Source organism: Cyclospora cayetanensis, unplaced genomic scaffold (assembly GCF_002999335.1).
Source record: "Cyclospora cayetanensis isolate NF1_C8 unplaced genomic scaffold, CcayRef3 CcayRef3_contig_41, whole genome shotgun sequence".
NCBI lineage: Eukaryota > Apicomplexa > Conoidasida > Eucoccidiorida > Eimeriidae > Cyclospora > Cyclospora cayetanensis.
Window position 1 is genome coordinate 114,491 of NW_020312381.1, and position 63,559 is coordinate 178,049.

Genomic DNA, 63,559 nt, shown 5'->3' on the forward strand with positions numbered 1-63,559 from the left:
GCAGAATGCGGCACTTTTCAAGCAACGCCACTAGATAAATGCAGTTATCTCAGGCAGAGCTTGCGATGAGGGAGCACAATTACCTAGGGACGGAAGAAATACCGTCCATGGTAAATAGCGTTGTTAACCGGAGTAGCAGATTATCCACTAGGAGAGAATAGGCGCTAGCTGTTTCTCCGTCAACCAATGGAAAATGGCGTTCTCTCCCCTGTTTTGGCCAAACCGCCCGTCAAGTGTCTCACCAACGCTCAGCAGTCATAGAATATACAAGATCTGCCACTGCATGTGGTTTTGTCGCCCTCACTCGGGTCGCTTGACTGCGAGTCACAGGCCACGAATAAATCGTGGTTTTGAAAGTTCGTTAGGTCGCCAGTATTGAGAGTCATGCGCCAACAACTTTGGGAACAATCGATGCAGGATGAAACAGCACTGATCTGTCAAAAGATGGCGAAGGGGCCCTAGCCACCGCACCGCAGAGTCCTTTGTCTTGCCAGCTTCTGATGCATCGCCGAAAAAATGCCAATTCACCAAAACCAAGTCGTCAGGCTCAAAACCACAGCCGACACTGACCAAAATATTCTGTGCATGTCTCGCTTGAGCTTTGCGTATGCGTTGGCGTGCCCTCGTTAACTGTTATCTGAATGTCTTCACCTAAAGGTGGTTTCTAACTCCAAACCAAAAGGTCCACGCCTTTACCGGAGGAGGGCGCCTCAGTGTTGACCAGCGATTCCAAAGAGCAATGGGTGGACGAATAAACTGCTGTTGCTCAGGTAATGCAAGGTAGAAAACCAGAACAAGAAATCGGCGCTACAGAAGCCTGTGCGTAGTTGCATTCGGCCTGTCCCCCTGCCTCAAGGTAGTTCTTAAGGGCCGTATTCAAGTTCGTGTGAATGCGGATTAAAAAGACACACCAAAATGCGTGAACACAAGCGCCATCCGTGATAGCCCCTCAGGAATACGTGGAGCTTCCACATACGGATTGAGAATGATTGAGCGTCTTCCTGAGCCGTCATAGAGCTAAAGCAAGGGATAAAGCGCGTATATTTGCTGACTCAATGGCGTTGATCCTATCTTTATCCGTGATTTCTCACAGTCCACGACAGCATAGTTCGTAATCAGATTACTTCAATTAATTTCAGCAAACAGATGGCTTCCTAAAAGTTCGGCCTTAAAAAAAAATAGTGTGGTTTCAGCTGCTAAAAGTCTGGGCATATCGAGTGTCTACCCCTCGATAGCAGGACACATCCCAGGACACTCAACTGCAGTGTGAATCCTACCTCGGTCCAACGAAACATGATTGTTTGCTGTGTGCACAGAAGCACTTCAGAACGAAGTAGGAGAGTATAAGCGACGGAATGCCTGCTTCGTTTTGAGCCACAGTAGGCCATCCTCAACGACGCAGTGTTTCACCCTTGTGCCATTTTGGATTCTCACAAGAATAGGAGACTCATAGCCGTTAGAAGCATTCATCGCCCTTTGAGAGGAAACCAGAGCCATGTCAGTGGCATCGGTCATCCAGTAGGTAGAATATAGTTGCTGACAAGTGCTTATCATCCATTGTTGTTCGAGTATAGAAGAGGTTTGATAATACAGCAAATCCCCGTAGACCAGGCTTCAGAAGCCTATCTTTATGACTAATGCTTACTGGAACAGCGTGAACATACTCATAATCGAGCAGCACAAATACTGAAGGAGTTGTAGGGCGGACAAAAAGCTTTTATGCTCCGGCATCATCCTTCTCTCTCTAGGCCATAGACTGAGCTTTCTGTGGTAGACTAGTCATGGAAACAGCAATTTGAGCACACCAGGAATGAGATTTCGGTATCAATGCAAGCCCATAAAACGTTTTGACGCTCTACAGTGTGTGAAAAATAATGGTCGGCTTGATTGCCTCAAAATCTCCGGAACTGGTTCAACTGCGGCAGTCGAAAAAGGGATTTCTGAAGCTAGGGATGTTCTGATAGTGCATCCCAACAGATGCCGGTGTACTAGCAAAAACGTACGCGGTAGGTGCTCTCAGGTCCTCTTGAACCTTCTGGATCAAGGTTAAGATGCCCCCTTGTGAATAGAGGCCTTCACCCCTCCCTGATAGGATCATCATAATCCCAAGTAACTTGCCGTTGCTGCTCAACCGGGGCAGGAACAAACCACATATGGGTATTTTCGAATTTGCGATTGCAAACGTGGCTTAACGATTTGGGCTTATTGATTGGGTGGATGGGGATTTTAAGGAAATCGTATGTGAGGTCAAGTGTTGAGGTGATCATTTATGCGTGTAGCTTGACCAGTAATATGCCAAGACAAAGCGTCAGCACTTTTTGCCTGACAGGAATCCTTTTCAGCGGCTTGATGCTAACGCATATGCGCCACCTGCCATTCATTTTTGGTACTAACACCGGGCGATGCCCAAAAGCAGTGTTCGATCCCTGGACTTTGCCTCTTAAAAATATTGATCCGCATGCAGATCAATGTTTTTTTCATGCTGTGGGAGCTTCTGCTAGCGCAGAACTTACATTGAGGCTGACCAACGGTTTTGCTCAATGCAGCGCGCTGGACACCCAACAGGTGCCAAGCCTGCTGGCAGCTCATCATTAATTATTGCATTCGCAGAATTCCTTCATGAAACCTTCCCATTCCTTCTTTTCTTTGGGCTGAGTCTTGCTGGATTTTTTAACAAAATGGGTGCGGTTCATGAGGATGGAATGCATAGTGAGCTCCTTTGTCTCTTACTGCGCTGTTGAGCCGCCTGCAATAACGCTCTGCCACATCTTGTTGAGGTAGCGAGTCTCCGCCGCTCACCCAAACCGAAGCACGCAACGTGCGAGAGCCCAGAGGAAGCTTCTTACTAGCGTTTTCCGGCAAAATAACATACACAGCGTAGAGCCATGGCCGCGTCTACGCCTTGCATTCGCTCACCCATGGCATACCCTACATCATCTCATAGTGCGCGAGTTCAACAACATATTAGTCGCGAGCCATGCTAATGCGAGAGACTTCGTATTTGAAATTGTACTCAGCTTTAGTAGCCCTGCGAGTTCTTGCCTTTTGCTGCCCGGCGGCACGGCCGAGCCTGGGTGACTGCGCTCACGAGTGGCTATTTAGATTCGGCTTACCCGCCGTCTCCCCAGAGAACAGATTCACTTCAAATCCGTTTCAAGTGGTACTTGCACATTCTAATCATGAATATGAACCCGTGGCAGCATAAAGTTGCCCTATGAAGGGTGCCCAGCTGCACTTCTATCCTTTGTAGCTCCCTTCACTGCGCCAGAGCCCCCATGAGGGCTTTCCCTCTCCGTTAGGTGCCTTCTGTGGTACCCATGCAGTCGTTTTCCCGTGGGCTCAGTCCCGTTGCTCATGCTCTTTTCCTTTTTTATGCGCTTGTTTTTCCGGATTAAATAACGTGATTTCCCCTATTTGCGGCAGCTGCTCTGTTGGGAGGCTGTTTGGGGCTGCATGGGAGTGCCGGCTCCTTCAGACTTTCGCCTCTTGTTTGCCTTGAACTGTAGGCTGGGGCAGGTTGAAGCATCCCCGATGTTCATAGGTTTTAAACCTACACTTGACCCTTCCTTCTCAGCCGGAGGCACAGGTGCTGTGCTCATTTGCTCCTGAACACCCCCCAAATCCCATCATTTGTCAAATCCCCGCCAGATGGTTGCTTAAACACTCAGCCGCTGCCAATTTTTCGACCACCTCACGGGGCACTTATAGTGTATGTGATATAAAATAAATCAATGACGAAGCAGGTGCTCGTCTACGACATGGCATTTGCCAACCAAAGTTCCATCTTCGTTAAAACGCAAATCTAATTATGAGACCTCCTATTTTACTTTCTCGATTCCTACAAAACTCGATGTAGACCTTATATCGGCAAACCTGATGCATGAAGGCATGCACTGTTGCATTGGGCTACGCTACATCTGAACATTTACTACCGCACCAAATTTAATTCAACTAACAGCAAAGCAGTGCCTGTTTGGTTTGCCTGCCCCAATGTCTTACTTATTGCAGAGTACTGTTAGCTCGATACAGGAAGACGCAACGTTGTCTCTGCACGCGATAGGGGCTATGCAGAGCTGCCTGTGGGAGCTGGGAGTGCTTAGAAGGAGCAGCTACATGCACGCTTGTTGCCATGGCCCTTGATGTAGGGAACTCTTATGGGCTCGGCCTTGTACTACACTGAACCTAGAGTTAAAACTATCCCTCCGGAAACATTAGAGATGGAGCGCTTGAAATTGAGTACATAAATTTGCTCCACATATTGGAAACTCTCAATTCTGTTTTCTTTTGTGACCACGGCTGTAGTACAGAACCTCCCATATCCTGCGTACATGTTCCGTTTTTGCGTTTGCTAAAAATCCTATGCACCTACAGCGTAGTACGTGCAGACCGGTGTCTTGTTTCGGAGCGCTTCGAAAGCCCTCGACCTGGACATGAATTGAAAACAAAACTGCATGCAAAACCAACACAATAAAAAACGTGTAAGACCGAACTAATGAGCTTTCCTTCCGATCAGTGGACTTTTTGATGACGTGCAGAGATTTACAGCGGACAATTTTCTGAAACGACGATGGTCGGAGTGGCACTACGGGGGCTTTTCACTGAAAATTCCCCCTTTAAGCACTTATCAAGCATCAGAAGCTTAACAAAACTATGGATATTTTTAGTTTATGGAGATGCTGGCTAATGATGGATGAGATGGGGGCTTTTTCAGGAGAAGGGTCGGCATGCTGCGGGCAGATGTCAGTTGGGCAGGCACTGTTTGGCTTTGTATAGTCCCATGTATTGGATCGACCTTCGCCGGCTCTCGTAGGCTGGCCTAATGTTGGATGTATATTTTTATAAATGTTCTGATGTGCCTATTGGGATCTGAAACCGGCGCCTCCAGCGAGTGAGGCCAGTGCAGGTCGGGGCTGGAATGGAACAAGTCCGCACATACCTTTTCTGTGCTACCAGGGGTTATTACTGGTTGCTTCTGTGATCCTTTCATATTAGAGCAGGCATGTTTGAGTAGATATGCCCCTTTGCCGCTCTTTTTGGGGGCTACGTGATGGTCTGGCTCCCAAGGACTACTCTGAGTTCCCCTGCCGCACGCATTACAAGATTGATTCTTCGTCCACGGAACGCCACTTCGTCAAATACATGTATGAATATATTTTTAATACTTTTGTGAACCTCCTCTGATTTTCGAATATTCGGCCCGTTCCGCGCGCCAGAAACTTGCACTGGTCAACAGTCCCAGGCCACGCGGTCACCCACCTTCCTGTGATCGACAGTTGTCGCCTCTAGTGTCTGCTGGCTTCCTACCCGTTGTCGACCTCCATCTCTTTAAAAAATTCCGCGTTTTCTTCAGGAGCACTACCCAGCGGCCCACTGTGGTGCTATGCCTTGTTTTCCCGTGGCATCGCCGGGCACCCTCGTTGAAGCCAGTGACGCTGCCCGAAGCAGCTGCTGACCTCAGGAAGTAGCACAAGCGCAAGGGACCGCGCAAAAAGATGTTCGCATCGCCTTTGCCTCCAGGCCCAGATGTTCCCTGTGTTTCATCCGTCGGGCCAGTGGGATTTGCAAACGCCACCTCAGTTCAGCAGAAGCGACGGGAGGAACAGCATTACGTATTTCAAAAGTATCCAGGCAAAGAATTCAAGGAAACACAGTCGACCAGGAGAGAACCGAAGACTGCCGTGTACTCAACGGCGGATCAGGCGGTTCTCCAGCCACTCCGGTCCCTTGATCCCGACTCTCGAGATCTAAACCTGACTGCCAGTCTAGAAGCATTCGTCGCTGGCGTTCAGGGGCAACAGCACAAAGACGAGCATCCCACCTTCGTCTCTTCGGAGCTCTCAACACACGAAACTGTAGGGGGACTGCGCGACCAACTGCAAAAGGTCTCGAGTGGCGCACAGGGCGGCGAAGTTCATGAACGGCGCGTGATACACACCATGAATGACTACGGATCTTCAGCATACATGCAGGCAGGAGTAGGCTCTGTATTTCCGGAGGCGTATGCAAACAGCTATGTGGTGACAAAAGAAGGGGAGGTCACAACTGCACCCGGAGCAGCCACCTCTTACCAAGTCGTGCTGTCGGACGGCACATCCTATCCGTCAGCTGTCTTTCCTGCAGGTGCGTGTTTACAGCCTCTGTCCTCTTGTTGTAGGAGGAAGCTTGCTTCATGCGGGCTTGCAGCTACTTCAGGGGCTCACATCGGACTCATGGGCGCTAATTACTTCTCCCCGAAATACCCAGCCTGCTGTTGTTGGTTGCGAACTCTGTGCTCCGTGCAGTCGGCAGCAGCAGAGAAGCCGCAAGGAGCACAGCTCCGCAAACAGCAGCAGCGCCGCAGATGTATTCCTCTCCAGCACGAGTGAGCGCAGATGTTGCTGCGTCCTACTACCCCTATACAGAAGGTATGTGAAACAACTTGGCAGGCTCACATGGCAAGCAGCCCAACACACACTGTACTGAAGCACCAGCATCTGTTAGCTTGTGCGCTCCTCCAGTGCCCCCGTCACTGCTGCACATACATACACAGAGAGGGATAGACAGAGACAGAGGCACACAGACACAGACACACACAGACACAGACACACAAACACAGAGATGCAAATATATATTATACAAATGCGTCTGTGCGCCTGCTGCACGCGCGCGCAGCAATCCCCTATGCCGAGGCGGCAACTGTAGGCTCCCCAACAACAGCACCGGGAACAACTACAAATTACTACACGTCTTGTAGGTCAAAGCCCCACAAAACGCATGCCAGTCGCTGCGTTTCCGAATTGCACGCAGCACTGCGCACAGAGGACGGAAGGGCAGTATGCGTAGCACCTCTAACATTTCTTGCTGGACTTTTAAAAATCTTTTCCCGCTCCTCTTTTACCCTTCTCTTTTACCCATTTCTTTTATCCTCCTCCTCTTTTACCCGCCTCTTCTTTATCCTCCTCCTCTTTTACCCATTTATTTTGCCCTCCTCTTCTGTTATGCTTCTCCTCATTTTAACCATCCTCCTCTTTAAGTCATTTATTCCCCTGCTGCTCTTGATCCTCCTCTTTTTACCTATCCAGTGGTAGCTGCAACTGCGTGTGTGCCCGAACGGAGATTGTGCACCTTTCTGTTGCGCCTATCTGCCTGCCTGCCTGCCTCCTTTTCTTGGTTGTTGCTCGCAGATTATCGTCGCCAGTTTCCAGTATCGCCGATTGTGGCAGACTCTGCCATCCCTGGCGACGATGGCATCCCCGCCGTATCCTTGCCACATGAGAGAGATCGCTTGGTGGAAACGAATCGTCTGAGCACTGAACGCCACATCTCGCCAGGAGACGACACTGCAGGGCGTCCATCAACTACCAGCTTGGCAGAGCCAATGCTGCTAGTCGACGGCGTGACTGGTTTGCCGCTGAGAGGACAGACGTCGATCGACCGGGGGACGACCCTCCTCAGCAACCCACTCGCGAATTCTCGTGATTGCAGGCTCCTAACTGCCAAGAAGAAGCTTCTGGTGCGTAGGAGGCTTGAAAAAAGGGGCCCCATCACGCAGCGGGCGGGCTTGCATGCTGCTGCAGTCTGCACGGGGTGGTGTACGTACACCGCAGAGTTCGCCTCCGAGGGGGGAGGATACGAAGGTTGCTCAGTGTCTCCTTTCTTCTTCTTCCCTGCGCAGTCTCGCCCCATGCAGCTGATCCACGTAAACCGATGGGATGGAAAGGAAGTTCTTACTGTTGGTGAGTCCTCTTGTGGTCTCCTGGCGCTGCTTCCTCCTGCGGAGGCAGGATGGGGGGGGGAGGGAAGGGAAGAAGGGGAGACGCAGGCGCCTGCAAGAGGGCTGTCTCGTCTCTTTTAAGCGTTGCCGTCGTAGAGGCACATGCGACAGAGAGACGGCATCGCGCTTCTCGCTCGGATAGGGGGGGAGAGGCGGCACGCTGCAGTTGTGTATCGCTGTGTCTGTCTGTGTGTATGTTTGTCTGCGCGTAATTTTTGGAATCAGATGAAGGCGCTCGCCGATGGCTCGGGGAGATATCTACCCGCTATATCGCCGTGATTTCAATATGCGGAGAGCTTCAAACCGGGAAGTCGGGGCTGGCAAATCTTCTTCTCGATGAGTCCGTCGCGTGTCTGCGGACGCTGCTGTCTGTCTGTCTGTCTGCGTGTTTGTGCGCCTGCCTGCTGTGCTGGACCGAGCGTCGGTGGCAGAAAAAAAATTGGGCAATCCGGCCCTGTTGCATGCACTCACACACAGCCTCCCTTGCTGCTCAGAGAGAGAGAGACTTCTTCGTCGAACTGCTTGGTGCTGGAAAGGCTTGTGCTGTCTAGACGGTTGCGCGTTTTTCCCTGCTGCAGCAGCGTGATGAGCAGCACTTTGGGCTTTGCGGTGGGAACTTCCGTGGCAGCCCCCGTAATCGCGCAGGGTACGCGCTTTGTGCAGCGCGTTGAGTCTGAGGGAAAGACGGAAGGCGTGTGGATGTCTGCCGTGGAGGCGGAGGGTGACAAGGACAATCTGGTGTATCTTGTTCTCGATTTTGAAGGCATCGGGTCGGTGTTGTTTTGCCGCTTCGCGGCGCCTCATTTACCCCTTTTTTCGCGTTTCCCGGGGAGCACCTGCCCTCTCCCTTCCCCCCTTTCTTCCTGCCCCAACCTGCAGGTGATCCTTTTCGCTGCTCTCAAGCGTTCTGAGCCCTTCAGTGCTGCCTCCGTCTGCGAGTGCTCTATGCCTCCGTGCACAGCAGTAAAAGAAAAAGCGTCGAGCATGACCAACGCCTCTTCACCCTTGCTCTGCTGGTGTCGCATTTCCTGGTCTTCGTTACCAGGGGCGCTGTAGACAGCGACACCCTCTTCAGCTTGGCGTCGGTGAGCTGCGTAGAAGTAAATTAACAGAGACCGCTTTTTGCATGCGTGTGTGCATCTGCCGCTGTCTCTTTGAGTCCCTCCATTTCGGCCCTCTGGCGGCGTCATACGTGGGCTCCCCACGTATCACGCAAAATTCAGGGGTGTTTTGGAATCTGGGGGGAGGGGGGAAATGGTCAGTTTCGCTGACAAGCAGAGCCGCCACGCGTCTCTTCCTTCGCCTCAGCGCACTCTTCTGCACAAAAGTTTCTGCATGTAAATTGCAGGCTTCTGCATGGACTCAGCGGCTGCGCGTCACGCACGGCGGTGGAGCAGATCGCCAAGCACAAAAGCCGCCGACTCCCAGCAGTCATGGAGTCTCCCCTGCATCTCCCAATGCGAAGGGCAAGCCTGACGCTGCCTCTTCCTCAAAGGCAGGCTTAGGTTAGTCTGAGTCGGTGGTACACTCGAAGGCCTTTTCGAGTTTGTTTGCAAGGGGCTTCTCGGATGCGTGGTGTCTTGCCGATTTCGCTCTCCTAAAGGAGCGCGAGATGCCTGTCTCTCGCGTTTCCTCTGCACCGAGTCTTTGAAAGCTGCATGATCTACATATTACTATATTATATAGATATTTATGTCTATCTATTGAGTTGTTGGACAGATAGAGATAAAGAGAAACCCCGTGACGGTAGCGTAGCGGCGCGGTTGCGTGGTCCATGGAGGCGTATATCTTTCGTTCTTTGTGGAGGATTGCTCGAGGGCTGAGGCTTCGCAAAGAGCTTTATACTTCTATGGTTTGCTTTCTTCTGTGCATGCGCGTGCCTGCGTATATGGCGATAGGTGCGCATGTCTGCGCAGCAGTATTTCTTGCAGGTCCCCGTGAGAGGTCATTTCGGGGCTGAAGCGCCTTGTGGTGTGTGCATTTGTGTAAATGCGTGTGCATCTGTGTGAATGCGTGTGCATCTGTGTGAATGTGTGTGCATGCATGTGTGTGTGCATGTATATATGTATGCATTCGTGTGCATGTGTGTGCATGTATGTATGCGTGCATTTGTGTGCATGTGTGTGCATTTGTGTGCATGTGTGTGTCCATGTGTGAATGTGTGCATTTGTGTGAATGTGTGTGCATCTGTGTGAATGTGTGTGCATGTATGTGTGTGTGCATGCATGTGTGTGTGCATGTATATATGTATGCATTTGTGTGCATGTGTGTGCATGTATGTAGGTGTGCATGTATATATGAGTGCATTTGTGTGAATGTGAGTGCATGTATGTGCATTTGTGTGTGCATTTGTGTAAGTATGTGCATTTGTGTGTGTATGTGCATTTGTGTGAGCGTGTGTGTATGTATGTGTGTGTGGCATTTTTGGTGTTGCGGATTTGCAGCAGCAGGGACCTCCGCGGGGGGGGGGGGCACCTGGAGGGCTCCCGCCCTGCTGTGGGTTCTTCAAGACTTCAACATGTCGATGGTCGACGAGCAGCAGAATCCGCTGACTGCTGGAGATTATTTGGAGGCTTTGTTGGCGTTGAGTGTGTCTCGCGACGTGCGTGGCTTTAGCCAATTGGCAGCAGGCCTGGAAAGCCCCCAAATTCGCATGGCGCGGCAAGAGGTCTCTGAGTTGTTCGGGGGAGATCGCGACTGCGTTGCTTTACCCTCTCCGCTTGGATTTTATGCCCCTGCTGGTCAGAGTTCGCCTTCAGGCCAGGCTTCGGCAAGGGCGCTGGAGGCTGTCAGCGTTTCGGAGTTTGTTCCACTGTATCAGCGACGGCTTGCGCAGCTGCGGTGTCGCGTCTTTCGCGATTGCAAGGGGAGGGCGCTTGACGGAACTGCGCTTACTGGCTTGGCTCTCACGCGAATTCTGGAAAAGCTTGTGGAAGGCATCAACGGCGGGGAAATCCCGGAGAGCGTGCGGCTCCTGGGGTCCATTCAACACGATGAATGCCGACGCTGGAAGCAAGTCTGCGAAGAAGCGTTCACGAAAGAGCTCAGAGACACCTTTCAAGCGAAGCTGCCCATTCCCTCCAAGGAGCTCCAAGAGGGAGCAGAGAGCTTGCAGCGCAAGTATTCTCACCATTTCAAGATCCACGCAATTGGTCAGTCGTTGTTCGGAGGGGCTTTGTGTGGCAGCCCCGCGCATGCAGGGGGCCAGGGGACGCGTGGCGACGTGCATGCGTTTTTTTAAATTGCTGAGCGCTGTACAGCCCACTGCGTGAGGGCATAGGGAGACAGAGCAGGAGGATAGGGTGCACAAAGAAGGTATGCACAACGCAAAGGTGGATGGGTGTTTTGTCTCGACGACGCTGCAGGTGTTTGATGCTGCTTTGCGTGCTGCATCTGTGTGTCTGTGTTTGCGGGATGCGGGGGCAAAAATTTACACAATCAGGTGATGATGAAGTCCTCCGCCACTACAAGACACAACTGAAAGAAAAACTGCGTCGCATCACTGACAGAGCGTTGGAAGAAAACGAAGTGCGTTCTTCTTGGCCAGCAACGGAGAGCCGCGCTTTTTCAACGTCCCCATACAGCGATCGGGATAGTCACATAGATAGTTAGATAGAAAGAGAAAGAGAGAGAGACGAAGAGTGCTGCCCTGCGCGCTTGCCATGGGGAGTTACATGAGATTCATATATGTATATATGCATGTATATGCGCATGCTTGCTGCACTGTGGTACTGTGGAGAGAAGCCTTTCGCGGTTTTAGTGGCCGTCTGTCGGCATCTTTGCAATGCATATAAGGGGCCATTTCGTCCTGTTGCGCCGCTGCTTCACGCTGTGCTACCGAGGACGGTGACGCATGAAAGAGAAAGAGACTCTGGGCGTTTTTGCTGCATCGCGCGTGTGGCGTTTGTTGCTCCGACACTTTGAATGGGCTGTTTCAGAGGCATGCGGAGTGGAAGTGTCGGCAGAAGGCCAAGATGCTGAGTGACAAACTTGGCATCGACCAGAAAATCAGCGGGAAGTTGTACATGGATCTGCAGGCGCTCAACGATGATTTGGCCCTGCTGCGTCAGGAGTACGCTCCCAACTCTTATTGCCGGCATGCTTGCTTTTGCTGCACACTGCTCTGCCAGCTCGTCTCACGCTGTGACGTTGATGGGTTCGCACCCGCAGCCGTGCCAGCGCCCTTCTTGGCTGCATGCCCATGTGCCGATTTTGTAGCTCAACGTGCGCGTCTGCGCAGGTACAACGCAGACATACGAGGCCCTCGCTACGTGCATCAACGCGTTCTCAACGAGTACATTGACCAGCTACTGTCTAGGGGGGCAAACGCCGTCGCGGATGCCTTGCAGGATCTTGCACGAGACTCCGAGGTGCTGAGGCTATGCGGGCTGTTTTTATCGGCACTTGCGATTTTTTTCACGTGGTGGAATTCGTGTTCTGCACACTCTGTTCGGACGCAGCTGCAACCCGCTTTTACATTACGCATGGTTTCGATGGGTGTCATGCCGCTGTTTTGCTCCTCGCCACTGTCTGCCTGAGTAGTGCGTTTGAGTAGTAAGAATTTGCGACATGGGCCTTCGTGTGTGGGGGGAATGGGCATGCACTGCTGCTTTTCAGCGTACAGCAGCTCTGCTGCACCAGAAAACAATGGACGCTGAGCGGAAGGGAGACAAAGCTGTAAAGCTTGAGCAAGAACTGCAAAATAAGGACTAGTACGCAAGCTGGGGTGCTTGTCTCATTTGGCTGTTATTACCCGGGGCATGCCTGAAGTTGCGCTGCGTAGCGTGCTTGATATCGAATTAAATCGTTTAGGAGAGAGCTGGCAGTCCTCGCTTGCACTTTTGCTGCAGCGAGACTGAGCAGCAGCGTAGTAGCGTGCCTGTTGTTGAATTGAGTCATTTGAGAGAGCTGGTCGTCACTGGTGTGCATTTTGCTGCAGCGAGACTGAGCAGCTGCGCCGCGAGCTAGAAGACGAGCGCGAGCAGCAGACTCTCCAGGAGGAACGTTATAAGCAGTGCGTCACCCCTGCAGGCAGCTTCTTTCCCCAGTCTGTGCCCCCTCTTTTGATCCATGAGGATCAGCGCCTTGTTGGCTGTGTGTCTGCATCAGACAGTGCACTGCAACACGTGTGTGTCTCGTTTTGCTGGCTCCGCCGCTGCCGCCTTCTGCAGGGAGACAAAGGAGCTGCGCCGCGAGCTGGCGGAGCAGCGGGAGACAAATCAGCGACTGAGCGCTCTGTATCACTCGAGGGTGTTGGACGAAGAAGACGCTTACCGCTATGGCCCTCGCCGCAGCAAACACAGTGCAGTTGGTTTGAATGATCAGGCCCGTTGCTTCGGCAACAGGTGCACCCTTATGTGAACGCGCAGGGAGAGAGGTGCTCTGGCTGCCTGCCTGGGAGCCTAAGACCACTATTGCCTCTTAGGTAGTGGGCTTTCAAGAACAGCGGTAGTGCGAGCAATAATAAAAATCCTCATCTCTCCTGTCAATAAGGGTATTGTCAAAAACTTAATGGGGCATTTTATAGTTGACCGAATAGTTTTCGCTTTGACGGATTGTCGACTCCCGTCCAGCGAGCGACTTAGGGACGTCTTCGGCTTGCTTGTGACATGCGTATGCCGCTTCAGCGGTCTCACAAATATCTCCGGTGCTCGATGCGCACGCGCAGTGTTTGTCTGCGTGTTTCCAGAGCTGCTTTCGCCACCTGTCACACTACGTCTGATGTAGAGCAGCTTCCTAGACCGCGCTGTGCGCACTTTGCGGAACGATTGTGCCGGGCAGAACACCAGTCTACTAATGCGATTCGTTCGTTGCGAAAAAGCCTAGTAATGGACATAAACGTAATTAGAGAGTAGAGTGTTTCGGCGGGGTTTGCTGCATGGACTTCCCTCGCTACCCATGTGGTCTGCCAGGAGCCTCGCCACCGTAGCTAGGGCGAGTGAGTCTGACGTCAGAGAAGCTCCAGCGAATCGTCTCAGCTTAGCAAGCCCCTGTGAAAACGTTCCACTGCCGAGTACGTTTGAGGTACTCAACAGGAAACAAACAGAGCGGCCATGCGGCGGCCTTACGGGGAAGAGTGTAGCCTAATGCACTCCGCCCCGTTTGGGGTGTATATCCTCTCAGCGGCTACAAGTGGCACTGCAGTGGCATCTACAACTTATGCGCATTCCGTACCAGATCCATGGACAGTGTAAGGCGTATGGTGCACAGCGGCCGTATATCGGCATCGCGTGGCTGCCCAGTCGTCGTTATTACACAGCAAGCGAGCCCGACTTTCCACAAAGCTTCCTCCTCCTAACCCTACACACAGCCATCTTGGTGGGCTTTGCTGCATCCTCCGCCCATCGAGGGGAACAATATCTCCCATCTCAATTCGCGAAGCGCGCTGGGATGCCAAAGCGCAGGGAGCGAGCTCCTGCTTGCTGAGCTGGCACAAGGCAAGTAGGAGACCTGAGGAATGCAGCTGGCTTGCGGCGTGGTGGGCTTGTTTTGCACGTCCATAGCGCTGGAATTTCCACACGCTTTAACTAAATTGGTAAGGAACGTTATTCGGAGGCGAGGAACCCTGGTATGTCCGAGTCATAACAGGCGTGCAAGGTAGATTGCTCCTTTGAAGATTTTGGGAAAAGGCAAGGCGCTGCTCAAAGTTGCTGTGAGCATATACATTGCCCGTGGCCACGGCGTACGCTTGCTGAGCCATTCTATTCACCTGAGCTTGCTCGAAGCGCTGCTGTTCTTCCGTCATTGAAGGTGCAGTTGCGTAGGCTGTGCCGCCTGGCAGCTCTGTAACTAGGGGCTCAGAGTATGCATTTGAATCCTGTTGACACCACAAGCAAGAGAAGCAGTTCCTAGACAGCCAGACCTTCAGGCGCAGAAACTCGAACTACAAAGGGATTAATCGCGTGGAGGGGGGTGGAAGTAGAAGGGGAAAATGCGCATCGTGGACGAGCCTGCGAGAGAGCAGGCAGCCGACCCTTGGTGAGAAAATGGAATTGGGGCACTTACAGGCATGCAGCACTGCATCAGACCAAGACCTGAAGGATCGACGCATTCTGCTGTAGCGTTGCCACATTCAGCAGCCTCAACTGGATCCAACGGGCAACCTTGGTTGCACAAGAGGTCTCCAGGGTTCAGGCACTTGTACTGGCCGACCCACATTTTGGGTTTGTCCTTATTCGGATAGAAAATATAGGTACCATTTCCACCCTTGACTTGGTCTGTGAGGAGGACGGAGACGCAAAATGCACGAAAGAGCATTTGTTATAGGGGCTAGTGGCCAGGTTCTCAGCATTTGCAACTAGCGCTAGGAAGAAGCATTTTTGTTTCCGCCGCTGCCCTCCAGGCTCACTAGAGAAATCGAATGACCGCGTCTGGTCCAGAAGACGCTTGGGGAAGTCAGGATCTTCAGGTAGCTCGGCATCGCCCTGAAGAACAACATTTGCTGAAACAGACCAGTGGTATTTATCGTGGGTGCACTGGAGATGCGGGTCCTGCTCTTACATCCAGAACAACTGCGCTGGCAAGTTATCGATACGACAGCAAAATTTCTACGCTCATTCAACAGGTACGAGAACAATTAGCACTTTATTTCACAATCAATCCAGGACCGCCCATCGGCAGCTGCAGCCAAACAGAGGACCTGGGTTACTGCTTTGATCGGTATAATCTAGGCATTGTAAATCTTTAAAAGCCGCACAGGGACAACAGCTTGTAAAGTGGCTTGAAGGGTATACGCGTGTGAGTGCTTTTTTGATATGATTGCCACGCAGTACTACGGCTCTTCAGGTTCTTGCAGGTGGCTGCTAGCGATAAAGGCGAGACCACAGGCTACTCCTGCTATGTACTCTCAGTCAGGCCTGGAACTGCTAATCGCATCTACAGTGGATTACATACCTCTTTGTAGGTGTGGACGTAAGTGTGGCAACAGAGATCCTTGGTAGCGATGCGTTTGGGCTTGTCGTCGGCGCTGGCGCTGTTCCCCATCCTGAATGCTTTGGTCTGTCTGCGCTGCCGTAGGAACGAAAGGCAGTTGCAAAAATCTAAAACGTGATTCAATATCCGCACACGTGAGCGGCTGAATGAAGAGCAGAAAAAACCTTATGGCGCCAGCCCGATGCAGCCAGCGCAGATCGATGCGGCCAACAACATGCCGCTAGAGCAGACTACGGGAGGACCCCTGCCTGGGTATGGGGTGCCTCTATGCACGGAATCTCAGGACAATTATATTTCAAACGCACGCAACATTTCAATGGCTTCTCTTTGAATAATGATGGTCTTAAGCCCAATGTAGCGGATGTCGGCACCGGCATGATTGCAGCTGGCTGTGTATGAATGAAGGCTCCTGCAGCACTGAACCTACTTAGGGGACACCAGATTTTCTCTGGTGCGTAAAGAATCCCTTTGAGCAACACTTTTATTATGCTAACAATATGACCACTATGTACAAGCAAAAAGGAAGTCTTTTCGTTTATTGCAGTGGTTGGTTGCATACCCCGGATAGTGGCTTGACACTGAATTTGTACGCTCATGGACCCCGATGTTTTCAAAGTCAAACCATACTCAAAGCATTTGCTTTGCAGTATCACCACTACTTCAGTATTGTATCCTTCCAACAGGTACAACCCAAAGGATTATCTTCGAGCAACTAAACCGAGTGTTCTTGCTGCACCAACGCAGTACTGAATCACCCGATCCTGTACCAAGAGCTGAATAAGCTCGTTCCCGCCCCCGAATAAGCTCCATGCACTTAGATAGTGTTTTGAGAAGACATTGTATGCATTTTATGCCTCTTTACACGCAACAAGCGCACCAATAAGGGAGTACCAGTCATTTGCGTTGCCGTACTGTCTAGGGGAGGCATCGGATTGCCCGGCAGGCAAGGTATACATCAATCGAAGTGCTCCTATACATGAAAAACCTCTGTTGTAGGACTAGTTCAACTGAAGATTTTTACTTCTACGTCACAGCATTTCTTGCCTCCTCTAGTCGGATGAGTGTGGTGCCCTCATTATTCTCAGAACGAGGTGTACTGTTGCCTCTGCACAGGCTTACACGCTGGTGGAACTGTGGGGCAAGCCAGTTTATATGCCACTGTCAGCCTCTAAAAGCGGAAAGGACAGAAACGCGTAATTTTGAAAGAGTGCATTGCCATATCATACATTAGGGAGCAATTCCCACTTTCAAATCGATATTGGACTTGAGCAGTCAAGTGAGCAGGCACCTATAGCATAGCTTAATATTGAAGAGTGCATGGACACCAGTCTAGCAGTAAAGCAGTAGCGAAAACATTCACCCACAGAGCAGCCAGCTGCAGTTCGGAAATGACACTACCAACACGCAGTAGCCGAACATGTGAATTGCAGTTCCATTTGCCACTATCAATACTCGACACGGATACATAGGGCTGCCCTTCCTTCTACGTGGAGTTATGGCTGTTTAGTCTTGTGTTTCTCCGGTCAGCTCCCGCAAAAAGAGTGGGTCAGCGGGAAGCTCGACAGCCTTGCGCCTATAGTGAATTTTTTTCATACAAGCAAATACGGTACACAGTCCCTGCGAACGGATCCATTATGTAACTTGAGAGCTTAGGTGTTCGGCCACAGCCTTATGAGCAGTACAATATTGAGGATGGCACGTCCATAGTGAAGCTAAGAGTCTCGCTCAGCAATCGCGAAACATATCTGGAGGCATCTGTACGATGACTACTATCTGTGAAGCCTTCAAGTATCAAACCAGGTCTTATAAACTGCATACTATCTGCCAACGCAAAAATGTGAACGCTTCTACAGCAGCGCACTGTTTTGCGCTGCCTATGCTCCCCAAAATGATCCAAACACACCAATGTGTATTCAGAAAGCCAACATGGCAGATACTAGCTTGGCTGAAGGCGGGTGCCATTTTGCTCATGCGTTAGCGGAAAAGGTCAGATAAATGAGGCACCCTCTTGAAGGATGCTGTGGGAAACATTGCCCACAGCACGACTTACCCTACTACCGAAGGTACTTGCTACTGCACCTTCATAATTAAAGAAAAAAACTTATTTTGATATTGAGGACTAATTTTCCAAACTCGTTCGTGGAACTTGTCTCATACTGGTCCTTGACAAAACTGCACCCGAGGCAGGAGGGAGTTTGGAGCCCACCCGTCAAACAGGTATGAAAGGAAAGCATGGAAAGTACCTAAATGCCTACAAGCAAATAGCGCTGTCTATGTTCAGTCACACGTTTGAACGGTGATATCTTGGCTAAGTGAACCTGCATTCTTAGAATCTCTCTCAGATCCTACACGGAACTTCCCGTAAGCGGTCTCAAGTGTGGGAGTATTTGCTGCTGTCTGCGGGCCTCAGAATGGGGAGTGCGGCTCAGGCACGCCTTCAAATCATCTGTTGATAGAACAGAAGCAATCTCAAAGAGCTAGATGTAAGTGATTGGGAAAGGCCACAGATTGCACAAAGCGAGGACACTCCGCTTCATGGAACCGCGCACGATTGTCATGCCCATAATGCTTGTACAAAAGTGCATTCCTGCAACCTTGCGGTGATAGATGTAGGGAGCAAGCGCTAACCACGTCAATCGAGATTGATGCATGTGCTCGAGTGCATCAATTATCCAGCAAAAGTGCATGATATTGGAGAGCCTTCCGCAGCAGACTGAAAGCCGATCAGCGTGGCGAATGCTACATCCTTGGCCAAAGTATACCTCCATGAATCTGGTGCAGTCAAGATTGTGTGTGTGTTTCCCGGCAAGCCCGATGCACCAGGCACATCGTATGTACCGGGCTGAGGTACACTTGAGCGCTTCTACTGCATCCGTCATATTCAGTATGGATTAGTAAAGAAGTGACTCTTGAGCTTGTCTTTTCCTGTGCCTCATTTATTGCAGGGCAATGACACCTCAGTATAGCACGCAATGTTGTGTGCGCGCCCCAGGTGCTCTGTGCGACTAGCTGTGAATGATCGGAGTGCTGAAAGGGTGCAGCCAAGTAAACCCTGGCTTCCCCTCTCCCCTCCTTGCACGAAGTCTGCTGGTTGCGAGCACGACGTAGGCAGGACTTTTCTGGGATACACTCATTAGCTTTGTAGTAATTTTATATTGACTCTGCAGGTATTGTTTCCATAAGAAGACTGTAGATGGGACGGTTACACCGCAGTTGGTACTTCACCGCCAGCCAGCAAATGACTTTTTGGGTAGTTCATGCCATCCCCATTAACATAGATCATTCACTACTACTCAAAGCACGAAATCGTGACTATACACAACCTCGTGGCCCTCCAAGCCGTGAGACAATTACTGTGTGTACTCTTACACGCTGGGGCTGGCCTTTTTGCGAGAAGGCCACCAAATTGCGACGCTAAGACACCATGTCTGTCTGAAGCTAGCTGATATTCGGATTCAAACTATAGAAGCAATCAATAATCTACTCGGGACTGTTACTTGACAGTGATCACAATAGCGCCCAAGGGGGGCTGATGGGGTCAGTCCTCTCGAGATCCTCCTCTCAGCCCCACTGCTCTGCCTTGCCCCGACATTTCATCCGGTGCTTCTCGCTCATGGGATAAACAGTTCCACGTTGATAAGTAGGGTATTGTACTCCATTGAACGGAAATGGGGATTCATGTTGCGCTGCTTCCTTTGGCCGCCTACATGGCGGCCGCCTCAGTGTCTTCTGTCGAAGGCTTCCAGACCTCGCGGAGCTATTCAGTAATGGGCCCATCCAGTATTCATGGTATGGGATCTGTTAGAGCTTCCTATCCAGCTTCCTCACTGCAAACAGGATCGACGCCGTTCGCTGCTCTGGCCGCCCCACACCTCGCCAGGCAACCCTCGACGCCCTCTTCGAGGACCTTCGTGAGTAATCTACAGAGCAGGCGCAGTATTGTCCTGCACTGTGAAGCACCCACGCTCTGTCTATAGACTGGTACTGTAACACGCATTTGCAATTAACATGTGCTGGCGCCGTGCACGTGCCCACTGCTGAAATGCTTGCAGGCCAGGAGATCAAAGAAGATCATTTTGGCCGATGAATGCAGAAATCAGCTACTTGAAGGCATTCAACAGGTCGCAGACGCTGTGCGAGTAAGCCCACCTTGGCGGGAGTCCCCGTTCTTGACCCCGGACTCGACATGTTTTCCGAGTCGAGGCCCCCCGTACTTCGCGCACTAGCACACACCTTTTGCATCTTTCACCTCTCATTTGCAATGAATAGGTTACACTGGGGCCTCGTGGGCGCAATATCTTGCTGGAAAAGGACTATGGACCTCCACTCATCGTGAACGACGGCGTCACGATTGCTCGTAACATTGAACTGCCCAATCGGGCCCACAATGCAGGAGCGAAATTAGTGCAAGAAGTTGCCTCCACTTCAGATGAATGGGCTGGAGACGGTACCTCCTCGACGACCATCCTTACCGCAGAAATTGCGAAAAAGGTAAGCCTTCGCGTGTTCTCAGGTGAACCAGGCCGGCTTTCTGGTAGTTCTCACGCCGTGCTTCGTTTTGGGGCCTAAGCCACTGCTTGCTTCTTTCAGAGCCTATTACTGACCACACATGTAACCAACAACGAAGCAATGCCAAGGCTCTCTCTCTTACCCCATGTTATAAGTGGGCCCTAATGGAGACATGTTTCGGCCATTCATGCAGGGTGTAGAGTACGTGAACCAGGGACACAATCCAATCCCTCTGCAGCGCGGCATTCAGAAGGCAGCACGCATCATGATGGACGAAGTGCGGAACCTGGCAAAGCCAGTCAACGGCTTCGGGGATTTGCTGAACATCGCAACCGTCGCTACGAGTGGGAATGCCGCGATGGGAGAAGTGATCGCAAGGGCATTCGACAAGCTGGGCAACCATGCTGCTATTGTGCTCGAAAACAACCCGTCACAGGAGGACACCGTACGTGCTCCGTTTCAGAGCATTTCCGAAGACGACTTGCAGATAGGGACTGCGGGCAGCGACGGACCGAGGGGGCTGTGGGAATGTACTTTCTGCCACGAGACTGCTCTGCACGTGTTGCTGTGTTGCAGCTCGAGTTCACCGAAGGATACACATTTGAGAGAGGCTACTCGTCTCCGTACTTCCTGCTTGGCGAGGAAGCTGACTTCATTGAGTGGAAGAACCCTCACGTGATGGTCTGCGACTATAAGATAGAAAGCGCACAGGCCATGCTCCCCATCCTGGAGCACTTCGTCAGAACTAAAGAACCCCTTGTCATCATCGCCGAGGACTTCTCCACGGATATGCTGCAAACGTGCATCATTAACAGCATGCGCAGGCTCCTCAAAGTGGTAAGCCATCCCGCGGACGGCTGTGCTTAGCACTCTCGGCCTCGTTGCAAGACGCTACTGCATTGCCAGTGCGCGTGTCTCGCCTTGGTGGTCGGGTGTAGAAGGGCTGAGGAGGGCAAGCGCCATAGGGCCTGTTGCGCTCAGGTGACGATCCGTGCTCCATCCTTTGGCGAGCGCCGAAAGGACTACTTGCGTGACATCGCCGTCGCAACAAATGCACAACTCATTTCGAAGGATTTGGGTCTACCACTGGAAGAAGCGACGCCTGAGCATGTAGGAAGTGCCCAGGGTGTTGTTGTCAGGAAGGACAGAACTTCGATTCTGACGAGACCAGAGTTTCAGGACCAGATCCAAGAACGGTACGGGCTGTATACAGGGCGAGGGTTTTTCTCTAGGTACTTTGTACCATTGGAGTGGGATGCTCAGCGCGAGGCGTTGCCCCCTTCTCACATGCGCTGACCGCGGACGTGCTACCCTGTTTTGCCTGCGATCAACTGAAGTGTTCAGAGACTCCAGGGAGAGATGGAATCGGCAACGTCGAAGTTCGACAAGGACAAACTTGGCGAACGCGTTGCTGCCCTTTCCGGGGGTATTGCGAGGATAATGGTGAGTGCACCCTTCTAGCTGTGTTACAGACCAAACGGCAAAGGAATGGACATGACACACAGATTGGCCAGTGTTTATCCCATCATACACAACCATGAGTAAAAAAGCGTGTACGCGAGGTTTTACTTTAGCCAGATTGTTTACTCACAAATCTTGGGCATAGTGTGCCGCCCTCCAGGGTGGAATGCATATTCTTCCATCTCATGTTTAAAATACCTGCAGATTGGGGCATCTACGGAGACGGAGCAGAAAGAAAAAAAACTCCGGTACGAAGACGCCATTAATGCAGTCAGAGCAGCCATTGAAACTGGCTACGTGCCAGGCGGTGGCGTCACGTACCTCGCCCTCAGTACGGATCAGTTCCGTTCTAAGGTCCTGAAAATGGTGGAAGAGACTGCTCGCGAGGAAATGAAGGGCATTGACGAATCAACAGGAGAAGAATTCCAGGTTGTCGGTAAGTACTCTCGCAAAAAGCGGAGTCTAGCAGAGAGGCTCTGTGGCGATTCACTGGCTAGCCTTGATGTTGCAAAACCATCTACTACACGAAAATAGAGAAAATAACTTTCACAGTCTAAATCCGTAGCGCCACGGATGGCGTCTGGGCTGATGCAGAGGAAATGGAAAGCGAGATTGAGCTGCAGAAGGCTGGTGCCACAATTGTTGCGGACTCTATGGAATCCATAACGAAGCAGATCGCCTTAAACGCTGGTATGCAGTCTGCAACACTAAACTCCTACTGCGTTCCGTATGAACATTTTAGTGTTTAATTATGAAATGAGTAGCGGGTCTACGTCTGGATTTTGTGTTTCCACGTCACCATCCGTCAAATTGCAACACGGGGCATTTTATGCAACTTTCATCAAAGTGTTGAGGTTCCATGCACAGGTCTGGATGGAGACAGAGTTGTTAATGCCATCTTGAAGGCCAACAAGCCGTTCGGGTTTGGCTGGAATGCCAAGACGAACAAATTCGGAGATATGATTAGCCAGGGCGTCATTGATCCCGCCAAGGTATGTATTTCTGCAATTGAGCACTCAACCTCCGTGGCAGGCCTTGTTCTAACGACCGAGGGCATGATGATTGAAGAGGAGCAGGAAAGAAACAAGTCATCTCCTGATGATGGAGAACTATAGAGACAGCATTGCCACGGCAACAACAGCTTGTGAAGTAATAGTGCAGCAGGAATCAAGTTCCGCCGCTTAGTTTGAACAGCGGAAGAAGTCGGAGTGCTCGGGCAAGTTGCACGGGCTTCCTATCCTTAACATAGTAGGCAGCTAGCGAACAGCAATTTCAATGGCAGAAACCTGCACAAGCGAATGTTTTTGTCTATATTACTTCACTGTATGCACCGGCTTACTCCCCAGCTCTGATCGAAGGGGTCGTCCGTTTCAATCTGATTCCTCGATTTTAAAACTTGGTACCAGTAAGCGGTGTGGTACTGTCTCACCGTGCTCCCAAAAGAAACTGTCACAGAATCCTTGTCATGTGGAACAACGACTTCTATGGGCGTGGAGAACTTGCCCTCCCCAACGGGTCCTTTAAAACTCGAATTCATGTGTGCATTCATCAGTGGTTGGTAATCTGACCCACCGCCACAAGCGTTGACTGCATTCTGCTCAAAGTCTTGAGAGTGTCTGGAGCAACACTGGATATAAGACTCGATATTTCATGAAATAAACAGTGCACGTACCGTTCAGTCCATGCGTATGCGAGACCCCCATCCGCCCCTGCGTGGTAACAGGAGCGAAATCGAGTTCAAAATTCGCTTTACAAGGCAAAGGTTTTGTTTGCCCTACCCGTGTCTAGGCGCATAAAGCCTGTCTCTCCGACCTACGGCGCTTGATTATGTCAGGCCAATGGGTTACTGTGCGGAGTTCGGTCATACCCATGCATCAATGAAGTGGAATACGGCTTTGACACGCAGCTCGTTATGGGGCGGTAATTGCTTAAAAACCTTGCTTATTTCTCCCTATAGACGTGAATGATCCCAGTTTTTTTCAGTTCGTTCATGCTTGGGTCGGCCACACCTTTGCAAACTTCCCATAACCTCCGAGCATGGATATGCCAGCGCACGACGAAACAATTTCATGAGACGCTGCTCTATAAATGAGTTTTTTTCAATTACTTGGGTTACAATCAGCAGCAAACCTGGGTTATCCCATCCCTCGGCACTCCCTGAAGTGAAGTCTTCACGATGCGTCGTGCGGAACTGGGGAACTCCGCGGACTGTTAGTGGCCCTTGCAAATCAAGAGAGCTGAAAATTGCCAATAGTGCACACTCCATGCATCCAATACTATACGCTTTCGTTGGTACACACCTCGTGGAAAGGTTAGCATGGATGTGCATAGTGTCTTCATCGTCAACACTAAGTATGGTTGATCTTGGACTTGCAATGATGAAACTGCCAGAGCTGTCAATACCCATTTGGAACTGATCTACGTCATTCCCAATGCCGATTAATGCGTTTCGGCCGCTCGCGGGGGCTACCCGGAGCTGCCCGACCACCATCCCAGCCTGCACCACTGGACTGTCCGTAGCGGCTGCATCGGCATCCAATTTAAAGAAGAGTGCTGCAGCTCCAACAAGCGTTAGGGAACGTAACATCTTCTAAACAAAATACGTAAGTGCCCTTCCAAGGGATACACGCTCGCCATACAAAACATGGCACGGGCGAATCCTGTTTTGTGTCACGGTTAGTGTATGTACACCATGAATCTGAACGGCCCGATTCCTTCCACAAATACGCAAACATGGCATAATTTTCTTTTTCTAACAAAATAAGGCAAGAAGAAGGATATTTCAGTAGTTTAAATACTCCTGTTCGGCGCTCAGCGATCCACGTCGCTCATGTTCAAGAGCACTAGGCGCTCGTGGGACTCATGGAGTGCAGTCACGACGCAGATGGGTGACACAAGGCGGCGGCTGCGCTCTGCAAAGGCTGCGATAGACATAATGAGTCGAATAGTGGCCCTACCTTAAAGCCAAGCAGCAAACGGTCATCAGGACTGATATTTCATCCGGGGAGGTGGTATGATGTAATCCCCCATCAGCATGCGTGGCGTGACCTGTGGAAGTGCGTTGATTCCAGAGCTCACTGACGGAAAACAACCAGCAGTGTTCTGAGACACGAAGAGCGAACATCATATACATTGCCTTGAAACTAGACTAACTCAGCACAAACGTTACGACTCGGCATGAAGTTTACCAGCAGCGGGTACTCCCGCAATGGCTGAGAAATATTCCACAAAGACACAAACAGCCCCATGCCGTTGTTCGTCCTGCAAAAAAATGACAGCACAAAGGGGCTGAGCAGGCTGGCAGGTCAAACTTCGCGGGACGCAAGAGGACAACTAGAAACATAAAGTGCTCGCTCGCTGGCGATAGACAAGGAAGGACGAAACAGAGACCATCACTTCCACGCTTACTGCATCAGCCCATTGCATACGCAGGTGTCCTTGCCCATCATGGACTGCAATCAGAGACAAAAAGGCAATGAACACGCCGCCGCCATCCATCTCTCTTAGCTCTATGCGCGGTCCGAAGTCGCAAAACTCGGGTGTCTCGAGCGCATGTGATGCATTTTGTGGATTCCCTTCGGCCACTCCGCTCTGGATGCGCTGCTGTTCATATGCATGTCGACACTGCACGACGTAATCCATAAACAGGTGAAGCAGCTGTTGAAAAACCGACGCTTCTAGTCTTATTTCATGGCGATATCGCAGTGCAACGAGCTGTAGGCAGCGGGGCGGCACAACAGCTGCGCACGCCGTCGTGTTCTGTGACACTGCCGATGCTGATTCCGCATAGAGAGACTTTTTTGTATTTCCTCTTGAACATGTAGCCCCCGCACAGTTGGGGGGGCTGATCAATGCGTTGAGCTGTGCCAGACGTGAAGTGGTCCCTATAGGCACCGATCCCCTGGCAGCGGAGTGTTTTAAGCTTCCGCAGCCGTTAAGCGTAACAGTTGACGACCCTGCCGCAAGACTGTCGAAGTCGACGAGGAGGTTTACGTCTCCGCAGAGAACCCGCGTACTAGGATTTCTACTACTTTTGGCAGAGTCATCGCTGCCAGTTGCAACTGCTTCAGGCTTCCCACGAGCCTCTGGTGATACCGAAAAAAAGAGCGAAGCACGAGGAAGAAAATATGGGGAGAGAGAGCCTCTAGCACATGGGTCGAAGCGGGAGTTGAGTGCTGTGGGCGACAAGTAGCGTTGCATAGCAGGAGAGCCAAGCAACGAGGCCAGCTAAAAACGCAGCAACGCACAGGCCCACCCGCTATCGAAATTGAAAACCTTGCCAACATGCATCATGCGCACCTAGCCGAGGTTCGCTTAGGACTCTAGCTGGCACGTGGATGCCGTGATTTTCCGCAGGGCACGCCTGCAAAAGCGGAGGGTGCACGCACAGTGTAGACCTGAGTAGCTGGAGAAACTGCTTTTTAGCTGAGACTCACTGTAGGATCGTCACAGTCCCAAGAGACTTCGCTAGGCGGCGAGACACGATCAAGAACGGCGTCTTTAGCAGAGGCCAACGTTCGGCTGAGGCAGTGGCCGTGAATGTATACGGGGAATCGGCACTCTGGGGCGCTCATGGGTAGAGAGACGGTTTGGCCTGTCGGAGGAGTGTGGACTGGAACACCAAGTTCCCGCTGAAGAACCCGCGCGAGCTTCAGCATGCCCTCCTTCTCGCCGTGCACCAACATGACTGCTTTGGGCTGCAAATGCCGCGCAAGCTGCTGAATCCCCGTTGTATCCGCATGAGCCGAAAACGACATGTAACGGACTTTGCACAAGACCTTAAGTCGCGTTCGGGCGTCTAGCGGGATGTCCCGTTGCCCTGGACGCACGGCAGAACAGCCAAAAAAACACCATAGAGCCGAGTCGTCATCGTGCATGCACGAGGCTTATGCCGCGGCGTGACCGCAGAAACGCCTTTCCCCCGTCCCCCGCTTCCTGGCCGAGTACTAGCCAGTGCACAGCCCTATTGACTGTGCCGAATAAGAAAGAGCTTCTGGAAGCGTACTGCAGCTCCAGAAAGAGCCCGCCACACCAGCGGCGGACATACCATCAATTAACATTGCGCCCACAGTTCCCCGCACGCAGTATCCCGGAAGCAGCACGAGGTTTTCGGATCCCCCCGCCCAAAGCTTCAGAGCCTTGAGGGCCAGGCCACCGTGCAACATCCCCGGCGTTGCCAAAAGGACCACTGGTGTTGGCGCAGTCAGCACGTCTGGGGGGAGTGCGGAAATGTGCGAAAAGCTGAAGGCTCCAAGGTCGTCTGAAAAAAACAGCACTCACCCCCTCCACAGCGTATGAAGGAGCTGCACACCGTGCCAAAACCCTTAATATGAACCGACAGCCCAGCAGGTATCAGCGAACTCTCGCGATCGGTGGAAACACACATTTCCAACGCGATTTACCCACCTGTGCACGCTGGGTCCTCCTCGACATGGTCAGCGAAGGCCCTCTGAACCGTGTTGGCGCAGTCTAGGCGGTGCACCAAGTCGCTGCCAGTCCACTGCACGTACAGTTTGTAGTATTTGTTAGCCTTTTCAGTCATGCCGCCCCCAAAGTAGATTGGATACTGCAGCTGCATCCGCTGCCAGTAAGAATTCAGCAGCATGCAGAGTTCCTGCGCTCGCCCTACTGCGAATACCGGGATCAACACTTTGCCCTTCAGTCAAATGCACAAGCGCACGCGCAAACCACCACAGCACAGATGGCCGCTCTCCTCCCTACCCAGACGCAAACCTGCCGTGCACCCTCGACACCCGCTCAGCCACGACAGAGAGGACTTCGAACTGCAACCATACCCCTTTTTTCAGCGCATCATGCACGGCGTCGCAGAACTCCCTTTCAGTTATCCTTTTAGAAGGCCGCACAAAAGAACCATACGTGCATTCGCTGATCAGCAAATCCGGCCGCAGCCGATGAATGCTGGCGCTTCCCAAATGGCGGTCGGGAGCCGTATTGAAATCGCCTGCGTATCATGTCACAACGCCGGCTCCCTTCCCATCATTCATCTACTACTAAGCCTGGGCAGCCATACCCGAACGTGAGCTAACGAGCCACATGCACGCCTTTTTTCGAGTCGCTAACACAGCAGCGAGACGCCCGGGTCATGCTTGTTCTCGCCCCCTAGAGAGGAAGCTCAGCAAACCGTTTAGATGCGTTTTCGTCTGCAGACTGGACGCATTGTTATTGCGGACCCTAAATTTAAGAAGAGCATTTTTGCCACCTACGAAAAAGTGTCAGTGCACGTTTTCGCTGTTCCCGGGCAAATTGCGGCGTTTGCGGCATCGTGGGTCGGCGGTTCCTCACAGTTATCAGCGAGTTTCACCATTTCATTGCTCGGATTTTGGCCGCTCACCTGTATAAACAATTGACAGGTCTCCGGGGAGCTGCGCATGCAGCATTGCAGCGCCCAAGACGTGGCCGGCGTAGTACGGAGTGGCTGTCCATCCACCCGCCTCCCAAGACTCGTGCAGGCGCAATGCCACGCAACGCCTCATACACCGCTGTGCCTCAGCTTCTGTGTAATTCCACTGTTCCTGAGAGGCACAGGCTGCGCTTCTGCCATCGCCACCGCTGTTGCCGCCGTTCCCATTCGCACTGCCGTCTTTCCCCCCATTATCTACTGAAAAACAAGCGCCCAAATGCCACTCGCAAGAGTGCTCAAGATGAAACTTCTTCCACGTTCAACGGGCTAGTTTCCGAGCACAGCGACGCCGACAGCCTCACCTTCCTGCACGAGCTGCCTGCCGCGGAAAGCTGCTTCCTTAAAGATACGAGCACTGTCAAGAAGCAGCACTGGGCTCAGTGCACGCGTGGGATAAGTCATTGCGATCGGATTTCGGTAGCTGAAGAACGCGAAACAAGGGCAAACAAGAAGGAAGTTGCACGCTCCCATGAAATGATCAAAAGAGAGCAGAGCAGCATGAATACAAAAAGGGGCATCTTGCAGTCCGGAGGGCGCCGCCACGAGGGTCGGCCTTTACTAAGACTTGTTGCAAGTGAAGCAGCTGTGTTCTCGGTGCTCCTGCAGCGGAAGCGCCCTGCAAGTGAAGGCCAGCAATGTTCAGCTACGTATGAGAGACTCTGCAGCCTTAGTCAGGTGCATAAGAGGCTGGCAGTCAAAAGTCGCAAGCCTTAAAAAAGTGTGCAGAGCCTTCAACTCGGGAAATCCTGCGAGTTTTACCCGAGGCGTTCTGTAAAGGAAGGGAGTGAGCCGCAGTGGTCCATGTGGAAGTGCGAGATGAGTGCAGCGTCTGTACAGCTCGCGAATAGCGGTGAAGGCTGCAGCATCGCCTCTTCCATTGTCTTAAGCTCAAGGTTCGGGGCCGAGTTTGGGGTCAGTTGCAGCAGCATGTTCAGAAGTGGCAGTTTTCTCGCCTGTTTCGCACCCAAGTGGCTCCCACAGTCGAAAAGGAGTCCTCTCTCCCCGCGCCGTACATAAATTGCACTGCGTCCAACATCCTGTCCAGCACCCAAGACAGTTACGTTGAGCGGCTCTGCGGCTGCCGCTGCAGCACCCGCGGCGCCCCCCTCCGTCGTCGGAAGAAGCAGAATGCGCTGCACGGATTCCTGCATCAGAGCCAGTGGTGGCTGCAGCACAGGCCCCTTGGCGGTGATCGATTGCGACTGGCGTGTGTTTGCGTCTCGTGCATGCGGCAGTCCTCGGACGGGGGTATTGCCGCCACGCTGTCCGTGGGAGCGCGCGCCCTGTCGCTGCTGTGGCTGGTGCTGCAAGGCTGGCATGGGGTGTATCTGCTTCTGTTGAGTCTGCAGGTTTGCTCCATGGCGCCCCTGCCCTACCTGCCACTGCGGCTGCAGCTGTTGATCCGGCTCCTGCGGGCAGGAGCCCTGTACAGGCTGCAGGTGGAAAGGAAACGCCATTTCGCTCACTGCTCAGAAAGCATCTTGGGTGCCGACTGGCAAAGCCACGTTCAGGTGTACGGGCAATCCACACCGCCAAACCGCAGCGTTGGAAAGGAGCGCGGCCCCCCTCGCTGTTGGTTGTTCATGAGCGACAAGGCAGTTCCTTTCAGCCAGCGGCAGGCGTTTCAGTCAAGACGAAAACGAGAAAACAGTGGAAGCAAGGGGGATGAAGCCTCGTTGCCGCTGCTGACCCTCTGGAATCTCTTGCCCATTTCGCCCGTATCACGTCCCAGCGGCAGAGCATCACCCGTTCTTGGCACTTTCAACTCTAGTGCGCACTCAGTAAATGAATGAAAGATTTTTTTCCTGGGGTGTTGGGGGCAAAGAGCGAATCTGTTAAGCGGTTGGTTTCGGGGCTTGTCCCCGAAGCGAGCATGCACTGCGCTCCAGTGTCGGCTCACGAGGCGTGGGAGGAGATTCGCGGTGAACCCCCAGATGTAGTTGGAGTTCAGCTCTTCAACGGAAACAAGAGCTTGTCTACCTAGCAACTCTTTCAGGAGAGGAGGAACAGCTCCGAATCGCTATTTCCTGAGGCACCCCACGCACGGGTAAGCTAGGAAGGGCCCTCCGCCTGGTGCAAGCTTCTCCGGCTAGGACTGACTGTGGCTGCTGGAGGGCGACGAATGCGACCACTTGAATGAATTAAGGGCTGGATGAGCGAGTCACGAGGTACAGGCGGGTTGTGCTAGCGAAGCCTCCTCAAGGAGCAGCCTGCACTCTCATTCCAAGGGCACTCTGCAACGCACGGCACTTTTGAAGGCCTCTGTGGCCGGAAGGTTGAGAGGGCATCCAGCTGTCTGCACGACACGCGAAAATGGTGAAGAAGGCAGGGAAAAGCGGCCGCGCGCCCTCGAAAGCTGGGGGGAAAGCCCCCCAAGGCTCTGCCCTTAAACGAGGCACGGCATCAACTCTCCCCTCCCGCCAACTGCCGACCAATAAAAAGCCAGGTGAGGTTTTGTCTGAGGTGACAGCCGCCTTTTTGTCCGAATAGGTCTTACTGAGGGCTGCGCTGCCCCAGGCGGATTCGCCCTTCAAACACCTTGCTTGCAGTGAACACCCTAACAACACGGCAGAGCTTCAGCTGCCACTCCAATGATACGCAACCTTACCCATAGGCCGTTCTCTCTTCCCTCGGGCCTGTGGTGGAAGCTATTCAAGTTTTGAGCCACAGCGATCTGCCCAGTCCGCATCGCACCACATACCTGCTGTCAAACCAGTGCACAACAACGGCCTGTGCGATGCCTGGTTTCTTAGGGCACTACCGATCTGCCAGCAAGATTAGGCTGTTGAAGATGTACTCTTCAAAGCCTAAGTGGATACGTCCTGGAGGCAAAGAGCCGCAGCCTTCGGCCCCCGCGAGAATTCATCCTGACCGCCGCTGGTTTGGAAACACTCGAGTTATTGACCAGCAGAAGCTCGCGGCTTTCAGAGAAGACATCCAAAAGGCATCTGCCGATCCATACACGTAAATTTGCAGCCTGTTTTACTTTTGCAATATGCGCAGTCTGCTCCCCGCTTTCATCTTTGTGTAGGGGGCTTAGTTCCATTCATATCGAGCGCTGCAATTTACGCAGGAGCTCGGGCCCCAAGCAAGCGAATGATGCCACGCGAAAGCACCTGCAATTGAGGGAATATTGGCACTTGTTGCGGTGGATTTCTCATGCAGCGTGCTCGATGGTTGCGATTTTGGTGCGCAGAGTTGTTCTGAAGCGGGCAAAGCTGCCCATGAGTCTCATAAAGGATGGAAATGTGGGAGGCCAAAAGCAGGCAATGGGTCCGGAGGGGTCATTGCCGAAGTTGCAGGGTGACGCTCTCGTTGCCTTGGAACCCTTTGAAGGGGTTTTTGGTAGCAAAAAAACTCGTAAACGGCCAAGGCTTCAGGCGGCCGACCTTGCCACGCTGGCTTCTCAAGTGCGCCTTGAACTACACATTCGAAAGCACATCTCTGCAGCGTCTGCTTCTCTGCCGCATGATCTGTGAGCGTTCCTCTGCTTACTTTCATGATGCACGAGTTCCCTTTTTGCGGATATGATTTCCTGCTGCCCCGTAGGCTGCAGTGCGAGAAGCAGCTTTCACGAAGTCCACCGGAACGGAAGAGGCGCTAGGAGACAGCGGCGGAGAGGGAGGGCCCGTAGAATCAATTTATCAGAAGGGAACCAGCCGCAGAATTTGGGGGGTGCGTTGAGTGTGTGCAAGAAAAACTTTCATGTGTCCAAACTAGACGGCCAATTTGGCATGAATTACCAACTCAGTACAGCGTAGTACCGTGTGGTGTTTCATGGAAAGCGTGTTGTTACGGATCATACTTTTCACCCTAAGATATGGGAGCGAAAGCTGGCAAAGCGTGGGTGCCTTTTGCACTGCGATATCAGGAGTTGTATAAGGTCATTGACGCGTCAGATGTCTTGGTGCAAGTCGTAGACGCACGTGACCCAATGGGAACACGGTAAAAACAAGGGCTGCTTTTTGAATTCTAGCCTTCCCATCATGCAGGATTTGTGTATCTACCCCGTACTTTCGGACATCGTGATGGCTTCATCAGTGCTAAATAATCTGACGGCTAGACAAGTGTGGCTGCCACAACGTGTACATGTACGTGGTGCAGTTAGAGTGGTCGTTGTTCCGTCTAAAATCTATTGACATACCATTGCTTTGATCTATGTATTGCTTCCGCTGCTTTTTTACCCTATCAGTTGCAGGCGCCTGGAACGGTACCTCAAGGGGCAGCGTTCCGCCAAGCACTTGGTGCTGGTCATTAACAAGGCAAGCAACTTGCGTACTATCAAGCGTAGTACAGAGATGCTACGGCCAAATGTTGAAGTATCTAGAGATGCTCTTCTGAATAGCTGGAGAGGGTGAGGAAGGGGGAGAGTTCATTGCATCTATCGATTGAGAAAGACTACGTAACGGAGAGCCTTTCTTTTGGCTGGCCCTTGTTTGTGGTGCCCTCAGGTGGATTTGGTGCCACCACGTGTTGCGCGACACTGGTTGCAGCAGCTGAGCAAAGAAATGCCTACCCTCTTGATGCAGGCCGACAAAAACAAGAAGAATATTGGCAGGACGCAGCTCTTTCAACTTTTGAGGTGCGAGCAACTCCCGGGGAGCATTAAGCGGAAGGCGACATGTGGTATCAAGTAGTTGGAGGATCGTCACCAACGAGAAACTGTTATCTGTGGACTTTTTTGCCTGTGTTTGGCTTGCCTCAGGCAATACGGTCAGCTACTGTCTGATAGGAAGCATGTTTCCATAGGGTTTTTCGGATATCCGAACGTAGGGAAAAGCTCGATCATCAACTTTTTAAAGAGCAAACAAGTTTGCAAGGCAGCCCCGATACCCGGCCAGGTTGGTTCTACGTTTGCTTGTGGATGAGCGTATCCTCCTTCCGCTTAGAAATTAATCTTCATGAGGGCTTTGCTTCATCTAATAGACCGGCAGAAGCACAGAAAGTCCGTTGCACACAAAGGAATGCTATTACTTTGTCGATTTTGTCACAATCACTTCGTTGCGGAGGCGGCGGTTTATTAAGACCGCATGTGGCAATAGACGTTTCCAGTTAGACCATTGCGATTTAAATGATATGTTGCGTGTGACTGGGTCAGACTCGTGTGTGGCAATACGTTGCGCTGACCTCAAAGTTGTACCTCATTGACTGCCCAGGCATTGTTCCTCTTAGCAGCGAGGCAGGCGATGATACCGCGAAGGTATGATACAGCTTCTCGCTTTTCCGTTTTATGGCGTTGAGGTATAGCTAACGTTTCTGTGTCCCTGGTAGAGCCGTGTAGCACACCCGTATACTAGCCGTTGGTTGTTGACTCTTGCTGTTACTGCTGGCAGTGAATTGTTTGTCTAGGTATCTTCTTAGTTTCTAGAGGTACCTGCTTCTTGACTTTACTGCAACAGGTGATGCGAGGCGTTGTGCGACCCGAGAGGATCAATGCTCCTGAGGAACACATAGCGACCGTCTTAGAACGGGTTAAGAGGTACGTGGTAATTTGGTCAGGTGAATCAGCGACTCAATACATTTTCCGGTTTCTTCAGCATACAAGTGGAAATTGGTGGTATTTGTTCGCCAATGCCGCTTTACGGGGATCGTAGTAATGTTAAGCATACAAAAACGCCTGAATGTACAAGGTGCTGTTTTCGCATCCAGGGAGGCCGTGATAGCCCGCTACGGCTTGGACCGGAACGTGACTTGGGGAGATTCAGAGGAATTTTTGGCGCTGTTGGCAGTGCGTCTCGGAAAACTGAGGAAAGGAGGAGAACCGGACATTTCTACCACTGCCCGCATCGGTAAGCAAAAGTTCTTTCTCACTCTACTTGCAGCTCACAACCAGTCGTCTCTGACTTCTGATAAGGGGACCATTGCCTATTATACTGTTCGCCATATCTTCGCCCCTTGCTGGTGTGTGCATAGTGCTGTACGACCTGCAAAGGGGCAAGCTTCCGTACTACGTGTTACCCCCGACGATGGCAAATGAGGCAGCAGACATTGCTGGAGATAGGGAAGACGCCGCGGTGGATGGAGCTTTGGCACTGCCTGAAGGAAACGCGCTGCAGCTAGCGAATGGTACGCTGGAAGCCCTTAATGACGAAGAGAAGGCAAGAGATGAGGCACCCTAAACGATTCACGAAGACCTCGGGGCAACCCGTAAGCCTCAAGGGAGCTGGACAGAAAGGCGGCGCACCTTCGTTCTAGCGTAGCCCACCTTAAGTTCACAATTCCAGGTATTTTTAAAACCATAACCATCACGTGCGCGTTCGTTGCAAACCAGTGCACGACTTCCGCGAAAGTTTTGGCTCTGTATTAATGCAGTTTGCTACATACTGCAAGCTGAAGGTGGTTGGGCTACCGCAGCGGTAGTGGGGGTTCCGCAGTGCAGGCGCTAGTCAGCTCTTCTTATCTGCGGCTCGCTTTACGACATGCCACCCAAACTGAAGGAAGTTGCCGGTTCGCAGAAAGTAGCTACATGGCGACACAAAGCGGCTACCGTATGCGCAGTTAAAGTGGCTGACAATGCCCACCTCTAATGCCACTGCTGCCTAGCGGCGCATGAAATCAACTGACATTTGGTAAGAAAACGTCCTGGTCCGGAATTTAAAGTGGTAAAAGAAAAGTGTTTTTACCGCAGATCAGGGACAGAAGCTCGGGAGCAATGGAGAGGTCAGGTCCTCACAAGCCATCACTGCTATACCGTAGCAAAGTTTGGTAGCGCAACCACGTGCAGCACAAGCTCCGGAATCAGCGCACCCTTTGGCGAACAATACATATTGCCAGAGCGAGTGAGATTGATGGCCACAGATCATCCGTTCCAAAAATACATTGCAAAATGCCCGATGGATCGGCTTTGCTTTCGGAAACCAACGGCTGCGGCGCGACATTCCCGAACTTTCCTACCTGCAAAAGCTTTGCAGAGGAACCGCACAACGGCTACAAAGTCGCCAACTTGCGCCGAAGTACAAACCGCGCACTCCGGGAGGCTTCCAAGCCACCTGTAGAACAAGGCAGTTTAGTTTCTGCCCGTCCTATACATATTACCGCCGAGCCAAGTGTGCTACATGGGCACTGCTTTTTATATTTTCATGTGAAGATTATTAGCTTCAACTTTATCCTGCTGGTACCGCTCACGGCTCCAGCTGTTCAGGAACACCGCAATCCCGCTTTTGCAAATCTGGTAAGCTTCTTTTAATCCACCACATACGAACCAAGAGAAAATACACTAGAATAAGCAAACCAATCATTGGCAGCTGAACTACATACATTCCCTTAGGACCCAGGCCTACAGTGAGGTGGAACAAAGGGCTACAAAGAAGCGACAACAGCCCGCCGACAAGCTGCACGATGCCAATCAAGCGGCCGAAGAACACAGCAGGGAAGTTTTCCTCGATGTACACAAAAACCTGAGAAACGAACAGCGACATGTACACCATGAAACAAAGTACGGATATCATACCCGCCGCCGCCGCCTGCTTCAAGCTGAAAGCGTATGCCAATAGGCCTGCCGTATTGACGATTCCCATCACCGATATTATACCAATAGACTCTGACAGCTTGCCCAAGATGATGCAGGGAATAAAGGAGAAGGGCAGAGCACTGCCTAGGAAATCTTGCGCTTTCTGAACCAGAATGCGATCATGGGCCTCTTGGTAAAAAGAAGTAATCCATCCCACTGCAATGAAATAGAGAACGATAAGCAAATACTTCTCAGAGCAAACGGTCTTCAATAGGGTGCAATCTTTCTGCTTAGGGTGTGGCTTCTGACACCCAGTTGAACACGAGCCTTCGAGCTGACTGTCCAAGCTTAGCTCTCGAGTCTGCCCAGTCGTCATAGGCGGACGTTCAGATGCTGGCTTCTGATCACTTGGTACTACTTGTTGGTCGAAATTAGCCTCATCGTATGCCTTGTACGCCTTTAACGGCATCACAAAGAATACGATGACAAGGAACAGGCACGGACCGAAGCCGACGTACCACCAACAGCCTGAAATGCCACCATCCGTGAGATAAGAATGCAAAATGAGGGGGATGGCGAAAGAGGCGGACGAAGCCGACCCAATCAAAGTTATTACAGTCGCAGCAGCGCCCGGGAAGAGGCGGGTGACCAGCAGAGTGGGGAGGAAAGCGGTGTCAGCGCCTAGACCAATGCAGATGAAGCCGAGGTACACTGTTGCGTGCGACTCCGCCGTCAGACTTGAGATCAACGACCACGCCACAATGTGGAAGCACTGGCCAATCATAGACGTAATTTTGGGTCCCAAGGTATCCATCATTGTGCCAGCCAGTGCACTCATCGTGCAATGCACCGCCAGCGTGAATACAAACAAGCTCTGCACAGAAGCATCCTGTGCATCGCAGATATAGTTGTGTCCTAACTGTCGTTGGTCGTCCACAAAGCCTCCCTTTCCGTTGGCTTCGCATTTAAAACTAAAAACTTGAGCCTTTAACAGCATTGCCGACAGCGGAGCCCAGCCGAAGTACACGCATCCTGTCATGAACGTCTGGAGCGCGTAGACAAATAACAAAGCATATCTGTTCAAGTTGAGGGGCGTGGGCTGTTGAGCACCTGGAAGATCGCTGCGCGGCAACATGCGGCGCAGAGCCGGCAAGAACCCGTTGGGAGTCGAGTCTTCTCCTTCACTTTTTCCCCCCATCATCAATATGTCGTAAGAAACCTCGGAATTCGAGCTGATTATAATGAGAATATTAAGGATCTTGGATGCCCAATGACGGCGAAATGGGGAGTCGAACGCTGATTGCTGCCAGCGGGCTGGCTGCTCCAGCTGCAACACAGGCTGGGGGACAATTGAAAACAGGTAAGGCAGTGCAAAGAGGCAACGCTACAGGCTTCTTTATGACAAGATGAACAATGAAGCATTAAGGTATATTGTTGCTGAGTCGTGATGGTGAGCGATGGAGGCCGGTCGTGCGGGGCGAAGAGTGGAGCAGATGCTCTGTGCGCTGTCCCCGAAAATTGTTTCCAGCTAGGCACCGGAAGATGAGGCTCAAAGCAGAAAAAAGACATAAGTAACAAAAAATTTTGTGCTAGGCAGGGTGGGAGGCCTCTAGTTACTGTTGTCTAAATACTTCAAGCCATTTCGGGCCCACTTGTGCAAAGGGGTCTTGCAGGGGTTCCTGGTCTTCGGCATCCTGCACCACAAAAGACACGCTACGAAGCAAAAAAAATTCATCGTCATCCCACCTGTCCATACCTTGATTAGTGCGTTGCGCATTTTTGTTAGTTGATGCAACCTTGTGTCTCGATCTTAGCGATGAAAAGAAGTAAAGTGTTAATATGCCAGCGAATTTGGGGAACGGTGTAATGATGGGTGCTATTGTGGGACAATTTAATAGCGGGCTGCAACGATGCGATAATTAGAATTCCCTCCTTCGGCTCTCGCACATTCGGTAACGATTCAGTAAAGCATGTTTACGAGGTAGCGGACAATATATCCGCCGTGGAGCTTGCATGCAGAAATAGCTGCGCAGCAATTCGATTATAGCAGGTTGAGCTGCACTTTGGCAATTTCTACTACGCTAGCTGAACCTAAGTAAGAATTAGTATATAGTTGACAGTTTAGTGTATCTGTAAGTATCTTTTATGTGCTACAGAGTGAAGCTGTTTCTCCCCATATTTACAGCCAGATGCACATAGCGCCTAGTGCATATTCACACGCCGTTGCGGCTTGATTCGAGCTACCAATACTTTGCGAAAAACAAGATCTACGAACGAAGAGATTATCCTAGTCTAGTCCGTACTAGTCCTTGATAAAAATATAACGAGTGTAGATAAAAGGCATAGACAGTAACTTGGTCCACAACATGCTTTGCCACATTCCAAATCACACATTCTTGTGTTCCCTACCTGACGGTCAACGAACAGCCGCATAGAAATGGTGGAAGATTCGACTACACTATCGGCTCTTCCCAGGCAGGCAGAAACCAAATATAGTGTGAATGAGAGAAATAAACGTGCTTTCAGCCGCCAAAATCAAATCGAGGGGGAGAAAGAGAAGCTTATTAATCGACAACGAATGGCGTACTAAAGTGTCGTGGATGCGGCGGCGCGACGGCTGGCTGCCATCGATGCTTGAAACGTCCGGGCCTCTGCTACGAGAAACCAGAAGACAAGGAAGACATGTAAAGGGTACAAAAGTATATGCCATCAGTGCCTTCGTTCATCGTAAAGCAAAATCCTAGCAAAATACAGCTATTATGTGCAGGGTAGTTGAGTCCGAAGCCACAAAAGAGGCATAAGAAAGAATATGGGGTACGATTACTTGAGAGTGCATGCATATAAATCTGAGCGCAGCAAACAGGTTTTCAATATTTGAAGGGAGATGTTCAAGTAGAACCACCCCTTTAAAAAGTCGCTATACCAGGCAGAGCATGCGCTGGGGACGGAAATCTACCAGCAAACACACAGGATACCATCCATGGTGTTTAGCATTATGAACCGAACAGCGCTGCAAATTATTTTGCAGCAGCTGCTCCTGCGCTAACTAGTGAAACTACCGTTCCCCGACACAATACAGCAAAAGCTTTCGTCCACCGCCTCGCTGAAGCTTTCGAGAATCTAGCCTTGTCTAAGCTCCGTTAGGTTCCTCCGCTTCAACACAGTCACTTGCTGCACGGTAAGGTCCGCGTGTAATTTGGAAAGTATAAGTTCTTACAAGAAAGCTACCATTGATGGCTCTCTGACACCTCCAGCCTCCTCCCGCTGGACCCAGCCCTGCTATCTAGGTTGCTTCGCCTCTTACATGCATTTACGGATTACAGGACTTGAGGTCCCGGAGTACGAATAGACGGGTTTGTTGGGGGGCTGTCTGGGAATGCTTGGATATGCGGGCTTCCTCCGCCTTTCTGTTTTCCTCTATTTTTGACTGCTGGTAAGAGCTAGTTGACAAACCCCCGACATCCATAGGTTTCCAATGCCCACTTTACCATTCTTCAGCCAAAGGGTAAGGAGGTGCACTCATTTGCTCCTGAGACATCTACAAGCCATCATTTGCGGAATTCCTGCTGGTCGCTCGTTTAACCGCGGAGTGTCCGCCCGTCCCGTGAGACCAAGTAACGTTACCCTGCAATCACAGCCAGTGGATGAGCAGAGACCAGCAGCACCAAGCAATGCGCTGCTATCAGTTGTGGCGCCGCATCTAAGGTTCATAGGAAAATGCTTACTTGCGCAGTCAATGCAGACATAACGGGAAGTCCTTGAGAGCTTTTCAGAAGAGCTTCTGGTTCCCTTGCCCGCCCATTTAGAAGCATCAAATAACTTTGTGAAAATTTACTTAGTGTTTTTCAAAAGAAATTTCACCTCTCTTGGGCCGCGCCCTAACGTGTTCCAGCAAGAGTCGAGAAGCACCGATAGGGTACGCATTACTCCGCCCCCTAAGAATTCCAAGCATTTTCAGCTAGTTTTACAGAACGTCTAAGGCACGCGCACATTATACTGCATCTTTTTGGCCGAAGTAACACTCCCGTGCAACATACAGACATCTACGAAACGACCAGCCAAGCGGAAAAATTTTAAGGAGTCCTGGGTAATATAACTACCATGGAAGAAAGTGCTCGAGTGCACATGTGTCGCACTACCTGCGAAACACTTTCTTTAGTATGGCTACCCTCTGCCACGTCACCTGCAATGTAAGGTGAGTAAATTTGCATTAATATCCAGCCCGGTGCATCGTTAGACCTTATGCCTTGAGGCGAAGGGCACATGACAGCTCTTTTTAGAAAAAAAAAGCTTTCAAGTCTTCAAAGTGCTTCGGGGCAAAGACACGCTTATGGGGCCCCCGGTGAGAGTCACCAGGCTCTTGCCCTTCAAAGATAGTACGGAAAATTAACATGAGTATAACGGCTACACTGCACCAACAAACTTCCAAAAAAACAAGGTGTAGTTAGCCAACGATCATTAAAGAGTTGCCCCATTAATTTGCCTTTCCCTGTATCTTATTAATGACAGAGTAGCTACGACATAAGAAGACGCAGCGCTGCGGGCGTGTAGGATACATGCCATGTGTAGCTAGTTAGAATGCTAGGTGTACTGGAAAAGTGCACCTGCGCCCACTCCAGCTGTCCCACTTCCCGCATGTCCGGAACTCTGGAGATCGCGAGCAAGCGAAGACAGACGCTTCTTTGGAAAAAGCCAAAGCCTTTGTACAGAAGCCTTAATCGCAGGATTACAGCTGGTAGTACTTCATGATAAATTGCGGTTGTTTCCTGCTCATCCACAGGCTGTAGGGATGCAGAGTGATGTCAAGATTCCCTAAAACAGTTGTCTGGTATGGATCAAGGTATGCAAAAGATCAATATTTCCTTCCTGTAGTACCAGTATGATGCAACAATCGTCTGACGATGGAAGTTAACACAGCCCACAAAATGTTTATGGATGCGTCGATGAGGTCATGCAAACCAGAAAATGATGACGCCAGTAGGAATGAGCAAACACTTACCTTTTTACCAGGCGCTTGGATTTTTACCTTCTGTTATCCCCTAAAAAAGATACACTACTGGTTTGGGGGCCAGTTGCTTGGAGGAGAAACACTCCAGTGATCGCCCCATTTAAGCCCAAGAAGTCGTCTACCCGCAGGCAGTAATTGCTGCGCTATGCAACGATGAGCTGCCAACCTGGCCACCTGCTAGTTGTCCAACGTACCGTACGTAGGTACGCCCTGAATCAGTCCTTAGCGATGTTTCGCATGGTGAGAACCCCTCACACCATGAAGAGGAGAATAGCCAACAGGTGGGCTCGTTGTTGAAAAATGTATAGTGCAAGACTTGACCACCGCTTTCTACTATAACGCAGTGCGGATGCCGACAAAGGACCGAATGGGGTGCATGTGAGTTAGCTTAATCCCCTAAACAAGATTACTCTGGAACAGTAGCTTCAGATGCCTCATATTGACCAAATGCTTGGCAGGCTACACAGATCAATACTCTACTTGGCATTTTACCTCACAGACGCGTTCCTACGAATCCCCAACCCTTATGTCGGGCTCAAAACGACGTTCCAAACCCCCATTCGCCAACGCGAGCACACCTGCATGCCGTTTATACTTGTAAGTGCCTCAACGGAACTGAAGGGGCAAGTTAATCAGGCTTTCTATGAGCTTATCATGGGACACTGGCTGAGCGGCTACATGGTAGACGTCTTCGTATTCAGCCGAGACGTTCACGCCAGTCTACAGCACCTGCAGCGCGCGCATCAGCTGTTGCGGGAGAAGCAGTGGTAATTAAAAGCACTCAAGTGTTCGTGCATCTTGAAAACCATTGTGCTTCGGGCTTTTCCGTTTTGGCTGCAAGCAACGAGCCAGATCCGGCAAAAGTTTAAGCAATCAAGGCATGACCTTTACCTTCGCGCACCCGGAAGGACGTTCAGAAGCTTTTGTGGCCCTGCATCTTACTACTGCAGCTTTCATTCGCAGGCCTGCTCGGGTTGATGTTTTTTTAACTGACCTACAGAAGGAAGCACAGTCTGTGGCCTAGATAGAGGAGGCGGATGCCGCAACAACGACACTTATCAGTCACCTTGAAACTTCTTTGATACGTGTGCGGCTTCATTATAAGCGCGATTGCTTCTTTTAAACCGACGCTGATGATGTCGTGCTTGTGGCTTCTACCTTCAAATATTGCTCTAGTCACTACACTCTAAATTATAATTCTACCGATCGTTTTTATTACGGCTTTACTGGATCCAAGCAACGGTATTCCGTGGAGGAAAAGAATTTATGTGATGTGGCGGGGTGTGGAAATCTGTCGATCATTTTAACAAGGACATCATTTTACTGCACAGACCGACCAGCAGTCTTCAATATACCTTACGAAGAGCCTTTAGGTAAGAGTACAACTGCTCTTAACCGTGACGATTCACAGTTTCTGTAAAAAAGTGTTCACGCCTTATGCTATCGACACTCATTCATCGGCTTTTATCGCCAAAATTCAGAATGGCAAAAGAATGAAACACTACTCCTTTGAGCGTGGCCTACAGAGGCTCGAACCAAGGCGGGGACTCTTGCTTGCACGTATGGACTTGGCTTTGCAGTGCTGCTTTGAGCGAAGCACGTGATCATCTTATTTTGAGGCCATGAGGGTATTCTCACTGCAGTGTTAAAGCACTGATGCCCCTTGTGGTTGCTTGGGATGTGCCCCGCTTTTGAGGAGCTTGCATCGTGATATCCAGCTTGTCATTAGCTTTAATGGTGCACTCCTGAATCCGCACTATTGCAAAAGGTTTCTGGCTGCTGACAACATTCGGATTGCACACAAAGAATTGTGTACAGAGAGTCTCAGGGGCAATGTTTCTACAGTTGTACTTGTGCATTTTGTGACTTTGAGCTCAGCTAACTTGCATGTGCCGGCCGTCTTTTTGTTTGCAGAAATTTTCATACGATGCGAAGGTAGCGCTGAACTAGTGTGCATTTGATATTCCTTACACATTTCACTCGTCTTTTTTTCTTCTAGCAGGAGGCCGACGAACGTCGACACTGCCACGATAGGAGCTAACGCGCCGTCACGGTCATGCTGGTTTGGTCCCTCGTTTGTTATTGGTTAATGTGTTTGCTCTGTTCCCATCGGTTTCACCTTGGCGGCTTAAAGACACTTTTGCTTTTTGCAATTTTTGCCCTGTTTTTCGTTTGTTCCTCTCTAGAAAGTGACGTTAGGCCGGGAACCCTTTCCCATTTCTTTATACTGTCGGCTTCCATGGACAGGTAGGGAACACGGGGGAGCGTGTTCATAGAGCGGGGCGAGGCGGGGGCCAGGAGGCGGCGGAAGGCGAAAGATGTCACTCGCAAAGCTGCACTAAACCACTTCCTACAACACTAGTTATATTAGCTGGGAATTTGAAACCATTGACCGATTGTTTTGTGTTTCCTATTTGAAATTTCCGCAAAATACCCTTTCCTCAACACAAAAAGGCGCAATGTTCCGTCTGTGCCCCAGGCACGCTGTGCAACTGGCCATCAATACTCTGGATGCAGAGTGGGTGAAGCAACGTGCACCCTGGCTCTCCATGTGAAAGGCGGGGTTTATTTAAGGAAAACACTCAATAGATTGTATTCAGTCCAGAGCTCGAATGTCTCCCCAAGTGGAGTGTTGGTGAACGAGTTCCCTACCAGCATGGGTTGCACTTTCAATTGCTATCGCGGCTACTGCACTGCACATAGACAGGCTTAATTAAACCTGCCGGAAATCCATGGAATTACTGGCTTCGCTGCACTGTCTTCGTGTGCACACGCTCCCTAGGGCGCTTTGGGATGAATGGTAAGCCACGCTGTTACAGAATAAATTCGGCTCATGACCTGAGGCTCAGAGCCAGCAAGACTATTCAAGAAGATGCAAGGCATAGTATTCGGATCATCGGCCAACAAAGCAGCGTTTACGGAGAGGGCCACTCTCCTAGACAGCAAGCCGGGCAGATGGATTGGAAGGCTTCCATGGAAAGTGCTGAGGCCTGATGCACAACTCTCATTTTACTTGCAACCCAGTAAACAGGGTGTAGCGACTCACTACAAAGTAATACGTTTACGTTGACACAGAGCATCGATCGAGGAATAATTACGGAGTGCATGACGAGACAGCTACTGTATCCCAACCCTCGTTGAGGAGCAGGCTTAGTAAGCAGCTGCAACTTCCCAGAACCCGTGGGGCATATGTAACTCGTAAAAAAGAGGATTAAATAAGAATACAACGGGGATGTGTCTTTTGTGCATTCACCGAGTGTAGCAGTAGAGCTTTCTCCGCATTTGCGATTCAACTAAGGCCTTCGCTGCGCGGTGAGCCAGCCGATGCGGGAGCATTTCAGTGCCTTATCTGGGTCCCCTTCCGAGTTTGCAATTTCCTTTCCCTGTATTTGGGCAAATTTGCGCTGGATGACTAGAAATAACATATGTTGGGGATGAGGCGCGCAGTGCAGTTGTCGCTTTTCAGCGTGTGATTGGTAGCAGCCCTACGCCGGTGCCCTGCACCCTAAGGGACCCTCATAGTAACATGCGGCGGGAAGGGGACGAAGCTTGAAAGGCCTCACGCTACAAGAGATCTGGCATAGACACAACAGCGGTAAGAAGAGTTCTCTTTGATTGTGCATCACTCCCCGCAGACCAGCCCTGTTCTTGTGGTTCGGGAGTAAGTGAACCCCGGGTGCAGCTACACGGTGTCTTGCAACTAAACCGTTCTTTACTGTCCAGGACTTTTTATTTCGTATTCGGATCCCATTACGCCGTTTAGAGCCTGCATTAGCGAGAGGCCTCGTGTATTGTCTTCCGTCTCCATCTCTGCGCGCGCAGCGGCACCTTGCCTCGTGAGGTTGTAGATTCAAGAGGGCTCTGCGGCATCGACGTAATAAGGCCGCTGCACTGAGCCTTCTTTGCGTGCTTAGTAAACTTATACACTGGGTACTCTTGTTCTGGAGGCAAGAAGCCTTCCTCCCTGAAGGCGTGGCGAGGCCCTCCCCTGTGTGGCCCGTCAAGCAGCCGCCCTCCTGGAACCCACGTTGCTCCAATTTTATAGGGGGGTTCACTACTTCTTACCGCGCAGGATTGATGGCGTTCGTTGCCAGCTCAATGCTGCCTCGCGGGGAGGAGTTCGTGGGCTCCGAGCAGTGGCTGGGCTACGAATCCCTGTTTGCTTCCTTGGATGTGCTGCACTGTGCTCTCCTTTTAATAATCCTGCTGGGATTCTTGCTTGCGTCCTTCACTGAGGATGCTTCGAGTGATTCTCTGCGTGTATCCTGGATAGCAACGCAGTTGCTGCCAGCACCGCGTTCCCAGCCGGAGTTGGGGTCACGAGGCCTTACCGATGGCCAGCAGATGTTGAACAAGCTGGCAGAACGGAAGGCTGCGCAGCGCCTCAAGATTGTAATGGCACCCGTTTTGGAGGCTGTCGAGGAGGGCCGTCTGCTAGAATTGGTTTCAGACAATATCCGCCGACTGAGAGACTCGGTGGCATTCTACGCCCGCGTGCTGTACGTGCGCCGCTTCGCAGAGGGCACACGCCATCTCTTTTACATGGCACAAAAAATCAAATTGGATCTTGAAGTGCGGCCAGGAGAGTCGGAGGTAGTGACATACGTGGAGGCAAAACGCGCCCTTCAAGACGACAATCGGTGGCCTTTCATGGTGGAGGTCTCTGATGTCAAAGACGACAGGGTCACGTGCGCTGGCAACAAAAAGGCGTATCCCATGAGCTCGTACAGCTACTTGGACTTCATTCGGGAGCCACAGGTAATAAGCGATGATCACGCTACACACTGCCCACTGCACCCCTTGCCAGCTGTGCTACTCTGAACGTATTTCATCGTCCAAGGATCTGTCTTGTGTGCTTTATGGAAGAGTTTTTGCACAGTCGGCATGCGCAGAGCTTCCACGCAGGATCGCTTTGGCTACACTGCGAGCGATTTGTCGTGCGTCCCTGAAAGCACCGCTATCCTACCGCGCATGGCGTTGTGCATGCGCTACGCTGTCTCTGAGCAGGTCCAAGAAGCGGCCATAGCAGCGGCTCGGGAATGGTCTACGGGCTCGCACGGAGCACGTATGCTGGGAGGCAACTCAACAATATTAAGAGACCTTGAGCGCACAGTGGCCAAGTATTATGGGCGTGATGACGCACTGCTCTGCGCCACAGGGTTCTTGGCGACAATGAGTGCCGTCGCTGCTGTCTGCAAGAAGGGGGACTTGGTGATTGCTGACCATAGGGCCCACGCGTCTCTTCGGACTGGCATCAGCATCAGCGGTGCGCGGAGCCTCTTCTTCAAGCACAACAACTACGTGCATTTGAAGCAGCTGCTACAGAGAGAGAGAGGCAAAGCCCGGAACTGCTGGATCGTCGTTGAAAGTGTGTACTCCATGGAGGGAGATATCGCAGATCTGCCAGTGCTTCGTTCTCTTGCGGATTCTTACAACGCCCGGATCATTTGTGACGAGGCGCACGGCCTAGGAGTCCTCGGGAAGACTGGGAGAGGGCTGGAAGAGTATTACAATATGCCCGGGTCTTGTGATTTGCTGTGCGGTACTTTTTCCAAATCTATTGCCGGTGTGGGCGGATTTATCACCTGCAAACGGCCATTAATTGATTTCATGGACTTTCATGCTCCGGGGTCCGTTTTTTCTGCCTCTTTGACGGCCTACTCTGCTGGGGGCGCCATGAAGGCCTTTGAGCTTATGACGGGCGAGCAGCAGTGGCGCATACAAAAGGCGCAGGATAATGCGCGGTATTTGCGGCGGCTCATCGAGACGGGCGACGATCGATGGCCAGCAGATTATCCGGAAGAGCTGAAATATGAAGTGGAGGGCATGGATTGCACGACGGTCATTCCTGTGGTCTTCCCGAATAGCCCTCAGCGCATGTTCAGGATCACCATGCTTTTGCTGGATAAGGGCTTCTACTGCGCTGCCGCAGCCTTTCCTGCTTGCCCCCTCCTCAGGCCCAGAATTAGAGTGACTGCTACTGCTGGCTACACTAAGGAGCTGATGCACGCATTTGTTAAGGCCTTGGTAGAAACGACCATCGAAATTGGGCCTGACGGTGAAAAGGAAAAGGAGAGAGTGCAGACCTCAGCTGCGGCTGCAGCGCCAGCGAATGCAGGCAGCCTTCAAGGCTGACGCATGAACGCGTGGATGAAATATCGGAAGTAGCCCGCATATCCTTACCTATCTCCGCTGCGAAGGTTAAAAATTCGCTTCGCTCTATAGCTCACTTCTACGGAAACAGGAAAGCCTACCTGCATGTTGCGTGCGTGATGTCATTGTGCCGTTTGAAACGGTATCATTTCTGTTGTGGCAACTGTAAGCACCAGTTGGTGTGCGTACAGAGTAAAGAGCCGAACTGCGGCGTAGTAGACTTCTTGGCTTCTGGTGATTAGATTGCATATAAGGTATTGTTGTGGCATGCTGAAGTCGATCAGACACTGTATGCGGGCCACCTCTTCTTTCTGCTTCCACGAATAAAATGGGGCGCGTCGCAATGCTGAGGGGAGCTCATATGACACCCTGAGGCTGTATGGGGATGCAGCCGTTCGCTGCAGCGCTCTGCAATGTAAGATGCAGTGCAATGCAAGGCGGAAGGATGGATTGGAGGAGGCAGGTGGGACAGTGGAATTTGGACGCTCCAGCGTAGATTCATGAGGGCATGGTCCTTTGCTACCGTTCCCAGTGGGCTCTGTCGATGATTCAGTCTTCTTCGAGCCGTCTTTTGGCAAAGACCAGGCCAGCATGCGTTTTGTTCGTGAAGCCACGTTTCGTGTTTGCTTTTTCTTTGTTGGTAATTTACGGAGGGCAGCAGTGAAGCCGGCTAAGCTCCACTTCTGCATTTTCTATGAATTAGACATTTAAAAAACTTCAAGAACTTAAATAGATTTGGGAATTAGGTAGGCTGTTAGTATACGCTGTTGGTTGTGGAGTAGAGTTGGCTAAGTGTGGTAGTATCAAGATTGGGAACACCTGTGCTAGATGCTGTGTGTGTTTAGTCGTGAATTCTTGGGTTGCTTGAAGGCTGTACCAGCGCACACTCTAACTTTCCCTTCGTGCAGCGGGATGCGCTGCCCTGAGCACTTTTGCTACACTAGATATTGTTAATCGAGAATATGTACGACTTAAATTGTGAAGTCAAGCTGTTTGTACACGAAGTTGGTTGCAGGGTAAAGCCAGCTGCATAAAAGCGTCACCGATTGTGAGCGTATGCCTTAGATGCTGTGCGTAGCTAGCAGAGAATGCTAGGAGTGCTTGTAGGGTACTGTGACCCGCACCCTGGCTGGTCTATATCCCTAGCCGAACTTTTCTTGGGGCATTGAGCCAGATCCGTCAACAGTTCAAGCAATTCGGGCATGACCTTCACCTTCGCGCACCCACAAGGACATTCAGAAGTTTTCTGGCCTTCTATACTATTACCACATTTATATTCGTAGGCTTGCTCGGATTGATGCTGTTTTCACTGACCTACGAAAGAAAGCCCAGTCTGTGGCCGGTGGAGGAGGCAGGTGCCTGCCAGTTGAACTGCCAGAGTTCAAGAATAAAGGCAGCATATACGCCGTTGGGTGCGGAGGAAGCATATACGCCATTATTCACCGAGGCAGCGAATTCGCACATTTAAAGTTTTGTTTAAGCTTTGTCCCGGCTCATAAATTCGCTCAATTATTCCAAACCCTTATGTATCGAGCTCTGCGAAATCCCTGAGTATGATTACGGAGGGGGATTCGAAGCCTCTTAGATGTTTTCTGTGAGCTTTTATGTGCCACCTACACACTGAGCATATTAAGGTCATTGCGAACCATCTGGAGGCACGTAGGCGCATGGAACGCACCCGCCGCGCCCTTCTACGGTATCTGCAGCTCTGTGGTCAGATTAGTCCATTTGATTGACTTGATTTTCTTCGTTGTGCTCAGTGGGCTAACAACACAACCGTACACTCACCTATACGTTGCTCTCCTGCATCCCTGGGATCTGCTGAGGAGCCCCTCTCCGAATTATGCCTAGAGCTGGTCGCATGGGGTCAGTAACCACCCTTAGCCGCGAAAGGGTCTAGAGAAGTGCTGAATAGTGCGCGCAAATGTGTATGCACACCCCTGGACAAGCACGGAATTTTGATAAGCGGTGGCCGGCTGTGTATTACGAGCGAGGGGCCTTGGTCCTGGTAGATCGGCAGGCTTTAGCAGGTGCACCCAAAAACGATCCAAATAAAGGAGCTTGTGGCCAAGTGGCTAGCACTTTTTGGGACATTCACGCGAGTCTACTCCCACTGCATCGACTTTCTTCAATGTGTTGGGTGTCATTCTAGTGTGCTTATGAACTTTCACGGGTACCCGAATTATTCGCGGCCTCTGCCTAGGAGGCAGGGCATCTGCGAGAAGCCGGAGGATTTATAGGGAGCCGTAGAAGTGCTGGCGTTTGGGAGAATACAGCGGAAAGGAGAGAGTTGATGAAAGCTTCTACTAAAATTGGTTGAGGAACTACAACCTTAGGGTTTGTCACTGGAGCGGCTGTGGGCCACGTTGCCTGCGACAGGATTTGCGCGTTGTTTGTTCACAATACTAGCTGCAAAAAATGGCACTATGCACGTTCCCATTGTAACTTTCCTTCCCTAGCGCATGTGGTATCTCTCAAGTATACACTCTCCTACATAGGAATCGTTAAGAAAGTTTTTGATTTGTATCCGTAAGGGGTTTTCTACACTCAGAGCAATGCCCAAGCATTCTCAGTAATCTCGTCCGTACATTCTTACGGATGCTTTTTAGAACTTGGAAATCGACAATCCGCGTTCGCTGGCTATATTGTATATTGGCATGCAGAATTGGATTTACGAGGAGCGTAAGCACTGCTGGACTGGTGTGCCTCTGGATTTCGTCTCCACGTCGAAGCGCTTTTGTTGTCCTGTAGAAGCTAACAGATTTGGCCTCTGACGGCAGCGGGGCATCCCGCCGCTGCTGTCGTGCTGGTTTCGCCTTCCGCTCATTCTTCCCTGAATGCACAACTTTGTACTGTTTTTCTTTCCACAGGCCGAAGACCATCGTGCCTTTCCAATGTTCACTGTTCCCTCATTTCTGCCTCCTGGGGAGTGGCGACACCTGGCATGTGCCGAGTTGGGCTCAAGGAATACCAATGGAACACGTGGGAGTGTTTTAATAATGAGGGAAGTTTGCAGCGGGCTATGCTACGCTTGGGTAGTTTCTCTTGCAGTAGTTATACTTCGCTGAGTATCGGCGAGCAACCAGTTATATCATCTGTTCGTGTGTACCATTAGTTGCAGGGTAGAGATAGCGCAACAGCATAAGAACCAATGCTGTAGGCCTGTACGCTAGATGCTATGTGCAAATAATTGTGAGTGCTCAAAGCACATAGTGGACAGATCGACACGCACTCTAGCTGTCCTTTACACATGCCTGTCCCCTGAGGCATGAAAATATAGGAGAAAGCTGTTTTAGGGAGGCACCAATGTACCTATACTGAGCTCATTGGGTTTGGGGCTGACTGCCCACCCAATGAGCCCCTCAAAGGAGCGTTAGAGAAGAGAGTACATAGCGAATATGTCATGAGTAGGGTGTTTGAATGAACTACTGAATTTTGGGATTCCTTCACAGCAGCCTTTGCGTGCTCGCAGGTTTTGGGCGTAACTCATGGTTTTCGCCGTTTCGTGGATCCTCACAGCAGACCTCTTTTTGATAGGGTGAGCAGCGCAGCTGCTGCACTTACAGGTCAGCCCTATTCGGTGTTTCCACAGTCGCTGTGGCAATGCGACTTTCCTGGTCTTTCTCTCTGATGGACGATACCTGCAGCAGGTGGCCAGCAAGTAGATCGGAGAGCAAACCACCAAAAGGTGAAAAGATATAATGACAGAATAAACATTGGTTTACATGTATTTGAGGCATGAGCTTGCGCAGACAGATACAACACCAGAAGCGTTCCTTTCCCTGCGTCTGCTGGTCATCCAACGCATGAGCTGTATGTAGCGTAAATCCTGGGCACGATTATTCCTGCCCAGAGCAGCGAATGGCACATCAACCTACTACAGTCCAGCAATATGAGAATCCTTTCTAATCCTACTTCTGTGTGCACAAAGCTGAGAAGCAGAATGTAGGTCCTTTGCCCCAAGATATTGTCATTTTTATGTAGAGGGGAAACAGCAAGAATGACTCTTAGATGGGAGCCACAGGTGGTCCATCCAAATTATCCATTGCGACCGACTTGGTTGGGTAACGCTCAGCAGCCACTAAAAACGGGTTTCCTGCAGGCGTGTTGCAATACTATGCTATGTATTTGCTACTCTACAAACAGGATTAGATTATAATATGTTAACGCAACCGAGTTCGCACAGGCGAGCTATGCGTCTGCATAAATGAATTCGTGCAAAAGGACTGGTACGCCTCCATCTAAGGTATTTGCGACTTATTTAGGTACGGCGATTGAAAAAGATGTTCTAAAGAGGTTCAAAATGCAGAAACGAAACACTGTAATGCGGTAACGACTTCCATCCCTTTCCCTGGACATTTGCTTTATGCCGTCCGCTTTTTGATTTTGTCTCTTTCGGAAATATACTCCCCTAAGGTAGCAGTAGAGCTGCTATTGTATATTCCCGCTGGTGGCCTGAATGTCCACACGCCGCAACGCAGCAGCACTTATGGTCTTGCAAAGAAAACTGCATACTGCAAGCATTGCGAAGACCTGATTCTGTCCACAGAGGTACAGTCACTTACATTCGTGTACATGGACCAGCCAACATAGGTTTCTGTTTCTCCCTATCTGTGTATTAAGCTATATGCTACCCTAGGAATGCCGTGCTCATTTCTCTTGCCTCTGTTCCCTATGCTGCTTTTCTTTCCTTCAGTCTATATCCATCCTCCCGTCCTCCCCCTATCTTAAAACTTCTTACGCTTAGCATCTTTGCTGCAGCATTGATATCTGCTTGGTCCACGCCGTTCATGAAGGCCCTCTGAAGCCCGCCACCTGCCCCCTTGAAAGCGCCCTTTTCCTTTAGTGCAAAGTAACGAGGCAGTGACTCGTGCAGCAACGTCCCAGTCAAAACACCCCATTCAACCAAGTACCTTAGGCCAGACACACACACACACACGCACATGTTAGCAGTAAAAGCGTTTAAAACCGTCGTGGATATGCCAACTCTGATTTGTCTCAAAAGTAAGAAGCTTGACTTTCAGGGAAAGCGGGGGGAAGACAAGAAACTACAAAAGACAAGCCGCACATCACAGGAGCAGCAAACCAGGGCCAAACAAGGGGCGCGAAAACCAGGAAAATCGGGGAAAAAACGCGCAGCAGCCCACCTCAGTGCCACGAGGCTATTTCTGTTTTCCTCAAAGAGGCTCTCATAAAACCCTCTCGTTCCATCTCCCTGAAAGATCAGAAGCGAAAGAAAGACACAAAACATGTGGCTTCCTCCTCCTGGGGGTGACTGTATGGACCAAGCAGTCATGTCATCGCTCAGGAAACTAAAGCACAGTCACTACTACACAGCTGGAGCATGCACACCTACAACCTGCCTCTGGCCAGAAGCCGTGTGTCTGGCTGAGACGACAGAAACGAGTAAATCAGTAAATCAGAGGGATAAGGCAGTACATGCGATGCAGCACGAACGAGGTGGAACACGAAAGAAAGAGCCCAATTAATGACTCTTGAGCTCGCCTTACATTTGGTGGAGTGATGAATTTTTGGCCCTGCTTGAAATATTTCCTCGCATCGTTGGGCAGCAGATTTTCCTCCTCCTCTGCTGTGCCCTCCCCTCTGGCTGTCTTCTTTGGGGTTCTGGGGGCAGCCTTGGCCTTGGGAGACGCCTTTGGCTTTGCTTGCTGCCGCTTTCTCGCGGAGTCAGGGGCCTTCTCTTTCTGCGCATGCAGGGAGGGAAAAGATAATGCTACTGAATATGTGATGCACGAGAAGGAAGATGACTAACGCAGACAGGAGAGGTGAGTGCAACGTTGGTATGTTCATCGAAGACGATAAAGGCACTGGCGGAGAAGACATGAGAAAGACAAGTATGGGCATAAAACGAGAAAATGGATGGAAATGGTGGATGAGCAAGGCACACGGAAACGCTAACACCGCACCGGACAGTAACAGCAGGTCTTACGTCTGATGAGCCCTGGATTCAGGCAACGCTCATAGCAAATAAACCTCGAGTGCAATAAAGCCAAGGGAATAAGCACGACACATTAACACATGTACTCTAAGCCCGCGCTTTTCTTGGGGCTCCTGGGAGCTTCATTGGCAAATTCTTACCACAGCAGTTGTCTTTTTGGTCTGAGTCTTCTTCTTAGCAACTCTTTGTTTCAAAGGAACATCATCGTCGCTTGAGTCAGACATGGTAGGGAGGGGTGGTGCATATAACTCGCGAACAGTACCAGCGCTTAAGGGAATCTACTGCGAAACCTATCGAAACTGCTCCGATCTCCTGCCCGGACGAACTTATTAGAGCAAGAGATTCCGGGAAAAGGAGGGCTAGAAGCCAGTTTTTCTTGCAAAAAACAAGATTGCCTCGCTCGCGCCGCTCAGAAGCAACCGACCGCTGTGGATGTGCAGCTGGCTGAACGAGGATCCAGGTACTCAATTCACTCAACTTAGCTCTTTTATACACTCATTGACACAAGACTCATGTATTCAAATAATCGCCTGTTACTTCTTTCCCCTCGCCCTCCCGCCAGCAGAGCCCCAAACGCCGCAGCAGCGCATGTCTGTTTATATCGACTCCAAGCGAACAGAACAGTGGAGAGGCAACCAAGGCATTTTTCGCTATTACATGGTGGCAGACGGTGGATTTTTAGGAGGCAGCCCTTCCAAATATAACGACCTACCCCTAGGGCCCCCCGCTCACATGCGGCGAGTGGCAGCCGTTTCATTGTTTGTATGACGAGTAGGAGGGGGCCACCAGGACTTGTACATAGTGAAGAGACTGGTTATGTCTTGCTATTTCCCTTCACGCATGAGCCTTAGCATCCAAACTAATGCACTCGGCCGCATCGATTGTTAGTCTGGCAGAGCCTGAGGTCGAAGGGCGAATTCCCTTTCTTGTACCGCTGCGGTGTGGTCTTCGGGCCCCATGTACCTTCTGCTTTTCTACTGTTTTCTTCACCTCTCTTAGTCATTTCCACTACACGGCCTGGCCTCGCTGTTGTACTTCCCAGCGGCCTTTTTGTTCACTAGGAGCTAAGTAGCGGTATCCCCAACGCACGCAATACGGAAGGCGAAGGACAAACAAAAATCTGCCGTGATGTAATGGGTTAGGCACGAGCGAAATCCAGCAGGCAGGCCTCTCGTCCTCCGTCCTCCTAAAGTGGTGGACTATTCTCTTTTTTGAAAGTCCTTCGCCGTCTCTGCAGGCAAATGACCAGGCACACCAGGTTTTCGCATCTCGTATTCGAGCCAAGGATTGCGCGTCTTGCAGCAAGAAGGGTCCCTCGCCACTGCTTCTGCTGCAACAGAGTAGAAACAACTTGTGAAAGTAACAGCTGCAGAGATCGTTTCTTCGGTGTCTCACTTGCATCATGGCGAGTGAGGAGGGAATCATCTACAGCGTCCCACGCAACCCCCCCATGCAGCGCCTCTCCTTATACCTCGATTTTGTGCGGAGGGCCCTCGAGGAGGACTCATGCATGGTCATCTCCCAGATCCCTGCATGCCCTGCCCCGCTATGTGCATGCTGCTGCAGCAGCTACCGGGGGAACGGCTGCCCACACACGGGAGAGAGGGAGCCGAGCGGAAGAGATCCAGAGGGCAGATACGAATAACCAAGGAACAGTCAGGGAGGAGGCAAACAGCGACACGTTCCTAGCTGCTGCCTTGAGCAGCAACAAGTGCATCGTCTTGAGGTCGCCCTCAGAAACCCCCGGGGGCCCCTCCAGGCGTCACTTGATTCGATTGGGGCATCCCTGGATTTACGATTATGAGATTAAGAACATCGGGGCCTTTACAAAGCAGCAAACAGGGGAGATGCTCCCAGTCTACGACAGCAACGGTACCTACACTGAAAACCAGCCTGAAGGCCTTGCTGCTGCTTGTGTGGCTGCAAGCTGTTTCCAAAGAAGCATGGGCTGTATTAGCAGACACCACGCTCCAGTGGGCTTTCAAAAACAAAGGCTGCTGTTTCATTCGTTGATCTTGAAAGGAGGAACATGCAGGGCCCTACAGGGCAGCTAAGGTGAATGGACACTGCATTCTTCGCGCTCATTTTGCGGTCTTCAGGGGAATACATAGGATCTGGAATTCTCAGCCGGCAGGCCTCTGTGGCAGTTCGCATGCTCACAAAAGGCATCAAAGGCCAAAGCCGCATAAATGGCAGCAGGGGGTTTGTAGGAGAGCCCCCCGTTGACGCCTTAGTGACCGGCCGCTTCGTTGCTGCTCTGCAGCGACGGGGCCCCTCCGCTGAAGTATCCCAGCATGCGGTCGACAGCAGCAATTACAACGATAAAACTTCCGGCGAGAGTGCATGGCGGGCAGTAGACGGAGAGGCGGATGGTGTTCCTGGAGTGGAAGTGGATGTCTATGGGAAGGTGTGGCTCCTCTGCACTCATGCCTCCCTGATGCTGTTGTGGCTTCGGTGCTGGGTGCTGCATATCTGTTCGATGGGGCACAGCGACCACACTGCGCTGTCTTTGCGACTGTACCCTAACTTTGCCTCTTTTCTGCGCGTCCGTTTGCTTTTCTTCAGGCCGCTGTGCTACGCCTTCATTCCCAAAGCATGCGCCGCTTCATCCCAGCCTTTATTCGCCTTCTAAAGCAGCAACTTTGCCTGGACACCTTGTGCATCCAGACACTTGAGTCTAAAAAGGAGAAGCTCGCGCAGGTAGGGGAGGAGACACGGGCTTCTTTCGGATCCGCTTCAGGGCTTAATGCGAGGGGGGAGGGGGGTTCCTTCACGGCTTTACAGTATGGCGTTGCTGGGTGTCTGTACCAGTCGTGTGAATTTGTATCAAAGTGGCGAGCAGAGACAGAGACCTGTCAAGTAGGCGGGCGAAGGATTGTGAGGAATTGTAAAAGGCTGTGTCAATGGGTTTCGCTTTTTTCGTGGTCTGCTCTGCCACTTAAATTTTCTCTATTTGGGGGGATATGCACTCCACTACTCCATGATGAGAGGCACATTGGGGCACCTACGTGCGGGCTCAGGGAGCCGAGAATCCTGCGTACAGTGCCCTCACTTTTCGTCTCACGTGTTCTGTATGCTCTTCAGGGTGGGGCAGAGTACCGCAGCGAATTGTTGGAAGGGTCTGATCCAGTGGTGTGGATTGTGGTGGGTGACTCCCCTTCCGCACGGCTGCCTGTACACTTGTTTCTTCCTCCGTACGCTTCCTTCAGCTCACAATCCCTGCACCTCCTACCGATTCTAAGGCGGCATGTCGCCGGCGGAGCTTTCCTTGCCGTAGACGGCTGCATGCGAGGGGTCGGGATCTCCTGTTTGCGGGCGCTGGGAGGCTCCATTGAGTCTGAGGGGGAAGCTGGGGGGCAGGGAGGCGCAGAGAGTTTGGTGCTGGTAGAGACATCTGAGACAACCAATGGCTTAAATGAAAAGGCGGTGGCCGCAAATCGCGTTATGGATGCCGTGAACTGTATATACACTGAGGACGTGGTCAAGGAACTTTACTCTATGAGGGCCTCCTCCCTAAGGTAGGACCTCCCTTGTATACCCCTTTTCTTTAAGACATAGAGCCGACCTATCCCGATAAAATGTACTTTGGCGGAATGCGGCATTGAGCTCATCAGTAAACTAGTCGTAACGCCTATCCGCGCGCACCACGTGACGCCCCCAGTTTGCATTCATTTGTGTTTGGTCCTATAGGTTTCGTGGAGTGTACATACACCTGAGGCCTAAGATTCGCTTCACAGCATCAGAGCGAGGCGGCCAGTTTGGTCGATGGTTTCGCCCGTCTTTACGGGGCATCGAGTCTCAATGGGCCGCGGCAGCGGCCCTTGTGGAGCCGGGGGGTCTCCTGACCGCCTCCTTGCTGCTGCCGACATATCTCAATTCCTGGGCACTGCGAAGCTTGTGCCGAGCTGCAGAGGCAGCAGGCAGGAGCGCCGCGCTTGTCTACATCAATGCAGCCAACGCGAATGCCAGGTGAGCCCTCCAGCGCCATGTGTCTCCCCGGAGGTGCTCGTTGTGTGGGAAGTACGGCTCCGTTGAGCATCTTAGCAGGGGTACACTGAAGGGCAGAGGATGAAATGAGAAGGTGGATTAAGGAGGGCTTCATGATGTGTGATTACCTGAATGTGCAGAATGGCGGCATTACACCTGGACTTGTGGAAAGAACATGTCATCTGCGTGCAGCTGAGATGATCGCAGACGAACTTGGGAAGCGGTGGTATCTGCCTTCTTAGCGGTCCACCGCTGTTGCACCCGCCTTTTGCCGCCACTATCCCTATCCATGAACTCTGTTCCGCCTGGATTTTCTTGTTTGTGTCTGCCTTTAGTAGTCCTGCCCGTTCTTGTGCCGGCTGCTGAGCTTACTGAAAAAGTCGTAGCACTTAGTTGGTTCCTCTTCTCCTAGCATGAGCTGTTGAGTGCGACCAGACGCAAAGCATAGGCCTTTGAGTTGGGAAGCGCCCTTCACAGGTCAGGAAGACGAGGCAGACACATAGTGTGAACTGCGTCAGTGCAAGCCGCTCGAGCGGATCTGTGATTCCTTTAGCATCTCGCGGATCGCTGCCTGCGTGCATGGCCATAAGCCGAGGTTCTAGAATTCATAAACGAGGTTTGGAATTTAGGATTATGAGCGTGGAGGATTAGGCTCTAGGGTTTTGGATAGTGTACAAACCTGCATCATGGGCATTTCGAGTATCTTAGCTGCAGAGGCTCTGGCGGTGGGGCACCTGATGAGCATTTGCCCGATTATGCGATTGAGCTCTGAGGAGTAGAAGGAAGGGATTGGGGGAATCTACGGAGACATGCATGCAAACAGAAAAGAGGGGCGATTATAGGGGCCTTTGCTAAATGACAAAAACAAGAAGAGGGAAGGCACTGGGAAGGGCAGGGTATCGAACCAGATATAGCAGAGGACAAGAAACACGTGGCACAGAGGCAGAACGAAGCCGAAGAAAGTGGGAGGCACACGAGAAGGGAATCGTATCTGAGGCAATAAAGTAAAGAAACCAGCAGGGATGATACAGCACGAATGGCATAAACCAGCAGTTGCGTATTTGGTCCCTCCCTCCCCTTTTCTCCGTACTCCCCCACCTCAGCATTGCAAATCCTGTAACAGAGATCTGCGAGGTTCTTTGCCTGATGGAAAGGAGTGCGAAAGGTTGCCATTTCGAATGCTACGCAACCAACAGCCCAAACGTCCGAGGAAGGACCGTATGGAGAGCCCTGAAGAATGCGTTGCATATGAATAAACGAAGCACCCGACAGAAATGTGTCTGCCTGAATCTTCTGAAATTGATGCATTTGTGGACCGTGCTGCCGTTGTACTTGCGTTTTTCCCAGATTTCTTAAGGTATGTAATGGCTAAAGCCGTAGCTCAATGGAGTTGCTCAGCTGTTTGTTCCCTTCGTGCTTTCGGTTGTCTGCGCTCTAGCTTGCATTTGCCCTGCTTGTAGTTAGAGCACCTTGCACAGTTCCGGGCTTAGGTAGTACGGAGTGCCTATGAAGGTTTTTGCTTGAGCCTGCGTGCTCTCGAGGGCCTTGCTGATACCAAAGTCTGCCAAGCGGAGGCGATTATTCTTCTCTATGAAAATGTTCTGACTCTTTATATCTGCGCATAAGGGGGGGCAGGAAAAGGGGGGCCAGCGAGAGGAGAGTGGAGGACGCTGATGGAGTTAGCAACCCCATTGATGACGCGCACATATACCACGGGGAACGGAGCGAAGGACTCGCGCACTTTAAAGAAAACAGACACCTTGTGAGATGCGCAGTCTACGCTTAATTGTTTAGCCCATTCCAAAGAGTGTAGCTCACGTATTCCCCGAAATGTGTCCCTTCCTCCCAACAATGACCGACAAACACAAACAGCCAACATCCCCTCCTGTCCCCTTCTCAGAAAGAGCCTTGTGCTGCAGTCTGTTTGCACCCTTTGGGAATGGGACTAGACGTGCAGATCAGACAAAGGGTCGTGGGGAGATAAGGGTTGACATAAGAACTAGGCAGCAACGGACACTCGCCGCACTCTCGTAGCTGCCGTCCTCACCTCGGTGTATTATTTTGTTTTGATGCGTGTACTTGACCGCCATAAGCAGCTGAGCCAACCACCTAATGATCTGTTTCTCAGGAAGGGGGGCATTCTGATCCTCGCGAGCCCGCAGCAGCCCGGCCAGATCCCCACCTGCAGATTGCCATGGAGGAGTACATGCATAAAAATAATGGCGTGAGAACCAGGAGAGTTCAGCATGTACAGCCAAAGAAAGCAGTGGGGTGTTGGACATTACAAAGAACAGCCTCTCCATCCACTTCGGCCCCCTTCCTTTCCCTTTCTGCCTTGTGTTTCCCTCCCTTCCTTCTCTGTATCTAGGCCACTACACAGCAAACAACTATTGTGTGGCCCTATCGTTGCCAATGCGCCTTGGTCCACTCATGTAGTTGCCTCTTGTCCTGCCTGTTCCTCTCTCTTCATCTCTTGTTGTCGTGTCACTCCTATTGGTCCCCTATTTCCGCATGACGCTGCTACAACGTGGAGGCTGTGTCTTTCCCTGCCTGCCACTCTGCGCCCTCTGATGCTTTGCTACTACCCTCCATGCAGCTCTCTGCATCCGTTCCTGCATGACGCTTTTACCATCGCAGAAGCTCATAACAATGTGGAGGCTTTGCCCCTCCACATAGCTGTCAAGGTAGCGTACGATGAAGGGATGGTCAAGCGCTGCCAGCAACTGAAGAGCACACAGGTTCAACCGACAATTAAGAACGCAAGACAAGTTAGACAAGACAGGGGGTTTTAGTGCAAGAGTTTACGAGCATATTCGAGATATCAACGACCACATACGCGCATTTGCTGTACCATGCAGCTGTTTCAGTAAGGGGATACGCAGTTGATAAAAGAAAATTGATCTATATACGTATCTGCATGCACAAGTCTATGTAGCTTTGTAGATTTATCCATGCGTTTCACTACAGTCCCCAACCGATGGGGAAGCAAATCCATATATGATGCTATCTGTTTATAGGGGCACAGGTGTACCGCTACATCTATATTTGCATCTATAAAATTGAGATGTGAATCCAGGTGCATGGAGCAAAAGCTTCGTTGAACATAAACGTAGATGTGTTCATTGGCGGATCTCAGATTTTCATTGCGTGCGCAGCTATCGATTCGTTTTAAAGTGTGCAGGGTGCCGGTACAGTGCTGCACAGATCTACATCTACAAATATGGGGATTACGGCAGTGCGAGTGTCTCTTCAGTTGCAGTAACGCGTGTACAGACAAGTGAACTAAGAGGGCCTGCGGATTGTGTTGCACGTATCTTGGCAAGCAGAACATATTAAGACGATGTGGATACAGGCAATTGCTGGCTGAGTCATGGAAAGAGAATTATACGTGTAAATACAAAGATATATAGGAGGATGGACACAAAGCTTGGTACAGGAGTAAAAATGGTTATCTCGTACCTTAACTTCATCGATGCAGGCCATGCGTTCCTTCTGCGGAACTCTTCCCACGTCAATCACCTTCGCAACAACTCTGAACGGATATTGCACACGTAGAAATAAAGGGCGGAGAAACGGCTACACAGAGGAAAGAAACGAGGACATAGAGTCTTGTGGATGATAGCTACATTGCCTGAAAATGCCCCCGATGGGAGGTGACTAGGCTTGGATGCAAGAGAGGCTATTACGACTGCGTTTATGAAGTCATCTTCAAGCTATACGGAAAATTTATCGAAACACACGTATTTCCATTTGTGTCGGTGGCGAGGTAGGCTCGTCCGTAGGCGCCTTCTCCTATACATTTCAGCAGCTCGTAATGGTTCCGACGTGACATCGAGAAGTGCCCTGCAGAGCAAACACGCCACAGGATATATCAGTGGAAGTGCATAACTGCATCATAGAAGGCCTCTAATTTGTGATTCTCTTTCGCTCTGTCCATCCATTACATGGCCTCGGTCTCTACTTTCTGTTTCTGGATGCCTCTGCAGTACGGCATATGAACTCGTACAGAAGGTGTGGGAAAAAGAAAGCTTAGAGGGGACGCAGTGAAGAGGAACAGTAGGAAGTCGACCGATGATAATGTATCACGAGAGCAAACCGCTTTTGTCTGTGCAAAAGTGGCTCAATCTGTACGGGCAACAAGATAGTCACGGAGAGAGGCAACAAGGAAATAGTAAGTGTATGGTAAAATGCATATGGAGACTAGAAGACTGAAGAAAGATGCGAGGAATATGATGGGGCCGTCTGGAGTTCATAGCTCCCGTAAGGATCGCACATATGTGCAGCACCTGTGCCAGGATGACGCAGCAAACAAAGGGACAAAGGGTTCGTTTTAGTGTTGTTCCATTCTTTTTGCTTGAACCGCGGGGAAAAGCTACGAGTAGGTCTGTTAGTGCCTGCTTAAATGAAAGGAATTTAATATCTGACGATATGCTGTGCGTTTCAATGGGTTTAACGGTGCTCCTTCTATGAGACTAGGGTCAGTGTGCGACTCACCTGCACATAGAGAATGAATTCTGTGTCTTCTATTTCGCGTTCTTATTCTGTCTTCTAAGGGATATAACGCCTTAATATGCCTAAAATTTCCAAGTCGTGGCAACAAGAATTTCCTCTGATGACCTTTGGGTCAAAGAAGCGGCAGTGCGTATGGCAGTAAGCGACAGGCAGAGAGTCAAGGGTGCTGTCTGCCATTGCACATGGCAACGAGAGACCCTATATTTCATTTTTTATCTTTAGATTTGTGCGTATTATAATTAATATTGAGTGTGTGGCTCTAAGAATGTAAGAGTTGGGAGCTAGGGATTTGTTGTTTCCGCTGTTGGGTAGTCGATTGCTATGGGATTCAGAATAGTCCTTTAAGGCCTTGGAATTCGGTAAGAGATGCTCGTATGCCCCACTAAACAAGGGTGTTGAGTTATCGTCATTCTCAAAATATTCGCGACACTGAGTCCATCCCGAATGCCCCTTTCAAGCCCCTGCGTGCAAGTTACCTCTGGCCTCACATCGGTTGTGAACCGCTACTAGGTAACTCCTCGTTCTGATGCATTGTTCCCTCCCTTTAGAACACGCTGAATCAGCCACAAGACCCTATATTTAAAGCATTGTGGGTGTAAAAGAGGTGTTTGCGCCCACAGCCCAATACAATTATCCTTCAGCCTGAAGTATGAAACCCTGTTACCAAAGCTTTACTCCGCCTGACCTTCTGCGTAGTTTATTCACTAATCTTGGTGCCACAGTTTTCCCAAGGTGCTAAGAAGAGGAAGAAAGGAGCGCACACCTGGGACCTCCAACAGAACACCCGACTCGACCTGGTGCAAAATCCCCCTAATCCTTCCTCTGTATGAGGTAAAAATAGAAAAAAAGAGCTCATATTGTACAGACATGTATTTCTATCATTAAAAGCCTATGTTGTTCCCCCTCCTCCGATTGCTTTTGTTGGTCTTGAGGCTGCTGGATGCCGACAGCTACGACAGGACCTTCCGAAACCACCACTTTCGTTTGTTGCTGCTGCCCCCCTTTGCGCATGAAGCCTCCCTATTTGCGAATATCCCTCAAAATAACACAGGCGAGACAACTTCTGGTCCTCTCCTAAACCGTTGGTGTGCCAAGAGTAACGAATCTGGAAGAGACTGAGGGTGAGAGGGGTCAGAAGTAGTCAAGACACGTCCCCCTTTCACACAGCACGCCTCACAGCGCTCCACGGCACGTACAACTTTCCTCATGCCCAAGAGTTACCCCTGGGGGTTGACCCTGTGGGTCATGGATATGATGCTGCTATTACATAGGAAGTCCTACCTGGGCATCCGCTTGGATCGCCGCAGACCCCAGTGGGATGAAGCATGCAGGGCTAGGCTGGCTATTCCAAGCTAATCCATAGGGTTTCGAAGAGGGGGGGTATGGCGGACGGGGTAGCCACTGTCCAGACACTGCAACCTGAGAAAAGCATGGCGAGCCAAAGGCATCAGCTCCTGAAGACCCTGCATCCGTAAGCGCTGTGGCCGCCAAAGGCCAATACATTGGGAATCTGAAAACCGTGGGACACTGAAGAATCGGTTCTGTGGACCCCTGCTGTAGGCGAGACCATTGCTGCTCCTTGATCATACAGGTTGGATGCCACGGTCGAGACTTCGCTTGCGGCAGCGTTACGAGGCAGTTGCACGCAGGGGTAAAACAGGCTGGTGAAGCTGAAGCCCCCAAGGGATCCAGCAGCACCATGAGACCTTCCAAAGGACCCCCAAAGGATAAAAAGGATACTAAGGGCCCATGGGAAACAGACGCCGGATGGCGTTGTGTGGTATCCCTTGAAAATGAATCTTTCCTGTGCGCGTCTTCGGGGTGGAAGGACACAGGACCACCAAAAACCTCATTAGGGGGAGAACGCTGCTGGTATGCCTCCTGTTTTTGCTGCTCCTGACTCTGCTGATGCTCGGCCCTGGACCAGCCCAATGCATTTACATTCCTATTCCTGCGTGGTCGGCCCACAGGGCTGCTGATGTTTACCCTGGGAACCACGGTGAGAAGTCCTTTCTCATTTTTTCTACTAGTGTGCGTAGATAGCTGGGAGGGCTTAGTTATGAGCGTTGTATGCTCGTCTGCTCTCTGTGAATCACAGCTGGCAGCAACAGACGCCCGGGAGGCCCTTGAGTGACTCCTCGAGATGTCGCTCTCTGTCATGGCACCCTCAGGAGCGGTGCTTATGGACGATATTAATCCAATATCAAGGGCATCCCCTGCAGATGAAGCCACGACAATGCATGACATGCATCCTTCTGATCCAGAGTTCCGCTATCTGTCCTCTCTGGCCCCCTGCCTTCGTCTCTTTCTTCGTATGTATATGGATGTGTCTCAAAATCAGTAACCTCCCGGAGATCCCACTCACTAGGAGGGCCTCGATGTTCAGGCAGCAGCCAAAAGCAACCGCATACGGC

General features: G+C 51.1%; 12 protein-coding genes across 12 annotated transcripts; 6 read left to right on the forward strand and 6 right to left on the reverse strand.

Annotated features, from left to right (window-relative positions):
• The first annotated feature begins 5,492 nt into the window (after positions 1-5,492).
• Positions 5,493-13,114, forward strand: LOC34621617. Its single transcript, XM_026334422.1, has 16 exons — positions 5,493-6,124; positions 6,289-6,404; positions 6,652-6,729; positions 7,164-7,492; positions 7,655-7,715; positions 7,979-8,093; positions 8,332-8,523; positions 8,715-8,838; positions 9,102-9,258; positions 10,204-10,905; positions 11,196-11,281; positions 11,692-11,825; positions 11,994-12,123; positions 12,371-12,465; positions 12,693-12,767; positions 12,925-13,114. Exons 1-16 carry the CDS (start codon positions 5,493-5,495, stop codon positions 13,112-13,114), a joined length of 3,216 nt encoding a protein of 1,071 aa, XP_026190207.1.
• Positions 13,115-14,276: 1,162 nt separating this feature from the next.
• On the reverse strand, positions 14,277-15,736 carry LOC34622772. Its single transcript, XM_026334405.1, has 4 exons — positions 15,647-15,736; positions 15,102-15,177; positions 14,759-14,970; positions 14,277-14,570 (listed from the first exon to the last, which is right to left on the reverse strand). The coding sequence occupies exons 1-4, from the start codon at positions 15,734-15,736 to the stop codon at positions 14,277-14,279; spliced, it is 672 nt and encodes a 223-aa protein (XP_026190190.1).
• A 3,617-nt stretch (positions 15,737-19,353) lies between these two features.
• Positions 19,354-22,770, forward strand: LOC34622773 (chaperonin CPN60, mitochondrial). The gene is made up of 10 exons (XM_022735916.2): positions 19,354-19,596; positions 19,738-19,824; positions 19,955-20,176; positions 20,388-20,639; positions 20,771-21,031; positions 21,176-21,390; positions 21,532-21,637; positions 21,860-22,091; positions 22,250-22,345; positions 22,523-22,770. Exons 1-10 carry the CDS (start codon positions 19,354-19,356, stop codon positions 22,768-22,770), a joined length of 1,962 nt encoding a protein of 653 aa, XP_022586689.2.
• Positions 22,771-22,911: 141 nt separating this feature from the next.
• On the reverse strand, positions 22,912-24,242 carry LOC34622774. Its single transcript, XM_026334406.1, has 10 exons — positions 23,956-24,242; positions 23,786-23,892; positions 23,665-23,732; positions 23,523-23,606; positions 23,434-23,467; positions 23,328-23,364; positions 23,228-23,271; positions 23,085-23,173; positions 22,995-23,030; positions 22,912-22,941 (listed from the first exon to the last, which is right to left on the reverse strand). Exons 1-10 carry the CDS (start codon positions 24,240-24,242, stop codon positions 22,912-22,914), a joined length of 816 nt encoding a protein of 271 aa, XP_026190191.1.
• Positions 24,243-24,820: 578 nt separating this feature from the next.
• On the reverse strand, positions 24,821-29,819 carry LOC34622775. Its single transcript, XM_026334407.1, has 11 exons — positions 29,726-29,819; positions 29,367-29,509; positions 28,836-29,182; positions 28,367-28,497; positions 28,008-28,271; positions 27,451-27,617; positions 27,062-27,311; positions 26,703-26,867; positions 26,092-26,474; positions 25,064-25,882; positions 24,821-24,916 (listed from the first exon to the last, which is right to left on the reverse strand). The coding sequence occupies exons 1-11, from the start codon at positions 29,817-29,819 to the stop codon at positions 24,821-24,823; spliced, it is 2,859 nt and encodes a 952-aa protein (XP_026190192.1).
• A 570-nt stretch (positions 29,820-30,389) lies between these two features.
• Positions 30,390-34,195, forward strand: LOC34622776 (nucleolar GTP-binding protein 2). Its single transcript, XM_026334408.1, has 12 exons — positions 30,390-30,522; positions 30,830-31,040; positions 31,273-31,486; positions 31,626-31,751; positions 31,948-32,021; positions 32,269-32,338; positions 32,528-32,658; positions 32,782-32,917; positions 33,175-33,276; positions 33,476-33,555; positions 33,726-33,865; positions 33,990-34,195. The coding sequence occupies exons 1-12, from the start codon at positions 30,390-30,392 to the stop codon at positions 34,193-34,195; spliced, it is 1,623 nt and encodes a 540-aa protein (XP_026190193.1).
• A 1,002-nt stretch (positions 34,196-35,197) lies between these two features.
• Positions 35,198-36,724, reverse strand: LOC34622777. Its single transcript, XM_026334409.1, has 2 exons — positions 35,597-36,724; positions 35,198-35,473 (listed from the first exon to the last, which is right to left on the reverse strand). Exons 1-2 carry the CDS (start codon positions 36,722-36,724, stop codon positions 35,198-35,200), a joined length of 1,404 nt encoding a protein of 467 aa, XP_026190194.1.
• Positions 36,725-40,427: 3,703 nt separating this feature from the next.
• Positions 40,428-41,954, forward strand: LOC113146591. The gene is given in 3 exon segments (XM_026334410.1): positions 40,428-40,538; positions 40,922-41,325; positions 41,711-41,954. Coding segments are annotated over 3 exon segments (759 nt in total).
• Positions 41,955-44,611: 2,657 nt separating this feature from the next.
• Positions 44,612-46,669, forward strand: LOC34622395 (8-amino-7-oxononanoate synthase). The gene is made up of 2 exons (XM_026334411.1): positions 44,612-45,292; positions 45,542-46,669. Exons 1-2 carry the CDS (start codon positions 44,612-44,614, stop codon positions 46,667-46,669), a joined length of 1,809 nt encoding a protein of 602 aa, XP_026190196.1.
• A 4,449-nt stretch (positions 46,670-51,118) lies between these two features.
• LOC34622396 lies at positions 51,119-52,870 on the reverse strand. Its single transcript, XM_022735562.2, has 5 exons — positions 52,787-52,870; positions 52,198-52,392; positions 51,835-51,902; positions 51,429-51,600; positions 51,119-51,142 (listed from the first exon to the last, which is right to left on the reverse strand). The coding sequence occupies exons 1-5, from the start codon at positions 52,868-52,870 to the stop codon at positions 51,119-51,121; spliced, it is 543 nt and encodes a 180-aa protein (XP_022586933.2).
• Positions 52,869-56,619, forward strand: LOC34622397 (ribosomal RNA large subunit methyltransferase I). The gene is made up of 7 exons (XM_026334412.1): positions 52,869-52,881; positions 52,980-53,106; positions 54,148-54,518; positions 54,746-55,053; positions 55,212-55,346; positions 55,731-56,164; positions 56,337-56,619. Exons 1-7 carry the CDS (start codon positions 52,869-52,871, stop codon positions 56,617-56,619), a joined length of 1,671 nt encoding a protein of 556 aa, XP_026190197.1.
• A 528-nt stretch (positions 56,620-57,147) lies between these two features.
• Positions 57,148-60,465, reverse strand: LOC34622398 (serine/threonine-protein kinase Nek5). Its single transcript, XM_026334413.1, has 8 exons — positions 60,374-60,465; positions 60,093-60,165; positions 59,263-59,356; positions 58,681-58,815; positions 58,103-58,248; positions 57,732-57,863; positions 57,313-57,432; positions 57,148-57,204 (listed from the first exon to the last, which is right to left on the reverse strand). Exons 1-8 carry the CDS (start codon positions 60,463-60,465, stop codon positions 57,148-57,150), a joined length of 849 nt encoding a protein of 282 aa, XP_026190198.1.
• Between the last annotated feature and the right edge of the window lie 3,094 nt (positions 60,466-63,559).

What these genes read in the sequence shown, in the direction of transcription:
- LOC34622395 (XM_026334411.1), top strand. Translation starts at nt 44,612, where the DNA reads ATGGCGTTCGTTGCCAGCTCAATGCTGCCTCGCGGGGAGGAGTTCGTG. An exon ending in ACTTCATTCGGGAGCCACAG is followed by an intron (nt 45,293 to 45,541) that starts GTAATAAGCGAT and finishes GTCTCTGAGCAG; the next exon opens with GTCCAAGAAGCGGCCATAGC.
- LOC34622776 (XM_026334408.1), top strand. Translation starts at nt 30,390, where the DNA reads ATGGTGAAGAAGGCAGGGAAAAGCGGCCGCGCGCCCTCGAAAGCTGGG. An exon ending in CAGCCCCGATACCCGGCCAG is followed by an intron (nt 32,918 to 33,174) that starts GTTGGTTCTACG and finishes TGACTGGGTCAG; the next exon opens with ACTCGTGTGTGGCAATACGT. An exon ending in TTCTACCACTGCCCGCATCG is followed by an intron (nt 33,866 to 33,989) that starts GTAAGCAAAAGT and finishes GTGTGTGCATAG; the next exon opens with TGCTGTACGACCTGCAAAGG.
- LOC34622775 (XM_026334407.1), bottom strand. Translation starts at nt 29,819, where the DNA reads ATGCTCTGCCGCTGGGACGTGATACGGGCGAAATGGGCAAGAGATTCC. An exon ending in TTGCAGCACCAGCCACAGCA is followed by an intron (nt 29,183 to 29,366) that starts GCGACAGGGCGC and finishes CCGACGACGGAG; the next exon opens with GGGGGCGCCGCGGGTGCTGC. An exon ending in ATGATGCGCTGAAAAAAGGG is followed by an intron (nt 27,312 to 27,450) that starts GTATGGTTGCAG and finishes ATTTGACTGAAG; the next exon opens with GGCAAAGTGTTGATCCCGGT.
- LOC34622397 (XM_026334412.1), top strand. An exon ending in AAAAGGAGAAGCTCGCGCAG is followed by an intron (nt 55,347 to 55,730) that starts GTAGGGGAGGAG and finishes TATGCTCTTCAG; the next exon opens with GGTGGGGCAGAGTACCGCAG. An exon ending in ATGAGGGCCTCCTCCCTAAG is followed by an intron (nt 56,165 to 56,336) that starts GTAGGACCTCCC and finishes TTGGTCCTATAG; the next exon opens with GTTTCGTGGAGTGTACATAC.
- LOC34622773 (XM_022735916.2), top strand. Translation starts at nt 19,354, where the DNA reads ATGGGGATTCATGTTGCGCTGCTTCCTTTGGCCGCCTACATGGCGGCC. An exon ending in CGCCCTCTTCGAGGACCTTC is followed by an intron (nt 19,597 to 19,737) that starts GTGAGTAATCTA and finishes AAATGCTTGCAG; the next exon opens with GCCAGGAGATCAAAGAAGAT. An exon ending in ACCCGTCACAGGAGGACACC is followed by an intron (nt 20,640 to 20,770) that starts GTACGTGCTCCG and finishes GCTGTGTTGCAG; the next exon opens with CTCGAGTTCACCGAAGGATA.
- LOC34622396 (XM_022735562.2), bottom strand. Translation starts at nt 52,870, where the DNA reads ATGTCTGACTCAAGCGACGATGATGTTCCTTTGAAACAAAGAGTTGCT. An exon ending in AATTCATCACTCCACCAAAT is followed by an intron (nt 51,903 to 52,197) that starts GTAAGGCGAGCT and finishes CTGATCTTTCAG; the next exon opens with GGAGATGGAACGAGAGGGTT. An exon ending in AATAGCCTCGTGGCACTGAG is followed by an intron (nt 51,601 to 51,834) that starts GTGGGCTGCTGC and finishes GTCTGGCCTAAG; the next exon opens with GTACTTGGTTGAATGGGGTG.
- LOC34622772 (XM_026334405.1), bottom strand. Translation starts at nt 15,736, where the DNA reads ATGGGGAACAGCGCCAGCGCCGACGACAAGCCCAAACGCATCGCTACC. An exon ending in ACGTCCACACCTACAAAGAG is followed by an intron (nt 15,178 to 15,646) that starts GTATGTAATCCA and finishes GTTGTTCTTCAG; the next exon opens with GGCGATGCCGAGCTACCTGA. An exon ending in GCGGTCATTCGATTTCTCTA is followed by an intron (nt 14,971 to 15,101) that starts GTGAGCCTGGAG and finishes TCCTCCTCACAG; the next exon opens with ACCAAGTCAAGGGTGGAAAT.
- LOC34622398 (XM_026334413.1), bottom strand. Translation starts at nt 60,465, where the DNA reads ATGTCACGTCGGAACCATTACGAGCTGCTGAAATGTATAGGAGAAGGC. An exon ending in AAACAAAATAATACACCGAG is followed by an intron (nt 58,249 to 58,680) that starts GTGAGGACGGCA and finishes CCTTATGCGCAG; the next exon opens with ATATAAAGAGTCAGAACATT. An exon ending in TAAGCCCGGAACTGTGCAAG is followed by an intron (nt 57,864 to 58,102) that starts GTGCTCTAACTA and finishes CGCATTCTTCAG; the next exon opens with GGCTCTCCATACGGTCCTTC.
- LOC34622774 (XM_026334406.1), bottom strand. Translation starts at nt 24,242, where the DNA reads ATGTTACGTTCCCTAACGCTTGTTGGAGCTGCAGCACTCTTCTTTAAA. An exon ending in TCCACTTCATTGATGCATGG is followed by an intron (nt 23,468 to 23,522) that starts GTATGACCGAAC and finishes CAAGCGCCGTAG; the next exon opens with GTCGGAGAGACAGGCTTTAT. An exon ending in CTTTATGCGCCTAGACACGG is followed by an intron (nt 23,365 to 23,433) that starts GTAGGGCAAACA and finishes GTTACCACGCAG; the next exon opens with GGGCGGATGGGGGTCTCGCA.
- LOC34621617 (XM_026334422.1), top strand. Translation starts at nt 5,493, where the DNA reads ATGTTCGCATCGCCTTTGCCTCCAGGCCCAGATGTTCCCTGTGTTTCA. An exon ending in TTCCTCAAAGGCAGGCTTAG is followed by an intron (nt 9,259 to 10,203) that starts GTTAGTCTGAGT and finishes TTGCAGCAGCAG; the next exon opens with GGACCTCCGCGGGGGGGGGG. An exon ending in CAGGAGGAACGTTATAAGCA is followed by an intron (nt 12,768 to 12,924) that starts GTGCGTCACCCC and finishes CGCCTTCTGCAG; the next exon opens with GGAGACAAAGGAGCTGCGCC.
- LOC34622777 (XM_026334409.1), bottom strand. Translation starts at nt 36,724, where the DNA reads ATGGGGGGAAAAAGTGAAGGAGAAGACTCGACTCCCAACGGGTTCTTG. An exon ending in AGTCTATTGGTATAATATCG is followed by an intron (nt 35,474 to 35,596) that starts GTGATGGGAATC and finishes TTCGTTTCTCAG; the next exon opens with GTTTTTGTGTACATCGAGGA.